We start from the raw sequence: 53,509 nt of genomic DNA on the forward strand, positions 1-53,509 counted from the left end.
CTCTCGGGCCCTGCACTGCCCTAGGGACCCCCAGCCAGGCCCTCCCCAGCTGAGGCAGTGCTCTCTCCTGACCTGCAACTGGCTTCTTCCTGATGCCCCACCTATTCCTCGCAAAGCAACCTTGGAGGCAGTAATGCCTGGCACCCAGCTCTTCACAGCCATGTCAGCATCAGGAGTGACCTCAAAGGCTCTAGAGACGGAATCTGGATGGGGGAAGAATGAACCAGGTGACCTTGGTGACCCCATGCCCACCCCACAGATTGGGCACGTGAGGGACTGTGGGGATCTAGGTCCCACCTGAGAAAAACACCCAGACCCTCAAGATGGCCCCATCCCACCAAACTCAGTGGGGAGAACAGGCCCTGAGCCAATCCCCAATCTCGGCAGGGGGATGGAGGATAAGGGGTCTGTTGGGTGAATGTGGGAGGAATGAGCCAGGGGATGTCAGTGACCCATGACCTCTGCCCCCCACAGACTGGGGATGTGAGGGGCTGTGTCCCATTAGACACTGGGGCAGGGACCAGAAAAAAACACTGGGACCCTCGAGATGACCCTGTCCCACCGAGCTCAAAGGGAACAGACCCTAAGGCAGGCCCCAACCCACTCTGCCCTCTGCAGGGATCTCCTGGTGGCCTCAGGGTGGTGACTTTGCCCCTCTGGGCCCTCCCTCCCACAAGCCATGGGGACCACACCCTCCACCCCCAGGCTGGCAGGAGGAGCCAGGGGGACACGAGGAGGCTCTCAGAGCAGGACTGGCTGGTGCGGGCCTCACAGTGAGAGCCAGGCATGCTCCAGAGGGGTCTCCAAGCTCTGGGGTCAGGGTCCCTCTGAGTCCCCAGGCACTGCCCCTACTAAACCTGAGAACCCAGCACGGGGATGGAGGCTGGGGGGCCTGTTGGGTGCCGTAACATCTCCAGGCCTGTAGCTGGGGACACAGCCTCCTCCATCCATCCTAGGCCCACCTGGTACTCTTCCATCCAACCCCACCCGTGTCCCACTCCCAGCCTAGGCCCTCCCCAGGAGTCTCCTGGTGACCGGAAGCCTCTTTCTGATCTTCTTCACTGGGATGCTGGCCCTTTGGCTGAGCAATATCCCTGGAACCAGAGCGATAGCAAAACACATTATTGACTCCGATGACATACAGATTAGACATTCTCATGGGACAGCCTGGATGGGGGAGGAACGAGCCAGGTGATATCAGTGACCCCATAAGCTCTGCCCCCCAACAGACTGGTGACATGAGAGTATGGAAATCAAGGTCCCACCACATGCTGAGGCAGAGACCAGAGAAAAACAGTGGGACCCTTGAGATGGCCCTGTCCCACTGAGCTCAGCAGGGAGAACAGGCCCTGAGCCAGGCCCCAACCCCCTCTGCCGGGACCTCCTGGTGACCTCAGGGCGGTGACTTTGCCCCTCTGAGCCCTACTTCCTACAGGCCATGGGGACCGCACCCTCCACCCCTAGGCTGGCCGGAGGAACCAGGGGGACACGTGGAGGCTCCCTGAGCAGGACCAGCTGGTGGGGGGCCTCACAGTGAGAGCCAGGCACAGAGGGAGCTCCAAGGTCTGGGGAACGGTGTTTCTCTGAGTTCCCTGAAATTGCTACCACCAGGCCTCTGTTCTCCCCAGTAGGGGAACAGAGGCTGAGGGGCCCTCCAGGTTCCCTGAGAGCTCTAAACATGTGGCCGGGGTCCCCCCATCTCAGGTGTCCTGGAATCTCAGCCCAGGGGGAAGCATTTTCATCCCCACGCCTTGTCACAGAGCATGTTATTCTTATGTGACCTGGAGCCCCCCGTCCACTGGGGAAATAACCACTGTCCTGCTCCTGTCCTGGGGGCCTGGTGGCTGGAAGTAGTCAGGGCCCGGCTGGTTGTAAGGTGAGATCTTCACCTTCACCCTGGGGCCCCTGAGGACAGGTCCTCTGAGTGTCTGCATGTCCTTACAGGCACAGCTCAGCCACACTGGGAAGAATGCCCAAGACACCTTCCTTTCCTCACATCTGCAATCTTTGCAGGTCCCAATCTTGCAAGGAACACAGCTGGAGGGGTCACCTGGGACCTGAGCCTCCAGGGAGGGTAGCCCAAAGCCTTCTGGCTGCCCCCAGCCCCTTCTCCTTGTGTCTGGGGAGCCTTCCCTTGGCCTCAGCTCCCCGAGTGTCAGAAGTTGCCTCTGCAGGCCTGGGGGAAGCTGCTCCAAGGCCCCTCAGGACCAAGTGCTGGGAGCCATCGTCTCCCAGCTCCCAGCCCTTCCCATCCCCAAGGCCCCTCACCCCAGGCTGCAGCACACCAGGGACCATCACAGAGGCTGTCCTTCACCTGCCCCTCCCACATCCTGCTCTCTGATGGCTCCGATGGGGGAGGCAGCCACAGAAGGCTGGGGCTGAGACCAGGGAAGGCAGCCGGTCCGACCTGGCCCCACCTGGCCAGTGGCTGCAGTCCTTGAGTGCCAGCCCCTCTTACTTCTTCCAGCTTCAGCCCTGCCTGGACTCCTCCCAGGGCCCCTCTGGACCTGGGGGATGGCAACTGCTCTCCCTGGAGTCAGGCCCTGAGCCTCCTCAGCCCCCCCCCCCCCCCACCCGGCTCCCTGTCACCTGACCTACCTTGCAAACAGTCTGTCCTCTGTGAGTGCCTGCTGCAGATACCAGACCCTAGGCCCTCTTCACTGCCCCCACTGTCCCCCTCACCCCCTGCAGCTGCCCCCATACTGAGCCCCAAGCCTTGGCCCCTTACCCCTCTCCTCCACTCCCCGGGCCTTCAGAAAACAGCTGTCAGTCCCCCAACCCCCGTCCTTGTCCCCCAGACCATTTCTTCTGTGGCCCAGGGTCCTGACCTCACCACTTGCTGCTTCTGCAGAGCCCAAGGCAGGACCTGTGGGTGCTGAGGACCTGCTGTAGGACAAGCTGGGACAAGCCTGAGGCACCTGTCCTGCAGGGGACAGCAGAGCAGGGCCAGGGCCACCCCAGGGAGAGCTGGGTGCAGGGAAAGGTGCGGCCTGGCCCTCACCCTGCTCTTGGCCACTACCTCCCCAGGATCCCTTCTTGGGTCCCCTCCAGCCTCACCTTCCTCACCTGCCCTTTCCAGGGGCTGTCCCTGCCCTCTCCCTTTGGTCCCTGTCACCCTTTCTAGAAGGAAAGCTTGATTTCCTCCCTCCAAACAATTATCTGCTGCACCTAGGCCTGCCCTTGCCTGAGAACCCCAAGCCTCAGCCTCCATCCCCAGAGACTCCTCATCCTTGCCGACTAACCCCGATGTCCAGCCCCGACCATGCACCACCTGTGCTGTCCCTGCTGGAGCGGCTCACCTGTCTGGGGCCCCTGTTGGTCTCCCCACGCTTGCCCTGGGCAGGAGGCTCCCTCTGTTCCATGGCTGGCCCCCGCACACTCTGACTTGAGTCAACCTGGAGGGGCTGGATAGCGGCTGTTTCCTGGCCCCACCCTTCCCTATGCCAGCAATGGCTTCATAGGGAAGCTGTGGATTCTCTGGAAACACGTGATACGGGCCTACTCTGAACTTTCTTCTCAGGTGATCATGATATTTCATTTTATTTTATGTGTTTTTTACCTACTGTGACATAGAAGCAGTGAGAATCCTCCTGGTTCTAAGGCTCAGGGAGAGAGTGCTGGCCCCTGGGCAGGCTCTCCTCATGGCTGGTGGAGAAGGAACTTGGTGGAGTCCCAGGTGGCAGGGGCAGTACGACGGACAGAGAGGAGGAGGCATCCAAGACCCCATAATGTCACCAATCAGGAGTGTTAAGAGGAGACCGAGCTTGTTGTGTGAACCCAGTTTCAGGTCCAGCCCCTGCACCAACCCCTGCCTCAGGGTCTGCAGCCCTCTCCAAACTCATCATTATCGCTGCAGCTGTGACTTTTAGTGGAAGAGCCTTCCCTTGGGAGTTCTGTGTCTGGGGCCAGCAGTCCTCGGAGGCCTTCTGGAGGAGGCGAGACTTGGACCTGGGAGGGTAGTGAACACAGGGCAGCCTACGAAGGGCCCCTCGAGGGAAGCTCTGGGAGGGTTGGGGTCAGGCTTCTCAGAGCTCAGGACGAGGTTCCTCTGCCCCCTTGCAGGCCAGGGGCAGCAGGAGGGGGAAACCTCAGGGACTCAGGTGAGTTTGTCCCAAGGACTGGGGACCACACCGTGACAGAAAAGCAAAGGAAGCTGCCAGCCAATGTCCTGGAGCTCAGATGAAGCCACCTCCTCCCTAACGTAACCCTGATGCTAGCCCCTAGCAGGCGGGTCCCAGGTGGAGTCTCTTGGTGCGGAGAAGCAAACAGTGACACCACAGCAATGGACCCAATGGCCACCCCTCACACCACAAGCCAAGCCACGTGCCTGGGGCTGTTCCATCAACAGAGAAGCTTCAGCTACCTAGGAATGCTGTGTGGCCCACAACCTCCACTGTCCTGGCCCTAGGCACAAAATGAAGCTGTAGAATTCTCAGACATGCCTGGCCAACATGGTGAAACCCCAACTCTAATAAAAACACAAAAATTAGGGCTGGGTGCAGTGGCTCACACCTGTAATCCCAGCACTTTGGGAGGCCGAGGTGGGCAGATCACGAGGTCAGGAGATCGAGACCATCCTGGCCAACATGGTGAAACCCCCATCTCCGCTAAAAATACAAAAATTAGCTGGGTGTGGTGGTATGTGCCTGTAGTCCCAGCTACTTGGGAGGCTGAGGGTGCAGTGAGCTGAGATTGCACCACTGCACTCCAGCCTGGCAACAGAGTGAGACTCCGTCTCAAAAAAAAAAAAAAAAAAGAAAAAGAAAAAGAAAAAGAAAAATTAGCTGGGTTGGTGGCGCACCTGTAGTTCCAGCTACTCAGGAGGCTGAGGCAGGAGAATTGCTTGAACCCGGGAGGTGGAGGTTGCAGTGAGCTGAGATCGCACCACTGCAGTCCTGCCTGGGCAACACAGTGAGACGCTGCCTCAAAAAAAAAAAAAAAAAAAAAGATTCCTCAGACCGAGGAGGCAGACACCGGCAGTGGGGAGTCCATCCCATGGGGCTGCTGGCCTGGGCCTAGCAGGTGCCATGTCCAAACCAGACTCTAAAGGGCTGGGTCATGGGCCTTGGTAGAGGGCTGGGACACCGGGGGTTGGGGGAGGGCACCATAATCTAATCCTCACAAAGATGCCACTGGAGTGGGGGCCAGGAGACCCAGGGCCTGGACAGACTGGAGCAGTGAGCAGAGGTCTCAGACAGGCTGACCTGGACCCTCACGATGGCCCCATCCCACTGAGTACAGGCTCCACACCAGATACTGCCCACTCTGCCCTTTGCAGGGACCTGCTGGTGGCCTCCGGGCAGGGACTCTGCCCCTCTGAGTTCTGTCTCCCAGAGGCCTTGGCATCCCACCCTCTACCCCTGGGCTGGTGGAAGGAGCCAGGGGGACACATGAAGGCTCTCAGAGCAGAAGCAGCCGGCGTAGTCCTCACAGTGAGGGCCAGGCACACCGCACGGGGGGTTCTAGGCTCTGGGGTACGAGGTCCCGTAGAGTCCCCCAGCACTGCTCCTGCTGGGCCTGGGATACCAGCCCGGGGATGGAGCCTGAGGGGTCCACAGAGGCCTTTCTCGTGGGAGTGGAAGGGAGGCTTTGCGTTGTCTGTGTTGGAGATCATCCCTTACTCTAGAGCTGTGCTGTAGCCAATACTAGGGTATGGGGGGGCTGTGTTAGGAGGGAGGAGATGATTTCACTGTAAGTGTGCAGCTTATTTAGGAAAAGTGTAAAGCGTCCTCGAAAACTTGCCAGCCAGCTGGACGCTGGGGGAGGCTCTGCTTCTCCAGGCAAGGATGTGGCAATGCCCGACAGGACGGCGGGCCTTCTCCTGAGGCGCGTGGTTCTGCCACCGGCACATCCCCAGGCCTTCGCAGAATGGAGGCCCAGGGTGCACAGAGCAGAGAAAGTGCTGCTGGCCACACCCCCTTGGCCAGGATACCCCCACCCCAGCCCTCTGTGGGTGTCTGGACCAGGATCGGCTCCTCAGAGGACCCCCACAGGGCTCCCACCCTGCTAGTCTGAAATCTGCTCCCTCCTGTACGACCCTGTGACCCTGTCATGGGACTTCATCCCAAGTCACCTCACCCTGGCTCCTCCACCATTAAGGTCCACGGTGTCCCCACGGGCAGCCAGAAGCCATCCAGGGGGTGGGGCATCTGGGGAGTGTTTGGAAAGCCGGGCCCCATTTCTCATACCTCACCAGGTGCCGGCAATGGATACAGATGGAAACATCCACAGAGCCGCCATCCAGACAGTGGAGGAAAATCTGGATGGATGCCTTTCTGGTTTGGGAGTGGGGAAGGCTTCCTGAGCACCATGCAAAGCCAAGATCATTGCTCTCACTACTTACAAACTGAAATCTTCTGCAACAAAAACAACAAACATCGTTGGTAAAGTGTAAACGGATGCTGTCAACTGGAAAGAAACATTTGGCAGGTCACATGAGAAACAGACCCAGTTTCCTGGATATTTGCAGGCGTCTTGGAAAAAGAGAAGAGGAAGGCCAAAGACCCCAAAGAAACAGAGTGAAGGGACCTGTGATTCCTTTGTGAACACCACTACCCCATGATGAAGGGGAATCGAGGTAGAAGGGAGGATGCCATTGCTGGTTTTCAGATGGGGAGAGTGTCCTGAGGATCTGGGGCCCAGTGTGATCACAAGGGTCTTGAAATGTGCAAGGTCAGGCAGGAGCCTCAGAACATGGAGAGGCAACGGGGGAAAGCCTTGTCCGCCACTACTGGCTTTGGGGATGGAGGCAGCTATGAGATAAGGGTCTCAGGCAGCATTTGAAGCTGAAGGCAAGGAGATGGATTTCTCATTGAGAGCCTCCAGGCAGCAACGCAGTCCTGGGGCACATGTGTTCCAGCCGGTGAGACCCCTGTTGGACTTCTAGCCCCAGAACTGTCAGGTCCGATACTGGAGTTTATAGCCACTTGGTTTGTGCAAATTGGCTGCGGCAACCACAGGAACCTCACGTGGGGTCTGCACACACAGTTCACAGGAAGGGAAATTAAAATGACCTCTCGTGTACAGAGGATCCTCAGTCTCACAACAGGGAAACGCAAACTTCTTGGGGAGAGGGGCAAAAAGCAACACACCCTGGGCCAGGCATGGTGGCTCATGTCTGTAATCCTAGCATTTTGGGAGGCCGAGGCAGGTGGATCACTTGAGGTCAGGAGTTTGAGACCAGCCTGGCCAGTATAGTGAAACCCCGTCTCTATTAAAAATACAAAAATTAGCCGGGTGTGGTAGCATGTGGCTGTAATCCCAGCTACTCAGGAGGCTGAGGCATGAGAATTGCTTGAACCCGGGAAGCAGAGGTTGCAGTGAGCCAAGATCACGCCACTGCACTCCAGCCTGGGCAACAGGGTGAGACTCAATCTCAAAAAAAAAAAAAAAAAAAAAAAAGCAACACGCTCTGGCGGCAAAGTTTTGTTGAACAGGCATCTGGGCACTACAGGCAGGGAACAATTAGTACCTGGCTGCGGAGGGCAGAGTGACCCCATTGACCAGGTCACAGATGCATTTATGCTGTGACAGAGATGTCCCTCCGGGCCAGGGCAGCGCAGCATGCTCCCGACACAGCTTGGCCTGTGCCATGAGGAAGGCAGACAGCCACAGGGGGGTTTGTTCAAAGATACACAAGGCATGGGAGAAACCAACCCCAGGCTGACCCACTGGGGTGGGACAGGTAAGGGGGGAAGGGCAGCAAGCCAGACTCCTCCCAACACGCTTTGTATTTTTGAACATTTGGAGTCGCTCTGTATTGGAACATTTTCTGCTCAAAACACAGGGACTGGTCTGTCATCAAGTAACGGTATTGGAGCCAACCTTCTCTGGGGGCAGATTGGGCCACTCAGGAGCTCACAAGCCCTCCTCAGCCCTGCAGGTACCTGCCTGGAGGGGCCTCTGCACAGGGCATTCCTGGGTGGGCAAAATCAGCCACACTGGCCTGGAGGGAAGCTGGGGAGGGGGGAATTGCGGCTGTGTATCACAGAGGAAGACAGCAGCACTGACCACTGGGGCTGACCTGGAAGGTGCGTGGGGCTCTGGGGTAGACCCAGCGCTGGCACACAGGGCTTCAGGCACTGGAGACCTCACCTAGCAAACCCCGCACAGCACAGATGGAGACGGAGTCTTTAGTGTACAGGGGTCGATGAGACCCCTACAGGAGAGGGACTGCATCTTGGCCACCCTTTGTGTCTCAGCCCCCTACTTCCTGCCCCTGCCTGGCTGTGCAAGCTCTCCTCTCCCTACATCTGCCTCCCACTGTTCCTACACCCCAGGTATGCAAAGGTCCCCTCTCCAGGGCCCCTGAGGACTGGAATCCACATTCGCACCTACGGCCTTGAGTGGTGCTGGGCATACAGCCCACTAGACGATCTTCCTCCCTGGTTTAGGCACCTCGGGCACCCAACCCTGCAGAGAGCAACACGCTCAGCTGGGGGACTGAGGACTCCCCTGAGGCTGTGAGTGCTTGTCACTTGCAGAAGGGCACCTGGAGGGATGGGCGTGGGCCCTGTGCCTCCTTGACAGGCCCATAGGTGGGGATTTGTGTGTTGGGACCATAAGCTCTGACTGCAAACAGAATTTTAAAAACCCCACTCACAGAGAGCTAAGCTGACAGCTTCCTAGCTCCCAGAAAGAAGAGCTGAGCTGTGTGAAGGCTGCAGGCACTGTGCCGAGCACTGTCGCTGCTGAGGGGAAGTGCATCGTGTCCTGGCCCATGAGCCGAACCTGGGTCACAAAGGTTTCCACAGGCTCCCGGTGCAGCATTGAGGGGTGGGCGCGTCTGGCTGCGGTCACCAAGCTGGAGCAGGGAAGCTGCTAGGGCTCCTGGGTGCTGCCTCGATTTGTCTGCCACCTACCTGCCCCTGGATCTCTGCACCCACCTACTAGCCTGATGACAATGTTGCCTGACATGGTTGGTGCCTTGAGCACCAGGAGAATGCAGAGCTCCATTTTTTTTTTTTTTTTGGAGACAGAGTCTCGCTCTGTCGCCCAGGCTGGAGGGCAGTGGCACGATCTCGGCTCATTGCAATCTCCACCTCCCGGGTTCAAGAGATTCTTCTGCCTCAGCCTTCAGAGTAGCTGGGATTACAGGCACCCACCATCACACCCAGATAATTTTTGTATTTTTAGTAGAGATGGGGTTTCACCATGTTGCTCAGGCTGGTCTCGAACTCCTGACCTCAGGTGATCCACCCGCCTTGGCCTCCCAAAGTGCTTGGATTACAGGCATGAGCCACCGTGCCCGGTCGCAGAGCTCCTCTTTATTCAGTGATTCATGAGTTAAATTAATCATGTCATCAACCAGGTGGGCCCAATTTCATAATTAATGAATTTCAAATGAATTTAACTCATTTCCTGTAGATGGGCATTTAGGCTTTTTTTTTTGGGGAGGGGACAGAGTCTCACTCTGTCACCCAGGCTGGAGTGCAGCAGCACGATCATGGCTCACTGTAGCCTCAACCCCCAAAGGCACAGGTGATCCTCCTGCCTCAGCCTCCCGAGTAGCTGGGACTACAGGTGCATACCACCATGCTCGAGTAACTTTTGTATTTTTAGCAGAGACAGGGTTTTGCCATGTTGGCCAGGCTGCATTTTTTTTTTTTTTAAGACAGAGTTTTGCTCTTGTTGCCCAGACTGGAGTGTAATGGCATGATTTCGACTCACTGCAACCTCCCGGGTTCAAGCGATTCTCCTGCCTCAGCCTCCTGAGTAGCTGGGATTATAGGCATGTGCCACCATGCCAAGCTAATTTTGTATTTTTAGTACAGATGGGGTTTCTCCATGTTGGTCAGGCTGGTATCGAACCCCCAACCTTAGGTGATCCGCCCGCCTTGGCCTCCCAAACTACTGGGATTACAGGCGTGAGCCACCGTGCCCAGCCTGCATTTTTAAAATCTGATGAAGTTGTGCCAATAGTGCCTGAACACGGACGTCTCTGAGTGGCTCCAGTCCTGCAGGGACACTCTGCGGAGGCTGCACTGGAGGGGCTCCTGTTACGGCTCCGGGCGCTCTGCAGATTGGGCTGAGACGTCAGGCAGTTGAGGAAGTGTGTCTTTATATATTCATTACTTTATAATTATTAAGTGATGCGTTTGTCTGATGCATCTTTTATGTGTTTTTTTTTAAAGAGTACTTTTAAATACAAAAGCGTCAAGCTTGGCAGTCATAATTCAATTGGATTTTCATAATTTACTTACTTTTTGTAGTGATGGGGTTTTGCTATGTTGCCTAGGCTGGTCTCGAACTCATGGGCTCAATCAAGTGATTCTCCAGCCTCAGCCTCCCAAGCAGCTGGGATCACGGGTGTGCCATTGTGCTAGGCTTTGAAATTCTGTAAATTTCACTTTGGGAGGCCAAGGCGGGTGGATCATGAGGTCAGGACATGGAGACCATCCTGGCTAACACAGTGAAACCCTGTCTCTACTAAAAAAACACAAAAAATTAGCAGGGCGTGGTGGCGGGTGCCTGTAGTCCCAGCTACTTGGGAGGCTGAGGCAGGAGAATGGCATGAACCTGGGAGGCGGAGCTTGCAGTGAGCCAAGATAGCACCACTGCACTCCAGCCTGGGTGACAGAGCGAGACTCCTTCCCAAAAAACAACAACAACAAAAAAGAAATTTTGTAAATTTATGACTGTAACCTCTTTCAAAGAGACTAGGAATCTTAAGAAAATAAAATGGTGCTTGGCCGGGCGCGATGGCTCACGCCTGTAATCCCAGCACTTTGGGCGGCTGAGGCGGGCGGATCACAACATCAGGAGATCGAGACCATCCTGGCTAACACGGCGAAACCCCCTCTCTACTAAAAATACAAAAAATTAGCCGGGCATGGTGGTGGGCGCCTGTAGTCCCAGCTACTCGGAAGGCTGAGGCAGGAGAATGGCATGAACCTGGGTGGCGGAGCTGGCAGTGAGCGCCGAGATCGCGCCACTGCACTCCAGCCTGGGCGAAGGAGCGAGACTCCGTCTCAAAAAAAAAAAAAAAAAAAAGAAAGAAAATAAAATGAGTGCTTTTCTCTGTTTGTTTTTCAGAAATGGGAGGTGGTGGGGGGAATCTCACTATGTTGCCCAGGGCTGGTCTTGAACTCCTGGGCCTCAAGCATCCCAAAGTGCTGGGATTACAGGCGTGAGCCACCACACCTGGCCCCAATTAGTGTTTTAAAAGCTCTCTAAACCCTTACATCACAAAGAATATCCCTCCTCCCCCTCCAGAAAAAAAGGGGTGGCTGGATGGTATCGACCTCACCAGGTGTGCTACACCAAGGCCAGAAAGAGCCGCTGAAGTGGCTTGGACATGGGCCATGCCAGCTGCACGTGGAAGGCCATTCCTCCCGGCACTCATTTCCAGTGTTTCATATCTGCTTGTCCTGGGTACAGGAACCAGGGCATGTTTCAGAGGTTCAGAGCCAAGTACTTTTGGGGTCTGGGTACTGCACAGAGAGGGCCCAGGCACTTGTTCTGCTTGCCGTGTGCCCCACCATGCCTGCGCTGAGGACCAGCCTCAGTCCATCCTGCCCAGAAGGCTGGGAGCACACATGGGGCCTGGAAGCCAGAAGGCCTCTCAAGAGACCCTGCTTGCAGCCCTGTGGGAGGGGTTGGATGGGGGCTGGGGTCTCCAGATAAAAAGGTAATTTGAGAAACCCTCTCAGGCAGCTGGGAGGTGGGAGGCTATGGCATTAACCCCAGGGATTGTCCTTCCTGAAGGTCTGGTCTCCCTCTGGAGGGCAGGATGCTTTTGCAGACATCGTCCTCACCCCCCTACCCTGTTCCCATCCTCCCTAGCACCTGTCCTGGCTGGTAATTGTCTAGTTATCTGTAATGTAAGCTCCAGGAAGCCAGTGTGCAAATGGGAGGGGCTCCACTCACCAAAGGCTTCCCAGTCTTGGGCCCCAGGCCAGGGGGGTCTGGAGGAATGCTTGCACCACAGGGTCCTCCACCAGGCCATGGAACTGGAAGCTGAAGGCCCACACAAGGCCACTGCCTGGGAGAACAAGCATAGGCAAGTGTGCCCGTCATGGATTGTCACAGAGCGGAGGGAAAAGAGGCCACGGGAAGGACCAGCCCTGGAAGGCCCAACAAAGGAGTTGTGATGTCAACCTGAGGGTGTCTGGAAGAGTTTTAAGCAGTTCAGAAGTTTGCATTTTACGAACATCACTCCGAGGTGACAGCCGCTAGGATGTCAGCGATGGCTGTCTCTGGGGGTGGTGCCCCTGTGTGCTTTTTTTCTTTTTGCTGATTTGTATATTTTCTGCAGTGAATGTGGTTTACCTGTGCATGTCACTTTCCTAGGGCTGCCATAAGTCACCACGAACTTGGTGGCTTCAAACCACAGAAGTGGGTTCCCCTACAGCTCTGGAGGCCAGAAGGTGGAGACCAAGGTGTGGATAGGGTTGTGCCTCCTCCAAAGGCTCTGGGAGAGGATCTGCAGGGCCTCTTCCAGCTTCTGGCTCCTCCTGGAGATCCCTGGCATGGGCACCGCTCCAAATCTCTGCCTGGGTCTCCTACGGCCTCTTCCCCCGGGTGCCTGTGTCCTCTTGTCTTCTTGTAAGTACGTCAGTCATTGGATTTACGGCCTACCCTAAATTCATGATGATTTCATCCTCAGATCTTTAACTCAATTATATCTGCAAAATCTCTTATTCCAAATAAGGTCACCTTCCGAATGTCTAGGTGGTTGTGAAGTTTTGGGGCACCACCGTCCACCACACTACAGTGAATAAAAAAATAAAGTTTAAAGGGAAACTAAAAAATCATTCTAGGGCTGGGTGCCATGGCTCACACCTGTAATCCCAGCACTTTGGGAGGTTAAGGCGGGAGGATAGTTTGAGCCCAGGAGTTCAAGACCAGCCTGAGCAACACAGGGAGACACAATCTCTACAAAAAACTCCACCTCTACTAAAAATACAAAAATGAGCTGGGTGGTGGCGTGCGCCTGTAATCCCAGCTACTTGGGAGGCTGAGGTACAAGAATTGTAGTGCGTGGAGATCGTGCCACTGCACTCCAGCCCGGGGTTAGGAGTGAGACTCTGTCCCAAAAAAATAAAATAGACAAAAGACACGAAGAGAAATTTCTCCAAAGAAGATGTACAAACGGCCAACAAGCACATGAAAAGATTCTCAGCATCATCAGTCATTAGGGTACTGCAAACCATGTTTTGTCACTATTCACGGGCATTAAATGTGCTGACTCATGCACAAAACATTCCACAAAGAATATCAGTGGGGGTACAGGAAAGGGTCTCACTGGAGGTGCTGGGGTCTTTAACCAGAAAGGCAAAGCCTTTGCCACTTTACTATGCCACTCCAGAGTTGCGGCCGGCTTACAGAAGCACCGTCCACAGATGCAGAGTTCAGACACTCAAATCTGCGATCAGAGCTCCTGCAGAAGATGGGGGTGGTGGGGGGGAGGGTCTCCCGGCTCTAGCATCTGAGCTAAGTACATCCTCCCACGGGCAAGTGAAAAACAAATCTTAAAGCCGGATTCGGGCCGGGCGTGGTGGCTCACGCCTGTAATATCAGCACTTTGGGAGGCTGAGGTGGGCAGATCACCTGAGGTCAGGAAATCGAGACCAGCCTGACCAATATAGTGAAGCCCCGTCTTTACTAAAAATACAAAAATTAGCCAGGCGTGGTGGCACACGCCTGTAATCCCAGCTACTCGGAAGACTGAGACACGAGAATCACTTCAACCTGAGAGACAGGTTGCAGCGAGCCGACAACACACCACTGCACTCCAGCCTGGGTGACAAGTGCGAAACCACGTGAAAAAAGAAAGAACAACAACAACAAAAAACAAGGGCCAGATAGGGTGTCATGCACGGGTAGTCCCAGCTACTTGGGAGGCTGAGGTCGGAGGATCGCTTGAGCCCCAAATTCGAGAACAGCCTGGGCAAAACCCTGCCTCTTAAAAACACCCCCAAATCGTAATAACAAATATAAATCCTTGCACTCAAATGGACAGTTCATTACGTGGTACCGCGTCCTGCTGCGGATCAAGGCCACCTGAGTTGGTTAGGACAGCTAAGCGGGACGTCCAGGGCTGCTCGCCAGCGGTGGGTCTAGATATGAACTTGTGCTTGAGCAGCCCAGCGTCTTACAACTCCGCTGTGAGGACGGCTGGCTGATTATCAGGCCCAGAATCACGGGCTTAGAAACATTAACAGGAAGTTCGGTACCGAAAAGTGGAAACTTTAAGGTGCTTATTATTTTCCTCCTGCCTTGTTCCTGTATGTGCCGCTTCACCGATATCACGTCCTGGGTCTGGTGGGACCCCGGCCTGGCTGCCCTACCGGAAGCTAAGAAAACTCCTCCCCCAGGGGCAGCCGTCGGGCCCCAGCCCGGTCTACAGCGGGAGAACGTGGCCCATGCCACGGGTAACTGGTTGGGCCCCTGGTGCAGGTCTAGGGCCTGCAGCCAGGCTCGGGGCCTCCGGCGGTGCCCGCTGGCTGGGGTCTGAGGCGTATTCTCTCGGGTACGGGAAGGCGGACTGCTGTGCAGCTGCGGGCTCGCTCGGGAAACCCAAAGTCACACGAAAGCGGCAGCACCACCGCGCCTGGGATATCGTCTCCCAACATGGGGAGACAAAATGGCCGCCACGCCCCGAGCCGAAATTACATCCGGGCTCCGCGACACGCCCGAACCACAACTCCCAGAACGCTCTGCATCGACAGCGGGAGACGAGACGCGCTCGGGCGTCGCTTTGCTGCCGCTAGGCCCTGTGCTCCTCCCCGCAGCGGAAGGCCTACGAATACGCGGTGTCTTACGTCGCTTCCTCCGTTCTTCGTTGCACTGGCCAACGGGACGCTTAGTCTTTCGGCAACGGGGTGAAACCTTCCTTGTGCCTGAAAAAACGGTACTTCGCGGTGTGGCTTCGGCGCCTGCGCAAAAGGCCGCGGGGCGCACTCCAGTTCCCGGCAGGCCCCGCGACGCGCGTTTGCGTGCTGACGCACGCAGTTAGTCGTGCTGACGTGCAGCGCGGCCCAGGCGGGGTGCGAGTGGCGCAGTCGGAGCCCGTTGCGGCCCCTGAGGAAGCGAGGAGGCGTCGGCGTCGGCTGAGGCGGGCGGACCGGCGAGGCGAGGCGGCGGCCCCAGGCCCGAGGGACTCGGGAGCTCGAGCAGCGGCGGCGGCAAGACCTCTCCCCCTCGGAGGCGGCGGGCGGAGGCGGCGGGTGAGAGGGTGAGGGAGCCAGCGAGCCGGGTGGGGGAGGGGCGGCGGCCCCGGCGCGAGGCCAAAGCGCGCGGAGAACGGCCCAGGCAGCCGAGCTCCTCCGCGCGCACGCGCGCTCGACGCCCTTCGCTGGCGCGGACGCCCTCGCCTCCCTTCCCCCTTCCCGCCGTTCCTGTCGCGCGCGGGCTTCACCCCCCCCGCCCCTCCCCCATGACAACGGCGTTCGCAGCCGCCTCTACTCGGGTTCGCGAGCGCCCTTGGTGAGGGGGGAGGGCGCGCGCCTCGGCTTCACTCCTCCCCCCAACATGTGCCGCCGAGGTGGCCTTCCTGCAGCTGCCGCTTTCGGCCCTTAAGTGGCGGGGAAGGGGCGGCGGCGGGGGGCTTGCTCCTGGACCCTTGCCCCTGGTTCCAGATCTCCTTTCCTCGGGCTTCTCTTCGGCGTTGGGCTGCCCGTGTCGGGGGCCTCCCAGACTGCGGGACGCCGCGCAGCCCCCTCCCCCATTCCGCAAGGCCGAAAATAGGCACCCGGCGCTGCGGGGAGGGCCTTGAACTTCGTGGGCCGGATTTAAATGGTTTAGGATTCCTGGCTGTCAGCCTTGAGTTGTTAGTGGCGGGGAGAAACCCCAAATCTTAAAAACTGTGACGAGTAAGTGAACGTGTTCAGTTTACATTTGTAAGGTACACCGTGCGTTCCCTTTTTACACTTTTTCAACGTTTCCCGAGAATTCGTGTTAAAACTAAGGAGGCTTTTGGAGACCTTCGTTGGGAAGAAAACGCCAGACTCATATATAAGTTTTCTGGTTGGTTTCAGGCGTTATTTGGCACACAGCTCTTCTGAAGCTTGGTTTCCACTCGGCTTCAGTTAGGACGAATCTGGATCAGAATTTCAGAGTGTTGTGTTGCCTTTCATCCTAAGTGCGTGGGCTTAGGGCTCTTCTAAAGCTACTATTTTAGCTTTCTGGGTTCTTTGTGTCCACTCAGCCGCTCTGGAGCGCCCCGGTGCTGAGCTGGCTGTGCTTGCTGATGTCCATTTTCTTGGACAACCCTTGTCTCCCCTTTTTCTCCCCTTTTGGTACCGTTTTCTTTTTTGCATATTTTACTGTTGAATTTAAATATATTTTTCTACTTCATTGTTAGCTTACCACTCAGATAATTTCCCAACAGAAAAGGGTCTTTTTGTCTTCCTTTGTACTTTTTACTTTCTGCTTTTAACTTGGGTAACTTTTGCATATCCACTGTCTATGGCCCCCACTTTAAGAGTTTTATAATATCGTTTGGTTTGGTGATTTGTGTGTGGTGTTGATCTTCCTCCTTTCTGTGTCTTAACACACCCCTTAGATGCCGTGGGGTCGTCGTCTTTTTTTGTGGGGTAGACTAGGTGGCTCATTCCCTAAAAGTTCTCCGAAACATTGTGACCTAATATCCTTTGCTTAGCACCTACTGGTTTTTCTTTTTTTTTTTTTTCTGCGAGACGGAGTCTAGCTCTGTTGGCAGGCCGGAGTGCAGTGGCGCGATCTCGGCTCACTGCAACCTTCCGCCTCCCGGGTTCAAGCGATTCTCCTGCTTCAGCCTCTGGAGTTGCTGAGATTACAGGCGATCGCCGCCGCCCAGCTAATTTTTGTATTTTTGGTAGAGATGGAGTTTCACCGTGTTGGCCAGGCTGGTGTCAATCTCCTGATTTGGTGATCCGCCCACCTCGGCCTCCCGAAGTGCTGGTGTTACAGGCGTGAGCCACCGTACCCGGCCTGGTTTTCCTTTCTTAAGGAGTGGGGGGATTTTTGTGTGAGGTGGTATGGAAGTGTGGGTGAATGGTTAAGCTGAAGAATTAAGTGCAGGTCAAAAACATGCTGCAGGGGAAGCAGAAATTAAGTGGGGTAGGGGAGAGGCGAAGAAGGACCTAGTTTTAAACCGTGAGGAGGATTGGTACTAGAAGATGAAAACGAGGATTGGGGTGTAGAGAAATTGATTTTTTGAGCCATAAAGTTTTTCATTTTTTCTTGGATTTCTGCTTGCCTTATCCAGGTTTAGCCTCTTCTGTCACCTTCTGCTTTCAATATTGGGTTTGCTACTGGGCTTGGGTAGGGACCCATCCTTAGGCGCATGCGCTAGTACATTTTTCCAAACATTTGTATGATGCTTCTTCATTCTGAAATTTTCTAAATGCATCCTTCCCTTCTACCCAGTTCTTTTACATCTTTGATTACTCTCTCCACTTTACCTATTCCTTAGGGTTTTTTCTTAGTAGTATTTTCTCATATATGCATGTTCCAGGAAACTATCTTGGAGAGGATGAGGGTGAGAAAGAGAGTATATGTAATAGGAGAAAGGAATAGAGTATGTGTAGCCAAGGAATCTAACCAGGAAAGCTGGGACTTGAGAATTTTTCAGAATCACGTTAGGGTTGGGACAAGTTGAGGGTTGGGACAAGTTGAAAGGCTAGAACCTGGGAGGAGGCATGGGGTTAACACAGGAGAGAAGGAAGAGGCAGGGCTGAGAGAGAAAAACTAGGAAGTGCTATCCAGGGGATTGGTGGGGAAAGCCAACGGTTGGACATTAATGAAAGTGGGGTATAGAGAGGGTTTCTAGATAGATTTAGGGCAAGGTATATAGAGAAGGTATGGAAACGGTTGGAACAGAGGAAACTGGTTTGATGTGTTTAAATAGAGCAGAGTTGAAAACAGGTAATATTTGACAGCTGGCAAGACAGGGAGGAACTGCAAATTGTGGTAAATCCTATTGAGAGGAAGGAAATTGGAGGAATAAAATATCAGGATAGTTGATAGGATCTTTAAATATTTGGAATCAAGGAAATGGCCCTTACCTGGGAGGTGAAGTATATGACGATTATCCAGGGTTCATGTGTGTTTCTGATGTGCATGCTGGCCTTTAGTTGGGGTGTGAGGCTGCACATTCTGAACCAACTAGTCTGCTGTTCAGATACCTAGGGGCTGTGTAGTTTATTTCATATTCGTATAGGGTGGTCTGAAATCCGTAGGTAAGTTTTTGGGAGAGTCTTTGGACATGGACTAGAGGCCGTTGGGTGCCACAGATCTATGTCTGGTGTTTGTTGTGACCAGGAGGCTTTGGTTGGTTACCAGAGGTTAGGAATTAGAGTAGTTGGTAAAGACGCCACTTGTGCATTTTGGGTCCAAAGGAGAACAAAAAGGGACAGTGTGGAGAGATTTTAGAGGAACAAGATCCTTGTTTGCCTAGGGTGGAAAAAGAAGAAAATTTAGGTGCAGGGAGGGATTATTTAGAATTCTGTGCAAGGGCATTGAGAGAAGGGTTGTAAGAACTGGGCTGTGATTTGGTAGAAAGGAAATTTGGAAGGGCAAAGAAGTGGTTTTCTTGGGAGACCAGGAGGATGGTGGAGCATTATACAGCGAAGACTTAGTGTGAAGATCAATGTTGAATTAGGGATGAAGGAGAGCAGGGACTTGGGTGTGGGGCGGTAAGTGGTTAGTTTGGGGCCAGGGGCCTGACCCGTGTCTCCCCGCTCCCCCTCAGGAGCGGTGGTGCCCCCCCCGGGCACGGGGCCATGTACAACGGGATCGGGCTGCCGACGCCCCGGGGCAGCGGCACCAACGGCTACGTCCAGCGCAACCTGTCCCTGGTGCGGGGCCGCCGGGGTGAGCGGCCTGACTACAAGGGAGAGGAGGAACTGCGGCGCCTGGAGGCTGCCCTGGTGAAGCGGCCTAATCCTGACATCCTGGACCACGAGCGCAAGCGGCGCGTCGAGCTGCGATGCCTCGAGCTGGAGGAGATGATGGAAGAGCAGGGGTGAGGGAGAGCTGGGGGAGAGTCAAGCACTGAATGAGTGCAGAGCTGGGGGTGTTAGGTGGGATGTATAGGGAGCTTAGGGTGGTTGAAAGAGGCCTGGCAAAGAGTTGTGGTAGGGGAGGAGGCAAATGAGCTCTAGAGAAGTGAAAACAGTTAAGGGACAGTGCAGAGTGGGAAATGAGAAGGCTGCGTGTCTGGGGGCATAGATGGGAGCCTGAGGTACTAAATGGAGGCACGTGGGAGAAGGGAGGGGCCATTGAGGAACAAAAATGTGTTTTAAGGAAGGAGATGGGAAAGCAGAGACCAGGTAGAGGAGCTAGGTAAGCTGATAGGTGTTGTCATTGGTAGAAAAGAAGAAGATAAATGGATGTAAGGATTGAGGCCTTGGAAAGTAGCATAGGCAGGAAAAGAGGAATTAGAAGAATACGTGAAGAAGTGGGAATCATGGGCTGGGAAGGGAAATTTTGGAAAAGGAGCACATTAAGGCAGAAAACTCTTTTAGAGCAGTGGTTTTAAACTTCAGCAATGGTGATCCTTTTATACAGTATCCCTTACTTTGGAATCCCAGGAAGTAAAAGGCACATTCTTGTTGAAGTTGGGGAGGAGCACTTGGAACCCTGCTTGCTTAACTTTTTTCTTTTGGTCCCTGAGGTGTAGCATATTTAAAATCCACTGTTCTAGAGGGAGTAGTAAGTAGAGGGAAGAAAGATGATGGGAAAAGATCAGACAGAAGGGACTTTTGGGTGAGCGAAAAGTTCTTTGTGTGCATGGAGAGGGAGGGGCCCCTTTTGGGAATGAGGGAAATGGAAACCTGGGACTGGGGAAAGTGTCCTGTCGAGCTTAACCCTGAAGGGATTTGTTCTTCAGGTACGAGGAACAGCAAATTCAGGAAAAAGTGGCGACCTTTCGACTCATGTTGCTGGAGAAGGATGTGAACCCTGGGGGCAAGGAGGAGACCCCAGGGCAGAGGCCAGCGTGAGTGTTGCGCTCTCCCTCGATGACTCTGGACTCTACTCTGGCTGCTGGCTGCTGCTGCTGTCCTTTTCCTTACATGGGACTTCCTCCCTGCTTTCGTCTGCCTTTCCCATGCCTTATTTGGCTCCTGCTTATACTTGTGTTCTGAATATGGCTCTGTCCTTTATATTTCCTTCAGACTTTTGCCCTTCTTTTCTCTAGGGTCACGGAGACTCACCAGTTGGCAGAATTAAATGAGAAGAAGAATGAAAGACTCCGTGCTGCCTTTGGCATCAGTGATTCTTACGTAGATGGCAGCTCTTTTGATCCTCAGCGTCGTGCCCGAGAAGCTAAACAACCAGCTCCTGAGCCTCCCAAACCTTACAGGTATACAAGGCCAAGAAACCACTGTCAGCTTCTTTTCTTGATTGTAAGCTCCTTGCTCTATTTTTGTCTTTTTGCGGGCTGGTTTCTTCCCAAACTTCAGATTTTGTTCTTCTGAAGTTGAGGTGTCCAAAAAAATTTGTCCAAGGGTTAGTCACAGTGGGTCACGCGTGTAATCCCAGCATTTTGGGAAGCTCAGGCAGGAGATCACTTGAGGCCAGGAGTTTGAGACCAGCCTGGGCGATGTAGTGAGACCCCATCTCTACAAAAAGAAAAAAAGCTGGGTGGTGGCACATGCCTGTACTCCAGGCTGCTTGGAGAGGTGGAGGCAGGAGGGTCTTTTGAGCCCACAAGTTGGAGGTTACGGTGTGAGCTGTGTTGCTGCCACTGCACCCCAGCTGAGGCAACAGAGCGAGACTCTTTTATTTTTTTATTTTTATTACTATTTTTTTAGATTTTGTCTTTTAAAGAAAAGAAAGGAATGTTTGTTCTACCACCCATCTCTGCTGCTTTTCATTTTTCCCCAGCCTTGTTCGGGAGTCTAGCAGTTCTCGCTCACCAACCCCAAAGCAGAAGAAGAAGAAAAAGAAGAAAGATAGAGGACGGTAAGTTAGTTGGAAAGTGACTCTGATAGCCAGAGGACCAATCCTGTGGTGTACCTTTCTCGCTGGAAGTGGACAGTTCTGGCTTCCACAAAGCAGGAGATAGTTGTCAGGGAGGAGGGAGTTACCATTGAGGCCTCAACTAGAAGAAATATCTGAGTTTCTCAGTGGAGAAGTGTTGAGTTTGCAGTTCTGCTAATTAAGATTGGCCAGCAGCATTTTGGATTCTGGAATTTTCTTTTTCATTTTGAGGTTTGTTGACTTAAGGAGTTACTTGTATTTGTTGGAGAAAGAAGAAATAAGTCCTGGGCTTAGGTCTGGGGCATTAGTGCTATTAGGACATTCAAGTGTTTTAGAAACCTTTTTAGGAGAGAGATTGTAAGTGGGAGGGCCAGGAAAGAAGCCAAGCAGAATGAGCTTGCTTTTGAATCCATCTTTAGCAGGTCAGAGAGCAGCTCTCCTCGACGGGAGAGAAAGAAAAGCTCAAAGAAGAAGCAGCACAGGTATGAGGTGGGAATACTTGAATGATTGGAGAAGGTTTGCTGAATTCAGGCAGAGGTGTTTCTTATGTTTTTTCTTCTCTTTTTTCCAACAGGTCAGAATCTGAGTCCAAGAAACGTAAGCATAGGTAAGAGCTCTTTAACTCATAGGGGGCGCAGTGGCATGTGGAGTGGTGATTTTTTTTTCTTGGAGTGAAGCTCAATTCCTTGATCTTTCTTGTGTCAACACTCCCTCTTTCCATTTCACTTTTGGTTTTATTTCCTTTTTTAAAGAAGTTACTTTTAACAACTTTTCCTTATTTCCCAGGTCTCCCACTCCAAAGAGCAAACGTAAATCTAAGGACAAAAAGCGAAAGCGGTGAGTGAATTTGTGGGGAATTTGCTTAGGAAGTAAGTGAACGCCACCTTAGTGGGAGGGAGTTGAATGAGTTATGTCCCTGACTGGTAAAGGGTTGAGGGATACGTGAGGAGAATCCAAGGCAGGTACAGCAGTACCCTGAGCTGTGGTGGTGGTCTTCCTTCAGGTCTCGAAGTACAACACCAGCCCCCAAGAGCCGCCGGGCCCACCGTTCAACTTCTGCTGACTCTGCTTCCTCCTCCGATACTTCCCGCAGTCGGTAAGGGGTAGTCCAGGAGGAAGGGAGGGAGAGGGAATGATGGGTTAATTAATTTAATATTTATTGAGCGCCCACGGTGTGCTAGGCGCTGCACAGACCATTCGGAAGACACGGTCCCTGCCCTCTAGGAGCTGACAGGCTAAAGCAACAGGATGGACAGACATATACATTTCCCCTTCTCTTTTTTTTTTGTTTTTGTTTATTTGTTATTTTTGTTTCGTTCTGATGTATATGGACTGCCAGAATAGGGGGGGTGGTGGTTTGTTCGTGGTGTCTGGGGGAGGAAGGAATCCTTACCCTGGCTTCCTTAATCGGGGAAGGCTTCCTGAAGGAGGTGGGCTCAGAGGTGAGTTGTGAATGAAGCGGGTAGGGAGTGGGCTGGGTGGATGGTTTGGGGATGTTTGGGGGAGGTGAGTAAAGGGGTAGAGGGAGAACGCTCTTTGGGATTGTGTTGGAAAGAGAAGAACCAAAGTGGACTGTACTTGCATTTCAGTGAATGATTTGAGTTGTGCGACTAAAGGCTTTTTGGAAGAGGGTTGTCCAGTTAGGAAAGGTGGATGGGAGTTGGGGAGGGGGTTTTCTGTTCTCCCTTTGAGCTGATTTCCTTCCTCTCCCACGTCCTCAATTAACTCCTGCAGGTCTCGAAGTGCTGCAGCTAAAACTCATACAACTGCCTTGACTGGGCGAAGTCCTTCCCCTGCTTCAGGGCGACGCGGGGAGGGAGATGCGCCTTTCAGTGAACCAGGTACTACCAGCACACAACGGCCTAGTAGCCCGGAGCCTGCTACGAAACAGCCTAGCAGCCCTTATGAAGACAAAGATAAAGACAAGAAGGAGGTATGTTCCTGAGTTGGTGATGTTCATTGGATTGCACATGTATAGATTTAGGATAGACATGTGATGTGAAAGGGAGAGGTAGTAACTTATTAAAATAAATAAATTCAGTTTTTTTTTTCTGCATTCCTCTCCTGGTTCTCTTAACTGCATCTGCAGAACTTTTAGTGTTGTTACTAGACTGAATTGTGAACCCTTTAGAATCAAATCTCACTGGATGTTAGGTTTTATATTGTGTCTTGTTTATACATAGATAGAACTGGAACAAACGTTGTATCTTATCTGTGTACTCCGTATGATGCCTCTAGTTTCTTCTCTTTTTTCATTAAATGTTGGTCATGTCTCACCAAAACTTTTTAATCCATTGGGTTGCCACCAATAGTTTGAATGAAACACTGAAATAGTCTTCAGTAGTCTTCTGTTCTAATTTTAAGCATTAATCATTTCCTCTTGCTTTAGTGATTACAGTCTGAATTCTTGGCCTGTATCATCAATTTTCCATGTCATCCAGGGTTACCTTTCCAAATTACGAGTTGATTGACCTCAGAAACTTAACTACTTCCTTATTGCTTTTGAATTATATTTAAGGCTTTTAATAATCTGGTCTTTTTCTCATTTCCTGTACTCTACCCATCCTGGGCTGCTTTTTTACTCTTCACACAAATCATGTTCTCACATCTTTATTCATGCTGTTTCTTTTCCTTTAATAGAGTTATTCTTCAAAGGTGAAGTTGCCATTCACTTTAGGAGAAACTGCTTATTTTTCCATTTAAAGATAGTTTTTTTCCGTTCTTATAACATTTTGTAGTGGTATTTGTTAAATGTAGTAGTGCATTAGTTATTTGCATTTTGTGTTTCTTTTAGTTTTAAGATTCTGGCTATCCATATATTCATATGTTTTCACCACTGTGCTTTATATGATTCCTTGTTATTGAATGAAAGTGATCGCTTGTGGTCAGAGGGTGTGTAAAAGAAAAGTTATCATTGGAAAGGGTGTTGGGATCTTAGGGGTGATGTGAAGTTTTGGCGTTTATGAATCCCTATCCCTACTCTCTCTTCCACTCTTAGAAATCTGCAACTCGACCTAGCCCCTCTCCGGAAAGGAGCAGCACAGGCCCAGAACCACCTGCTCCCACTCCGCTCCTTGCTGAGCGACATGGCGGCTCCCCACAACCCCTTGCAACCACCCCCTTAAGCCAGGAGCCAGTGAACCCCCCATCTGAGGCCTCTCCAACTCGGGACCGTTCACCACCTAAGTCTCCCGAGAAACTTCCCCAGTCTTCTTCCTCAGAGAGCAGCCCACCATCCCCTCAACCTACCAAAGTTTCTCGGCATGCCAGCTCTTCCCCAGAAAGTCCTAAACCTGCTCCAGCTCCAGGGTCCCACCGAGAGATTTCTTCTTCTCCCACATCTAAGAATCGCTCACATGGCCGAGCAAAACGGGATAAATCACATTCTCATACCCCCTCCCGTAGGATGGGGAGGTCCCGTAGCCCTGCCACCGCTAAGAGAGGGCGATCTCGGTCTCGAACCCCTACCAAGAGAGGTCATTCTCGATCCCGATCTCCCCAGTGGCGTAGGTCCAGGTCTGCACAGAGGTGGGGAAGATCTAGAAGCCCCCAGCGACGTGGCCGCTCTAGGTCTCCTCAGCGACCAGGCTGGTCTAGGAGCAGAAATACCCAGAGAAGAGGCAGGTCTAGGTCAGCAAGGCGAGGGAGGTCCCACTCTAGATCCCCAGCCACTAGGGGTAGATCTCGTTCTAGAACACCAGCCCGCCGGGGCAGGTCCCGCTCTAGAACACCTGCCAGGCGGAGATCACGATCCAGAACTCCCACCAGGCGTAGGTCTCGGTCTAGAACACCAGCCCGGAGGGGCAGGTCTCGGTCTAGAACACCTGCTAGGCGCAGATCTAGGACCCGATCACCAGTACGACGCAGGTCTCGTAGTAGATCACCAGCCAGGAGAAGTGGCAGGTCACGCTCTAGAACCCCAGCTAGACGTGGCCGCTCACGCTCCAGAACCCCAGCCAGACGTGGCCGCTCACGCTCTAGAACCCCAGCTAGACGCAGTGGTCGCTCACGCTCCAGAACACCAGCCAGGAGAGGGAGGTCTCGGTCTAGGACACCAAGACGAGGAAGATCCCGCAGTAGAAGCTTAGTTAGACGTGGAAGATCTCACTCTAGAACACCTCAAAGAAGAGGCAGATCTGGCTCATCTTCAGAGCGGAAAAACAAATCCAGAACATCTCAAAGAAGAAGCAGGTCCAATTCAAGCCCAGAAATGAAGAAATCTCGCATTTCTTCAAGGCGGAGCAGGTCTCTCTCTTCACCACGGTCCAAAGCAAAATCTCGCTTGTCTTTGAGGCGCAGCCTTTCAGGGTCTTCCCCATGCCCTAAACAAAAGTCACAGACACCAGCTAGGCGCAGTCGCTCTGGATCCTCCCAACCTAAAGCTAAATCTAGAACGCCACCCAGACGCAGTCGCTCCAGTTCTTCTCCGCCACCTAAACAGAAATCTAAGACACCATCAAGACAAAGTCATTCCAGTTCATCTCCTCATCCTAAAGTGAAATCTGGAACACCACCGAGGCAAGGGTCCATAACAAGTCCCCAGGCCAATGAGCAATCTGTAACGCCACAAAGACGGAGCTGTTTTGAATCATCACCTGACCCTGAGTTGAAATCTAGGACCCCTTCTAGACATAGCTGCTCAGGGTCCTCTCCTCCTAGAGTGAAATCTAGCACACCTCCCAGACAGAGCCCATCTAGGTCGTCATCTCCACAACCCAAAGTGAAGGCAATAATATCACCAAGACAAAGAAGCCATTCTGGCTCCTCTTCTCCAAGTCCTAGTAGGGTGACGTCGAGAACAACTCCACGGCAAAGCAGATCAGTATCTCCCTGCTCCAATGTGGAATCCAGATTGTTGCCAAGATATAGTCATTCTGGGTCCTCCTCACCAGATACCAAAGTGAAACCTGAAACACCGCCAAGACAAAGTCACTCAGGGTCTATTTCACCATACCCCAAAGTAAAGGCCCAAACTCCACCGGGGCCAAGTCTTTCTGGATCAAAGTCACCATGTCCCCAAGAGAAGTCTAAAGACTCACTAGTTCAAAGTTGCCCTGGATCCCTGTCTCTCTGTGCAGGAGTAAAATCTAGCACACCACCAGGCGAGAGCTATTTTGGTCTCTCATCTCTGCAACTGAAAGGACAATCTCAAACTTCACCAGACCACATATCTGATACTTCAAGTCCAGAAGTGAGACAGAGTCATTCAGAATCACCATCTCTGCAGAGCAAATCTCAAACATCACCTAAGGGAGGTCGGTCCAGGTCTTCATCTCCAATCACTGAGCTGGCATCCAGATCTCCAATAAGACAAGATAGAGGTGAGTTGTCAGCGAGTCCTATGTTGAAATCGGGAATGTCTCCTGAGCAGAGCAGGTTCCAGTCTGACTCTTCTTCATATCCTACAGTAGACTCGAATTCTCTCTTGGGGCAGAGTAGATTGGAGACTGCTGAATCAAAAGAGAAAATGGCCTTACCCCCTCAGGAGGATGCTACTGCATCACCTCCTAGACAGAAAGACAAATTTAGTCCCTTTCCAGTACAGGATAGGCCTGAGTCTTCACTGGTATTCAAAGACACACCTAGAACCCCGCCAAGGGAAAGAAGTGGTGCTGGGTCATCTCCAGAAACAAAAGAGCAAAATAGTGCATTGCCTACGTCAAGCCAAGATGAAGAGTTAATGGAGGTGGTAGAGAAGTCTGAAGAACCCGCAGGCCAAATCCTGTCTCATTTGTCTTCAGAACTTAAAGAAATGTCCACAAGTAACTTTGAATCATCTCCTGAAGTAGAAGAAAGGCCTGCTGTGTCTTTGACTCTTGATCAGAGCCAGTCACAGGCTTCTTTGGAAGCAGTAGAAGTCCCTTCAATGGCCTCATCTTGGGGTGGGCCACATTTTTCTCCAGAACATAAAGAACTGTCTAACTCCCCACTCAGGGAGAACAGCTTTGGATCACCTTTAGAATTTAGAAACTCAGGCCCACTTGGTACAGAAATGAATACTGGATTTTCTTCTGAGGTTAAAGAAGATTTGAATGGACCGTTTCTTAATCAGCTGGAAACAGATCCATCTCTAGACATGAAAGAACAATCGACAAGATCCTCTAGACACAGCAGTTCTGAGTTATCCCCAGATGCAGTGGAAAAGGCAGGGATGTCTTCAAATCAGAGCATCTCTTCACCTGTGCTTGATGCTGTACCCAGAACACCCTCGAGAGAAAGAAGTAGTTCTGCATCTTCTCCTGAAATGAAAGATGGTTTACCCAGAACTCCATCAAGGAGAAGCAGGTCTGGGTCTTCTCCAGGACTTAGAGATGGGTCTGGGACTCCCTCGAGGCACAGCCTGTCTGGGTCCTCTCCTGGAATGAAAGATATACCTAGAACGCCATCTAGAGGGAGAAGCGAATGTGATTCTTCCCCAGAACCGAAAGCTTTGCCTCAGACTCCTAGGCCGAGGAGTCGTTCTCCGTCATCCCCAGAGCTCAACAACAAGTGTCTTACCCCCCAGAGAGAAAGAAGCGGGTCAGAATCATCAGTTGATCAGAAAACTGTGGCTCGGACTCCCCTGGGGCAGAGAAGTCGTTCGGGATCCTCTCAAGAACTTGATGTGAAACCCAGTGCATCCCCTCAGGAAAGAAGTGAGTCAGACTCTTCTCCGGATTCTAAAGCCAAGACACGAACCCCACTTCGGCAGAGGAGTCGGTCTGGATCATCTCCAGAGGTTGACAGCAAATCTCGACTATCCCCTCGGCGCAGTAGGTCTGGTTCCTCCCCTGAAGTGAAAGATAAGCCAAGAGCAGCACCCAGGGCACAGAGTGGTTCTGATTCCTCTCCTGAACCTAAAGCTCCAGCCCCTCGGGCCCTTCCTAGACGAAGCAGATCAGGTTCATCAAGCAAAGGCAGAGGCCCTTCTCCTGAAGGAAGCAGCAGTACCGAGTCCTCTCCTGAACATCCGCCCAAATCCAGAACTGCTCGCAGAGGTTCCAGGTCATCACCAGAGCCCAAGACCAAGTCTCGTACACCACCTCGACGTCGCAGCTCTCGATCATCTCCTGAGCTAACAAGGAAGGCCAGACTGTCCCGTAGAAGCCGCTCTGCCTCATCCTCACCAGAAACTCGCTCTAGAACTCCCCCAAGGCACCGGAGAAGTCCCTCAGTGTCTTCCCCGGAGCCAGCCGAAAAGTCGAGGTCTTCACGCCGACGGCGCTCAGCTTCATCTCCACGTACTAAGACAACCTCAAGGAGAGGCCGCTCTCCTTCGCCAAAGCCTCGTGGACTCCAGAGGTCCCGTTCCCGCTCAAGGAGAGAGAAAACAAGAACAACCCGACGTCGAGATAGGTCTGGATCTTCTCAGTCAACCTCTCGGCGAAGACAGCGGAGCCGGTCAAGGTCGCGGGTTACTCGGCGGCGGAGGGGAGGCTCTGGTTATCACTCAAGGTCACCTGCCCGGCAGGAAAGTTCCCGGACCTCCTCTCGACGCCGAAGAGGCCGCTCTCGGACACCCCCAACCAGTCGGAAGCGTTCTCGCTCACGCACATCACCAGCCCCGTGGAAACGCTCTAGATCTCGAGCCTCTCCAGCCACTCACCGGCGATCCAGGTCCAGAACCCCCCTGATAAGCCGACGTAGGTCCAGGTCTCGAACTTCACCAGTCAGCCGGAGACGGTCAAGGTCCAGGACTTCAGTGACTCGACGAAGATCCCGGTCAAGAGCATCCCCAGTGAGCAGAAGGCGATCCAGATCCAGAACGCCACCAGTAACCCGCCGTCGTTCAAGGTCTAGAACACCAACAACACGCCGCCGCTCCCGTTCTAGAACTCCACCAGTGACTCGCAGAAGGTCCAGATCCAGGACTCCACCAGTAACCAGGAGGCGATCTCGAAGCAGAACTTCGCCTATCACTCGCAGAAGATCAAGATCCAGAACATCTCCGGTCACCCGAAGGAGATCTCGATCTCGCACATCTCCAGTAACTCGAAGAAGGTCCCGCTCTCGAACCTCACCAGTAACACGCCGCCGCTCTAGGTCCCGGACACCTCCAGCTATTCGGCGCCGCTCTAGATCTCGAACGCCACTGTTACCACGCAAACGTTCTCGAAGTCGCTCACCACTTGCTATCCGCCGCCGCTCCAGATCCCGTACTCCACGAACAGCTCGGGGTAAACGGTCCTTAACAAGATCTCCTCCAGCCATCCGCAGGCGTTCTGCATCTGGAAGTAGTTCTGATCGTTCACGATCTGCTACTCCTCCGGCAACAAGAAATCATTCTGGTTCACGGACACCTCCAGTAGCACTCAACAGTTCCAGAATGAGCTGCTTCAGTCGTCCTAGCATGTCCCCAACACCTCTTGATCGCTGCAGATCACCTGGAATGCTTGAACCCCTTGGCAGCTCTAGAACACCCATGTCTGTCCTGCAGCAAGCCGGTGGCTCCATGATGGATGGTCCAGGTCCCCGAATACCTGACCACCAGAGAACATCTGTGCCGGAAAATCATGCTCAGTCCAGGATTGCACTTGCCCTGACAGCTATCAGTCTTGGCACCGCTCGGCCTCCTCCGTCCATGTCTGCTGCTGGCCTTGCTGCAAGAATGTCCCAGGTTCCAGCTCCGGTGCCTCTCATGAGTCTCAGAACCGCCCCAGCAGCCAACCTTGCCAGCAGGATTCCTGCAGCCTCTGCGGCAGCCATGAACCTAGCCAGCGCCAGGACACCTGCCATTCCAACAGCAGTGAACCTGGCTGACTCTCGAACGCCAGCTGCAGCAGCGGCCATGAACTTGGCCAGCGCCAGAACAGCGGTGGCACCTTCGGCTGTGAACCTGGCTGACCCTCGCACTCCCACAGCCCCAGCTGTGAACCTAGCAGGGGCCAGAACCCCAGCTGCCTTGGCAGCTCTGAGTCTCACAGGCTCTGGCACACCACCAACTGCTGCAAACTATCCCTCCAGCTCCAGAACACCACAGGCTCCAGCCTCTGCAAACCTGGTGGGTCCTCGGTCTGCACATGCCACAGCTCCTGTGAATATTGCCGGCTCCAGAACCGCTGCAGCCTTGGCCCCCGCGAGCCTCACCAGTGCTAGGATGGCTCCAGCATTGTCTGGTGCAAACCTCACCAGCCCCAGGGTGCCCCTTTCTGCCTACGAGCGTGTCAGTGGCAGAACCTCACCGCCGCTCCTTGACCGAGCTAGGTCCAGAACACCACCGTCTGCCCCAAGCCAGTCTAGGATGACCTCTGAACGGGCTCCCTCCCCTTCCTCTAGAATGGGCCAGGCTCCTTCACAGTCTCTCCTCCCTCCAGCACAGGATCAGCCGAGGTCTCCTGTGCCTTCTGCTTTTTCAGACCAATCCCGTTGTTTGATTGCCCAGACCACCCCTGTAGCAGGGTCTCTGTCCCTTTCCTCTGGGGCAGTGGCAACGACCACGTCCTCTGCTGGTGATCACAATGGCATGCTCTCTGTCCCTGCCCCTGGGGTGCCCCACTCTGATGTGGGGGAGCCACCTGCCTCTACTGGGGCCCAGCAGCCTTCTGCATTAGCCGCCCTGCAGCCAGCAAAGGAGCGGCGGAGTTCCTCCTCCTCCTCGTCGTCCTCCAGCTCCTCCTCTTCGTCGTCGTCGTCGTCGTCGTCGTCCTCTTCCTCTGGCTCCAGTTCTAGTGACTCAGAGGGCTCTAGCCTTCCTGTGCAACCTGAGGTGGCACTGAAGAGGTGAGGGAGCTTGACTTTTAGAAATCTTCAGTGGGGGAGGTATTGGGGATGGGTTGGGGAGTGGGGAGGGAGCAACCATGTCACAGGTGCTTGGCTCTTGGAGGAGGTATGGGGACCTTGACCCTCAAGCTGGGGGTAGAAGAGAATGCTGGGGCAGGGGGCGGAGGGAGGAGGAATGGGACAGATAAAAGTCTCCGAAGGTTCATTCTCTAGAGGATAATGATAAGTTTTCCGTCTCTACAGAGGACAGAACTAGAGGAAATGGACTTAATTTTACAGCAGGAGGGATGGCAGTTAGACCTCAAGAGGAACTCCCTGGGCTGGAAGGATCTTCAGAGGTCATCCCATCCCTCTCCCTGCCTCCAGGCAGGACGGCCCCTTCCCCAGCCAACCTGCACTCACAGGGGCCTCCCCAAGCTGCGGCTCTCCGAGGAAGGAGACTACCCAGCTTCAGCTTCCACACCTGAGCCCAGAGGCCTTATTCCTCCATCAGGGACATTCTTGAGGTTTAACCTTGATCCCTTATGCTGCGGGCCCCAGCCTGTTGCTTCTGTTAGCAGAGGTTGGGTCAGCTCGCACCACTGCTCTCCAGAGAATTGCTGGCTCACGTGGCTCGGAGAGCTCCCAGCGCCTTTCTCAGGCACCCCTCCCCCTACTGCCGTTCCTCCAGGCCAAGGAAGGTAGGGTTGGGGCTGGGGCAGCTTGTCTCCTTGTGACACTCCTCTCCTCCCACAGGGTCCCCAGCCCCACCCCAGCCCCAAAGGAGGCTATTCGAGAGGGACGTCCTCCGGAGCCAACCCCAGCCAAACGGAAGAGGCGCTCTAGCAGTTCCAGTTCCAGCTCCTCCTCTTCATCTTCCTCCTCCTCCTCCTCCTCCTCTTCTTCCTCCTCCTCTTCCTCCTCTTCTTCTTCCTCCTCATCTTCCTCCTCCTCCTCGTCTTCCTCCCCTTCCCCTGCTAAGCCTGGCCCTCAGGCCTTGCCCAAACCTGCAAGCCCCAAGAAGCCACCCCCTGGTGAGCGGAGGTGAGTGCTGTCTTGCCTGAGTTGAAAGGTGGGTGGGGGAGTGACTTGTCCAGAGAAGGGGCCCTGGGGTGTGAGCTCCCCGTTGGGTGTCTCACGTGGCCTTGGGCATCTGGTTGTGGGGGAGGAGGCACTTGCTCTCCTCTCCCCATGCTCGTTGCACCCTGTTCTGGCGAAGGGCTGCGCCATCCACAGCGGCGCTCAGGCCAGGACCGGGGGGTCCTTGGTTTCTTCCTCTCCCTCCCTCAACACATAGCCTGTTCCCAGGGTTCTAGCTTTGTCTCCCTGTTGCTACTGCCAGGGCTCTGGTCTGGCCACCATCATCTTCTCCCGACTCTGTCCACAGCCTCCTCCCTGTCTCCCCGTCTCCACGCCATTCTCTTCCACATGTAGCCAGAGGGACCTTTCTAAAACGCACATCTGGCTACTTCCCTCCACTCCACAAATCCTTCGGGACGCCCTGTGGCCTGCAGGACAAAGCCCCACCTCTGCGGGAGTGGCGTGTGAGGCTCTTCACCAACGGGCCTTGCCCGCCCTGTGTTCTCCTCCTGCCCGCCCCCACACATGCCCTGTGCTCCAGCCACACCCAGCGCCTTGCAGTCTAAGGAGAGCCCATGCCTTTGGACATGCTGTTCCTTCTGCCTGGAATTTCCTTGTCCGCCTGGTGAACTCCTCGTTCTGCAAGACTCCGCTCAAAACAGCACCTTCGAGAAGACTGCCCTGCCCCTTCCCTGCCTTGCCCCCATGTCCCCCTCCCTTGGGTCCCCAGAGCCACGCACATCCAGCCCTGCTTCCCACACACGGGGCCGTGCGTGCCTTTCTTCACCACTGAGCTCCTTCAAGGGCAGGGACTGTCTTTATCTTTGCATCCCCCGCTGCACCCTGTGCCTTCCCACTGGGCACTCGGTGGATGGTGTGCGGGCGGATGGGTGAGTGAGCGGACAAAGGTGGGTCTGAGGCTGGCCCTGTGTGGTGTGAGGTTTGGTGGTCAGGACCTGGGCGGGTGGTCCTGAGTGCTGGCCCGTGTGCTTGAAAGAGTGTGGTGCTATTGGGTCCTACTGTGTTCCCCAGGTCCCGCAGCCCCCGGAAGCCGATAGACTCCCTCAGGGACTCTCGGTCCCTCAGCTACTCGCCTGTGGAGCGTCGCCGTCCCTCGCCCCAGCCCTCACCACGGGACCAGCAGAGGTAAGGCCAACTGCAGGTGTCAGCACCCAGCCCTGTCTGGCCGCCACTGCTTTCTACAAAGAAGAAAGCTTTGTGGTTGTGGCTATGTGGTGCCTGAGGTGGTGCCACCCTGTGGCCTGATGTCTGTCCTGTGTTGCAGCAGCAGCAGTGAGCGGGGTTCCCGGAGAGGCCAGCGTGGGGACAGCCGCTCCCCCAGCCACAAGCGCAGGAGGGAGACACCTAGCCCTCGGCCCATGAGACACCGCTCCTCCAGGTGCGTGTCCTGGAAGGCTGATGCCCCCTTCCGGGAGCCAGTTGTGGTGGTGGTGGGTGGCGGCCCCATTTTGGGAGTGGCCCAGAAACTGGCCTTGAGGGCTGGGGTGGGAACTCCCTGTTGACCCATATCTTCTGTTGCAGGTCTCCATAAATTGTCTTTGGGGGATTCCACCACACCCAATGCTCTGGAGCCACAAGGAGTGTCCCTTCTTCCCCAGCAGAGCCATGGGAGGGTCCTTGTCTGCTCTCCTTTGAACCTTGGCAGCCCTTGGATGGAGGGCTCCCTTTCCCTCCCCTTTTTTTTTTCTTTGTTCCTGTGAAATGTTAATCTCCGTGAGTTCTTCCTGGTTCATGTGTTCTGGGGGGTTTGGGGTGGGAGGGAATGCAGATGGGAGTTGGGGGAGGGGAGGATACAGTTCAGGATACCCCAGCCTGGAGTCAGGGCCAGGGAGGCATGGCCCCACTTGTATCCAGAAGTTCCTAGGGGGTGATTGTGATGGTGGTTGAGACTGGAGGTTGTGTAAGGTGTTCTTGGAAGGAAGGGGCAGGAGTTGGAATTAGTTGGTCCCTACTGTCCCCCATGAGGTTGTGAACCCCTCCCCCCAACTTTTCATGTTTCTTAAAGGCATTTTGGTTTTTTAAAATCTGTACAGCAAGAGCAACTTTTTCTGTCAAATAAAAATGAGAAATGCAGGAACTGGGTCTGTAGACTGTTTATTAAGGTGTGTTAAGGGGGCAGCCACTTCCCTCCGTGATTACAGCCCCCAGCGTGGGTGGACCTGTGTGGGTCCGTCTTGGGGTTCCCTCATTGAACATGCTGTCAAACCAGGACACTGGCTCCAGCTTTTGTTTCTGCTCTTGCCCATCGTCTGGGAGTGGACATGCAGGCTATGGGGGTGGGGGGCACTTAGAAGGAAAAAGGCCTAAAACTGGAATCTCTTGTCCCTGAGGCTGGCTCGGGTCTTTGTCTCTCTCCCAGTCCTTCCCTTTCCTCCCCCTGGCGTGGCTGGTGTGGCTGGCTAGCTGCTAACAATGGCTTGGGTCTCAGGGCAACCCAGGTCCCCATGGTGCCTTTAAGCAGCAGGCTGGGCCAAGTTCTCAGCCAGGGTCTCAGGATCTGGGAGACAGGACAGCACAGGAACTGCCAAGCACAAGCCCCAAAAGGAGCCCACAGGGAGTGGGACCCATCCCAGGGAGGGGCGGGAAAAAGAGGCAGCAACCAGGCAGACTCCCAAATCTCTTTTATTGGGGGAAATAGGCCTCTTGGGGGTCCTCACTGCACGGCTTGTTCATTGGCACTGCTTCCCGAGTCCTGGGGCTTCATCACATCGGGCAGCTCTGGCGGGCTGGAAAACGGCTCGATGCACAGGGCCTCAAAGGTGTCATCTGTGGAGGAAGGAGCAGAGCTGCAGGGGGGTATCCCAACTCTTGCCCCAGCTGGGGCCTTGGTGTTCACGTGTGATCATCTGCAGCTTTGGGGATCTCCACGCGAACGCTCGTCCACACGGCTGTAGTCTCCACAGCGCTGACCTCCCTGTTCCAGCTACCCCCGTGGCCCCACGGTAATGTCTCCTACCCCTGTGGGCCCAACCTGAAGGTCCCCAGCCCTTCCCACTGACCATGCTGGGGCCCCTTTCCTCATCTTCCATGTCCACTAGTGAGTCTGAGGGCTGACCATCTGCAGCCAGCATCACCCTTCACCCAGATATATCTCCTTGTTCCCTTCACACACTTTGGGAGGCCGAGACGGGCAGATCACGAGGTCAGGAGATCAAGACCATCCTGGCTGGCACGGTGAAACCCCATCTCTACTAAAAATACAAAAAAAAAAAAAAAAAAAGCCGGGCATGGTGGCGGGCACCTATAGTCCCAGCTTCTCGGGAGGCTGAGGCAGGAGAATGACGTGAACCCGGGAGGCGGAGCTTGCAGTAGCTGAGATCGCGCCACTGCACTCCAACCTGGGCGACACAGTGAGACTCCATCTCAAAAAAAAAAAAAAAAAAAAAATCAAACTAGACTTTCTAGACTATTCCTCCCCTGCTGAAAACCATCATGACCTGAATACCTGAATACCAGCAAGTCCTTGCCGTCTGTCTCTCCCTCTGCTTCCCACGCTCTCAGGCTCTGGCTCTCTATGTTCTGTAAGTTCTTTCCTAACTCAGACCTTCGCACTTGCTGGTCCCAGCACTCGGAATGGCTGGCTGCTTCTGGACTTTCAGGGTCCAACTCAGGTCACCTCCTCAGATGAACCTCCAGTCCACGCACCCCCAAAAGTCAAGACATCCTGACACTCTGGGCGTAGGGGCACTTACCACTGGACAAACTGCCCTTTTGACTGGCTCCAGGAAGGCAAAGGCCTTCCCTGTCTTGTCCCTACTGTCACCCCAACACACAGCAAACCCACAGCTTTTCTCCTGTGCTTTCTTCCAGCTAGGAGACCCATCTCTGCTTGGCTCAGGGTTCTCAACTGATCAGGCATCCCAGGGAAAGCTGGAATGCCTGATCACAGTTGTGGCGGTCACAACTGGGGAGGTGGGGTGCTCCAGCGCTATCTAGTGGGTAGAGGCCTGGGATACGGCTCCACGTGCTATGGTGCACAAGGCAACCCACACAGCAATCCAGCCCAATGTGCCCACTGTGCCGAGGTTCAGAAACTAATCCATCTTCCAAGCCACAAACCTGTGACAATTCGTGCCTTCACTACCTCCCTCATTCTTTTGTGATGAGCCGGGACAATGCCCTTTAACATTTGATTTGAAATACTCATCTCCTTGAGTGGTAAGCTTGGGGGAGGGGAGAGGCGGAGGGTGGGGCACCCATTCAAGGCCTGGGAACAACATGACGATGGGTTGAGCTGCACCCAGAAGTGTGTTTCTGCAAGCAGTCCATGGGGAAGCAAAGAGCTGACAGCCCATGCTGTGCCCCTTATCAAGACAGCCATCACCTGCAAGAGGGATGATGTGACCTGGGCTCCAGAGTCACCACCACATTCCATGCCGTATCAGGGGTTGTGGGAGGAAAACAAGTCACCTTCCTTAGCCTTGATTTTCTCATCTGCAAAATGGGTCTATCGGTATCTTCCAAGTCACAGCAAACCTCTAGGGGTACCACTGTTGAAATTAGAGAAAGGGACACTTCTGGGGGAACGCAGCCCAGCTTCGGTTCACGAAGCAGACCAGATATGCTCTTGGCACTCCCTTGCTCTCTTCAGACAGGCACCCCTGGGCCAGGCACCGAGGCTCAGGCCTGTAATCCCAGCACTTTGGGAGGCTGGGATGGATGGATCGCCTGAGGTCAGGAGTTTGAGACCAGCCTGACTGACATGGTGAAACCCCATCTCTACTAAAAACACAAAGATTAGCTGGGCGTGGTGGCACGTGCCTGTAATCCCAGCTCCTCAGGCCACTGAGGCAAGAGAATCGCTTGAACCCGGGAGGCGGCGGCTGCAGTGGGCTGAGATGGCGCCACTGCACTCCAGCCTAGACAACAGAGTGCGACTCTGTCTCAGAAACAACAACAACAAAAATGCACGCATGTACAAGGCACGACCTGTGTCTATGCCAGCCCTGCACCTGACTCTTAACATCACCATCTGGGCAGAAAGAGCCCACAGAAAGGCTCTGAAGCTTCCCATCTGTTGGGCACTGGCAGCAGGCCAGACCTGGGGTGCATGAGGACTCAACACCACCTTGCTGTGAAGCCAGTCTCATCACACCCCTTTAAGGAGAAGGGAACACTGGGGCCAGGAGGGGCAGGAGGGCAAGGTAGCTGGCCAGAGGATATAGCTGCTGAGACTGAGGCCTAGCCTGAACTTATGGAACGGAAAGGTGGAGCTAGGACTCTACTCTTCCTCTTCAGCCTTTGCTATGTTCCCTTACAGGCAGAAAAATAAGAATTCCTTACAACTTTATCCAAGTTTTCTCAGCCATCCACACAGCTGCTGGGTCCACAGCTGTGAAAACACAGCTCTATAACCTCTCTTCAAGTTCCTAGAGACAAAATATTTTAAATCTCCCCTCCCTTTCTCTTGGGTGGAAGAAGATATCTTGGCGAGTAGTAAACCACTCCCTAATCCCCAGGTTTCTAAAGCTTGGGCAGGGGTGGGGTATGGCTGATGGAAGCCCAGGCTCTGGATCTGAATCCTAGATGTGGCAGTCCCAGCAGATGACCTAACCTCCCCAGGCTCACTTTACTGAACCTGAAAACTGGCAAAATCCAAATCTCAGCCACACAGAGATGCAGAGGGATTTGGTGATACACAGCATAGAGCCTGGTATGATGTCTGACTCCAGCAAGGGCCCGGCAGTCAGCATCCTAACCGTGGCTCCCTACGTGACTGCTGGTAAGCCTGTGTCCTCATCTGCAGAACACGGATGATGGTATGTGGACCTCCCAGGGCTACTGAGAGGATGAGACAGGGCAGTGGAAGCCACACACAGAGTAACATGCAGAGCACGGAGCCAGGCACTCACTCAGCCTCCTGTAAATGTGAGCTGGCTTCGCGAAATAAGCTTTGGTTTCTGTAAGCATCTCATTTGGTTGCTTCTTTTTTAAAAAAAAAAAATGAGGAAACAAACACATTGTGAAAGGATATTGCCAGCCCTTTAGGCACGAGGAAGACACTGCCCTGAAGGCTTCAACTCCAGGCTCCCTGATGACCTTCTTTGGAACAGTGTTCCCAACCTGCTTGGCTACCACCCAGCCCAGTGGGTGGTGGGCCTCTCACCTGCCCGGAAGGCCAGCCCCACTGTGGCTGGGGCCTGTGGCCGTGCTGTTTGACTGGTGAAGCCACACTCGCCCAGTGTCTTGCCATCATCCAAGAGTTGGTCATCCTGAGGAGAGAAGCACGATCTTGGGAGAGGCCCTACGTGGGGCAAGTCCCAAAGACTTCTGACCAGCAACTACACGGGAAGTCAGAGGAGGGAAGAGAGAGTTCCCTCAGTGTGGCCCAGGACCACCACGCTGCTTGACAAATACACAGATTCCAGGGTTATATCCAAGAACTTCTAAATCAAAACCTCCCAGGGTGGGACTTTAGAATCCGGTTTTATCCAAATTCTCCAGGCAAATCTAATTTGAGGAGCCACTGAGCTATGTGGAGATAGGCAGACCTGGCTTTCAATCCCAGCTCTGTCACCCTGGACTAGGCATTTGAACATTTTTTTATTTTAAAGAAGGTCTCGCTATGTTGCCCAGGCATGCAGTGGCACAGACCCAACATAAGCGCTATCATAGCCCCCTCCAACTTGGAACTCCTGGGCTCAAGCAATTCTCCTGCCTCAGCCTTCAGAGTAGCTGGGACTACAGGACCATGCCACCACGGCTGGCTGGTAGTTGAGCCTTTTGATGCAAAGTTTCCTCATCTGTAAACTAGGAATTACCAGAATTCTCAATTCGTAGGGCCACCAGAGGGTTTCAATGAGCTAGGAAGAAACATAAAGCACTAAGTAGACATGTGGCACACGGGACATGCACAGGCACGGTCATTTAATATTTGCTAAGTCCCAGTAGTTATGAGTGAGGAAAGGCCTTTAGAGACCATGGGAGCTGAGGCTCTGAGCCTGGAGCTAAAAGTCAGTTTCCCAGTTTCCAGATCTAGAATCTAAACAATGCACTTGGGCGACAACCTCACAATGTTGGGAGACGTAAATCAGAGGCTGATGCATCTGATGCCCCAATGCAGACCCCAAACCCCAAGCCATTCTGACTGAATAATCTCAGTTCGTTTGCAAGGAGAAAGGAGGGCTTCTAGGACATCAGCAGGAGGTCGGGAGGTAATAACAAACGGTTGCTTGGTGAAGAACGAGTGGGACCTGACTTTCTTTGCATTAACTGAGTCCCCCACCCTCCACCCGAAAGAGTGTCCTGGGGGACAGCGTGATTCCGATGGGCCTGCGAAGAAGGGTGGGGATTAAGGGGTCGTGGTTCGAACCCTGGCGCTGCCAATGACCTTTGGCTGGTTAAGCGACCAAGCCGAACCTCAAGTTCGTCAACTGCACGGCGCGGGCGATACCGTTGCAGGGGTTGCATGCCACGGTGCCCTCGGCGCCCGGGGCCCGGCACGAGGTCTAAACATCGCCCCCGGACCGGAGATCCCCGCGGCGAGCGCAGCTCGCGCTTCACCCGCACAACGGATGTCCCAGTCCCGCGGCTCGGGCGCCCGCAGGCGTCGCCGGCCGCTACTGTTTACATCGCGGACAGCGTAGGCGTCAGCCCCGTGCCCGGCGCCGGGTACCCGCTCCCCTCGGCCCGCCCGCGGGACCCACCTTGTACAGCCGCTGCTCGTCAGGAGGCCGCTTGAGGATGCCCTCGACGATGCGCTTCAGTTCGAACACCGTGCTGGACTCCTTGGCGTCCGTGAAGATGGTGGTCTTGTGGCGCCGGATCATGAGGAACACGTCCTGGGGGCGGCGGGCCGGCGTGAGCACGAAGCCCGGGCCCCCCGCGCGGCCCAGCCGCCCCCCGCCGCCCCCGGCCCGGCCCGGCCGCCCCTCCCCCACGCCCGCTCACCATCGCGGCTGCTGCCTCTCCCCTCGACGCGCCGGCGCGGCCGCGCTCCGCCCCGTTCCCGGCAGCCCGCGCGTGGCCCAGCATGCCCCGCGCCGCCTCACTTCCCCCGGCGCAGCCCCGCCCCGTGCCGCCCCGCAGCCGCCGCCATTTTAAGTGATCTGGAAGCGGGCGGTATCGAGGGGCGTGCGGCCGCCATCTCGACGGCGGGGATGGCCGTTGGAGGCGGTGGCGCCGTCTCGGGACTGGCAGAGGGGAGGTCCCCGTGTTGGTGCGGTCCGGCGGGCTCCAAGCTCGGGCACACCGAGCTCGGGGCCGCCTTGTCGCGGGGTAGTCGTGGCCGCCATCTTGGGCAGGCTCCGCATTTGGGGTCTTCTGGCCGCCGTGCTGGGGACAGTCATCCCCGCTCCCTGACCCGGGCTAGATGCGAGGACTGTCGCCGCTCAGAGGGGCTTATGACCTGTGAGGAGCCCTGGGGGCTGCTGTTGGGCTTAGGGATGGCCCGGGCGAACTCCTTGGGCTAGAAGAGGAGGCACGGGAGCGGTTGGCGACCGCTCTCCGCAGGAGGAGGGAAGGGGCAGCTCCTTGCCCCAGGAGCCCTGGGCGCCTGTCCGCCTTCCTGCTTGGCTGCATTTCGGCTCTGAAAAGGCCTAGAGACTTGATTCTCCTGGCTGGCCGCTCTTTCCACCAAGGCCGTTTCCTGAATGCTGGACACTATCCTGCATCGCCCCAAGTTGCATTTACATGAGAGTGAGGGCCCCCCACTTGACCTCTCCCTTGCAGAGACACCCCAGGCTGGGTCGTGCTGGGCGGGTGTCGGAGGCGGCGTTGGAGAGATGAGCCAGAGGGTTGCCCTGGACGCCAAACCGCCCTGCAGTCCTCCGAGCTGCGCTTTGAGGGCTGTTGAGAGAGGGGTGGAACGTGGAGGTGCGATTGCTGCCTCGGCATCTAGAGTGGCGAAGGAGCAGCCCTGGGCTCCGCTGCTGACTGCGGCCATGGGCCGTTAACCTCATCAAAGCCCAGTTTCCTCCTGTTGTAGATGGGAGAGGAACAGTTTGAACTGCGTAGAACCTCGGCAAGTCTTAGCGCTGCATTTGTGTTTTCTAAGCTGTAATTCTAGTTATTGCTACTTTTGACTTGTGGAATGTGGCTCCTCCCTGGGGAGTCCTCCAAAGTCCCTTCCCTCGTGTGACTTCCTTCACTGCGGTTCACTGCAGCCCCTGCCCCCGCTCCCAGGGTCCTCAGCATCGCAGTCCCTGCAGAACCTGTCTCTTCTTCATGACGTGAGTCATGAGGCATTGGACAGGTAATTGCTGGGAAGAGCTCTTGGCCAGGCTAAAATTTCTTTCTCAGTCGCAGTGTCTGGCTGGGGGCGGTGGCTCACGCCTGTAATCCCAGCACTTTGGGAGGCTGAAGGGGGTGGATCACTTGAGCCCAGAAGTTCAAGACCAGCTTGGCCAACAAGGTGAAACCCTGTCTGTACTAAAAATACAAACAAAATTAGGTGGGCACGGTGGCGCACGCCTGTGGTCGCAGCTACTCGAGAGGCTGAGCCAGGAAGATTGCTTGAACCCGGAGGCGCAGGTTGCAGTGAGCCGAGATCGCGCCACTGCACATCGCCTGGCGACAGTGAGACTCTGTCTCCAATTAATTAATCCCAGTGTCTTTACGTACATAGAACTGGCAACTTTAAATCCTGTGCTTCTGTGGAGGGAGAGCGAAGGAAGAGTGTGGACAGTGGGGGCCAGGAAGTTCTCAGGTAGCGCAGCAGCCCACGCAGAAGTCAAGGGGTGTGTAGGTACAGGAGGGGCCGTCTCCACAGGGAGACGCCTGGATCCATACTCCGTCCAGGCTTCATCTGCAGAGACCAGGGGTGGACACCTCGTTTGTGGGGGCCGTCACAGCTGATGCCCCAGCTCAGGATGTCCACCAGAAACCCGGAGTCACCATCCTTTTAAGGGTGGTGCCTGTCCTCCAGAGAGCATATCACTGGGTTCAAACCCCAGCTCCTACCGGCAAAGCCCGGGGCCTCCACCTGGGTGTTCCCATCCATGAAGCGGGGATACACAGTGTGGAGCCCTTGGGAGGTTGGGGAGTGTGCCTGCCCTCACCGCGCATCAGCTCATAAATACAACAACAGTTGCCTTCACGTGCTGATGCTCAGTGAGCAGTGGCGCAGTTCCCCAGCTGGCGCAGTCAGTGGTGTCTGTCTGCTGTCAGAGGTCACCTGGACCCAGCACGAGTCCTTGCCCCTAGAGGGAGTCTCCACACACCCCACGACGCTGTCCTCCCTGTGGGATAACTACACGAGGAGATGGCAGGCCATCGTATCATTCAGTGCAGCGATACCTCCTGCGGTGGGAATGGGGTCAGGAGGGATTTTCCCGGAGCAGGGCCACTCGCTGGCCTAGCCTGGGGTCTCCACTTTTGGAAGTGTGGTCTTGTGGGGTCCAGGTTCTCCTTAAGGGCCTTTACAAGGAATGGGAGCGTCCAGTGGTGGAGAGGAGCTGGCTGGCTGCGCCTGCTACTCCACACGGGAATGTCCTCCTGGGCTCCTCTCTTCAACTGGCCTTCACCTCTCCGCCTCACAGATTTCACTCGGAGAATCCGCCTTGCAGCCTGTCTTCTGCTCCCTCCCATCTACCTTTTGTTTTTTTTTTAAGACGGAGTCTTACCCTGTCTCCCAGGCTGGAGTGCAATGGCGTGATCTTGGCTCACTGCAGCCTCTGCCTCCTGGATTCTCCTGCCTCAGCCTCCTGAGTATCTGGGATTACAGGCATGCATCACCATGCCCGGCTATTTTTTTGTATATTTAGTAGAGACGGGGTTTCACCACGTTGGCTAGGCTAGTCTCGAACCCCTGAGCTTGTGATCCACCTGCCTCAGCCTCCCAAAATGCTGAGATTACAGGCGTGAGCCACCACGCCCAGCGTCTGTCTACCTTTTATTCCCATCACTCCCCACCCCAGACAGGGTGTTGTGTTGTGATGGGGAAGGCCCTTGTGTCTTTTGGGTGTGTTAGACCTGGGAAACAATCTGTCTTCTCCTTTCACGTGCCCCAAAGCAGGACTCCAATCTTCCCCAGGCCTTTCTGATTGGGAGTCTTAAGACCCTCCCCAGAGAGGGCCCCACCTGTTCCCTGGGAAAGGAATGCTGACAAAACCCTACAGGACGGTTTGGAGACAGGGTTAGTTCAACTCGTGTGTGTCCCCAGAGGGTGACACCACAGGGATGAATGGGAGCTCCAGGCCCCTCCCCAGCACCTCAACCTGCACATTGCTTCATCTGGATCCTTTGTAACATCCTTTATAATAAACCAGTGAAGGTGTTTCTCTGAGTTCTGTGCGTCGCTCTAACAAATTAATTGACCCCAAAGAGGAGAGTCATGGGAATGCCAACCTGAAGCCAGTCAGTCAGACGTTCCGGAGCCCAAACTTGCGAATGGGGAATGGGGAGGCAGTCCTGTGAGCCCCCACCTGTGGGACCTGAGGTTGGCGCTGGGCAGATAGTGTTGGAATTGAGTTGAGGATACCCTGCTGGTGTCCAGTGCTTAGTGTGTGTGGGAAAAACCCCCACAACTGTTGGTCACAGGAGTCTTCTGTGTTCATGATTGTGGTTTTGGTGTGAGAGTGTTAGGGACCTCTGCTTACCAGGCCTCTGGTTTAATAAAACAACCAGAGTGACTCCATCTTAAAATGTGTAGCTAAGCACTCACAAGGCATCTGTAAGGTTCATGCTGTCTGAAAATAGCCACATTTTTTTCTTTTTGAGACAGGGTCTCCTTCTGTCACCCAGACCAGAGTGCAGTAGCGTGATACTGGCTCAAATAATCCTCCCACCTCAGCCCCTCGAGTAACTGGGACTACAGGCATGCACCACCACATCCGGCTAATTTTTGTAGTTTTTGTAGAGATGGGGTTTCACCATGTTGCCCAGGCTGGTCTCAAACAGCTCAAGCAATCTTCCTGCCTCAGCCTCCCAAAGTGCTGGGACTACAGGCATGAGCCCCCACACCCAGTCTAAAATAGCCACATCTTAAGCTGGCCACCAATTATGATTACAAAATGTTTATGGCCATACAGGACTTCTCCCAGAAGGCCCGTAGAATGTCCACACGTCCTGAGAATGCAGCCCACTTTACTAAGATAGTGTCAGTAAGCAGGCTAAGACAGAGGATGCACGGTCACCGATGGCACCAATAGCTCTGACCTTTAGTGAGCACATATCTGCACGTTCCAGGTTTATTTACTGCTCCTTGTAGTTTCTCTCGCTCTCATTTTTTTTTTTTTTTTTTTTTTTTGAGACAAAGTCTCACTCTGTTGCCCAGGCTGGAGTACAATGGTGTGATCTGGGCTCACTGCAACCTCCGCCTCCTGAGTTCAAGTGATTCTCCTGTCTCAGCCTCCTGAGTAGCTGGGATTACAGGTGCGTGCCACCACACCTGGCTAATTTTTGTATTTTTAGTAGAAACGGGATTTTACCATGTTGGCCAGGCTGGTCTCAAACTCCTGACCTCAGGTGATCCACCCTCCTCGGCTTCCCAGAGTGCTGGGATTACAGGCGTGAGCCACTGAGCCTGGCCTGTAGTTTCTTATAAGCAGAGACACTAACCAAAGACGGTGAGTTCTTCCTCCTGCTCTCTGAGCACGCCTGCTCTGTGATGGAGTCCTTTCTAATCAGCTTGCTTTTCTCACTGTGCTCTGTGGCTCACCTTGAATTCCTTCCTGCGTGAGATCCAAGAACCCTCTCTTGGAACCCTGTCTTGGGGTCTGGACTGGGACCCTCTTTTCTGGCAACAAGAGTAGAGGAAAAACACAATTTGAGAGAGATTTTCCCTACACACAGATCTTGCTCTGTAGCCCAGGCTGGAGTGCAGTGGCGTGATCTTTATGGCAGCCTTGAAATCCTGGGTTCAGGCGATCCCACCTCACCCTCCCGAGTAACTGAGACTGCAGGCACGGGCCACCATGCCTGGCTAATTTAATTTTTTTGGAGAGATGGGGGTTTCACTATGTTGCCCAGGCTGGTCTCGATTTTCTGGCTTCAAGCAATCATCCTGCCTTGGTCTACCAAAACACTGGGATTACAAGCATCAACCACTGTGCCTGGTCTACTTTTTTTGTTTTTGTGTTAATACGTAGTAGTTATTCACGACCATGCGTTAGTAATGTGCCTTATTTGTAGAGTGTTTTATAGCTACTTTTGTTCCCATAAGGGATGTGACATAACTGTTAGGAGTGTGGGATTTGAGTTCAAATCTGTCTCCACTACTTACCAGCTGTGGGCCTGTGGCCAAGTTACCTAACCTCTCTGGGCCTGTTTCCCCTTCTGTGAGATGAGAAGAGTATCTCCTTCGAGGGCTCTGAGGTCTGCTGAGAGCATGTACATGCCTGGCACAGTGCACATACTCAGCGGGCATAACGACCACCTTGGCTGATGGCAAAACCCTATCTCTACTAAAAAATGCAAAAATTAGCCAGGCATGGTGGCACGTGCCTGTAGTCCCAACTACTCAGGAGGCTGAGGAAGGAGAATCGCTTGAACCCTGGAGGCAGAGGTTGCAGTGAGCCGAGATTGTGCCACTGCACTTCAGCCTGGGTGACAGAGCAAGACTCTGTCTCAAAAAAAAAAAAAAAAAAGAAAAGAAAAAGAAAGAAAGATGGCCGTAGTACACTATTAAGTTTCGGGTGTAGGGGTTAGTCATCGAATATTGTTAAGGTGGGTCCTATTTCCATTTGAAATGTAAATATCATGTACATGACAACAGATTCTTTCATATAGATTCAAGATCAAAACGGCATACCTGCTAAGATAGACTGTTGACTCCAGGGGTTTCTTTTTTTATTTATTTTTATTTTTTATTTTTGAGATGGAGTCTTGCTCTGTCATCCAGGCTGGAGTGCAGTGGCGCGATCTCTGCTCACTTCAAGCTCCACCTCCCCAGTTCACACCATTCTCCTGCCTTAGCCTCCCGAGTAGCTGGGACTACAGACTCCCGCCACCACACCCAGCTAATTTTTTTCTTTGCTTTTTTTTTTTTTTTTGAGGCAGAGTCTCACTCTGTCGCCCAGGCTGGAGTGCAATGGCTTGGCTCACTGCAAGCTCCGCCTCCTGGGTTCACGCCATTCTCCTGCCTCAGCCTCCCAAGTAGCTGGGACTACAGGCGCCCGCCACTACGCCCGGCTAATTTTTCGTATTTTTAGTAGAGACGGGGTTTCGCCGTGTTAATCAGGATGGTCTCGATCTCCTGACCTTGTGTTCCGCCCACATCGGCCTCCCAAAGTGCTGGGATTACAGGCGTGAGCCACCACGCCCAGCCTCTTTGTATTTTTTAGTAGAGACGGGGTTTCACCCTGTTAGCCAGGATGGTCTTGATCTCCTGACCTCATCATCCGCCTGCCTCGGCCTCCCAAAGTGCTGGGATTACAGGCGTGAGCCACCGCACCTGGCCTACTCCAGGGGTTTCTATCAATACCATAAGAAACCTTTTCCCTTTGACATACTCTGAATTTTGTTGTTTGGGGGCTGGGTGTGTGTGTGTGTGTGTGTGTGTGTGTGTGTGTGTATGTGTATGTGCAGTGTCCATCTGTATCAGTGCCAGTGCCTGCTACATTCCTGGTTCTGTATTGAGGAGAAGGATGTATAAAGAACCATGAAATATTAGCCCTCACTTTGTTTTGAATTCTGAGTAATGTTAATTTTTCTTTTTTTCTTTTTTTTTTTTTGAGACAGTCTTGTCTGTCGCCCAGGCTGGAGTGCAGTGGCGTGATTTCGGCTCACTGCAAGCTCCGCTTCCCAGGTTCACACCATTCTCCTGCCTCAGCCTCCCGAGTAGCTGGGACTAAAGGTGCCCGCCACTATCCGTGGCTAATTTTTTTTTTTTTTTTTTTTTTAGTAGAGACGGGGTTTCACCGTATTAGCCAGGATGGTCTTGATCTCCTGAACTTGTGATCCACCCGCCTCGGCCTCTCAAAGTGCTGGGATTACAGGCATGAGCCACTGCGCCCGGCCGAGTAATGTTAATTTTTCTCAAAACTGAATTTTCTTAAAAGAATTTTTTTCTTTTAGATTTAATGAGGTATTGCTAACTGAAGCCAGTTTGACATAGTGAGAGAGATGTCAAATTGATTTGAAAGGTGTGCAGCCTGATTTAAAACTAAACCCTGAATCCTTTTAAAGAACAATAAAACATATTTTACATGCAAAAAAATCATGTATATATGTTAGTAAATGCATAGGAAAAACTAGAAAGAAGTGTTAGCCAAGCCATCCAATGTCTTATTTCTCTGTATGTTCTCAGCACCTTCTCAGTTAGATGCTGAGAACATACAGAGAAATAAGAAGTTTGAATGTAAATTCCACGAAGAAAGAGAACTTTTGTTTTGTTCTCTGTTATGTTCTCAGTGTCTGACACATGATATCTACTTGGTAAATATTTATGGGCTGGAAGGGAGAAGGAAGGAAGGATGAGAGGAGGGAGGGAGCGGTAGAAAAGAGTCCTGGCCCCCAAGTTGTTCACTGTTATTCACAGCCAGGCTTGGAAACAGATGTGTGGGCAGAGTGCAAAGAACACTGGGAGAAAAGGGCTCTGAGTTGGTAGGGACTTTGCATAAACTCTCTCTCGTCCTTATGTTAGCATCCTCCTTTCCTCAGAAGAGAAGTCATTTGCAAAGTCATCAGGCATGAAGCCCATCTTCAAATTCAAGGCTTAGCGGGCATGGTGGTTCAGGCCTATAACCTCAGCATTTTGGGGGGCTGCAGCAAGAGGATTGCTTGAGCCCATGAGTTCGAGACCAGTCTAAGAGACCCTATCTCTTAGAAAAAAATTAATTAGGCTGGGCACGGTGGCTCATGCCTGTAATCCCAGCACCTTGGGAGGCTGAGGTGGGCAGATCACCTGAGGTCAGGAGTTCAAGACAAGCCCAGCCAACAGGACGAAACCCTATCACTACTACTAAAAATATAAAAATTAGCCAGGGGTGGTGGCAGGTGTCTGTAATCCCACCTACTCAGTAGGCTGAGGCAGGAGAATCCCTTGAACCCGGGAGGTGGCTACAATGAGCCAAGATTGTGCCATTGCACTGCAGCCTGGGTGACAGAGCGAGACTCCATCTCGGGAAAAAATAAAAATAAAAAATAATAATTAAAAAACAAATTCAAGGCTTATGTGGTTGCAGAGAACACTCTTCTTTGAGGACAAATGAGAACCAGATATTCCTGTTAAGTCGGGGGCACAAGTGTTGGCAATGAATATACTGTATCTCCAAAGCAGATAGATCTTAGACAACCAGAATCTCTGGGGAAAGGCCACATTCATCAACCTCTGGGGGAAACTGGCTTCAAGTGACTCAGAGGTGACACCCAATGTCGCTCTGGGTAACTACACAGAAATCCTAAACAGTGTTAAAGAAGAGGGAGCAAGGCTGCCCTTTACTTCCAATGCTGTCCAGCCAGCTCCATAAGGCTCTGAGAGGCTGGCTCAGGTGAGCCAGGGCTCAAGTGAGGAGACTGGCCAGGGCTTGGCTAAAAGAGCCTCTCACTCAAAAGTAAGCCCAAAGCAAGATAAGCTGCATTCTTAGGGCTGCTGTATATTTTCTCCGCCTGAATAAGCTGCTGCTTATTTAGTTATCCGGGTTCTTCTCGGATTCCTGTGGCTGCATTTGAATAGCAGAAATCCTGGCAAGAGGAGATGAAGATCTGGGCTAAAAACTTCACTGAGGCTAACATCTCAGGAGGAACCTGGAGTCACATGAGCCTGGTGGGAATCTGCTTTGCCTCCTACCAGCTATGTAGCGCTGGTCACACAACTTCACCTTGCTAAGCCTCAGTTTCTTGCTTTTAAATGGAGATGATGATACCTATTTTGCAAGGTTCCTGAGTTGATTGCATGAGATCACCGACGTGCACAGTAATAAAATAGAAAAGGCTTAGCAAGTATTGCTGTCATTACTACTGTGGCTGACATTTACTAAGCCCTTACCAAAGCCTTTGACAGTCACTGTCTTTTTTCCTTCCTTGCTTCCTTTCTCTCTCTTTTTCTTTTTTTGAGACAGGGTCTAGCTCTGTTGCCCAGGCTGGAGTAGAGTGGCCCGATCACAGCATCATGGCTCACAGCAGCCTCGACCTCCTGGGCTCAAGCAATCCTCCCATCTCAGCCCCCTCCCCTACAAGAAGCTGGGATTACAGGCATGCGGCAGGCACCACACCCAGCTAATTTTCAATTTTTTTGTAGAGACAGTGTCTTGCTATGTTGCCCAGGCTGGTCTCCAAGTCCTGGCCTCAAGCAGTCCACCCACTTCAGCCTCCCGAAGTGCTAGGATTACCGACATGAGCCACCACACCCAACAAATCACTGCCTTTTTCAATGCTCACAACAAACCTCTGAAGTAGCTAATATTTCTTTTCTTTTCTTTTTTTTGAGACAGAGTTTCACTCTTGTCGCTCAGGCTGGAGTGCAGTGGCGCGATCTTGGCTCACTGCAATCTCCGCCTCCCGGGTTCAAGCGAGTCTCCTGCCTCAGCTTCCCAAGTAACTGAGAGTACAGGTGCCTGCCACCACGCCCGGCTAATTTTTATATTTTTAGTAGAGACGAGGTTTCCCATGTTGGCCAGGCTGGTCTCGAACTCCTGACCTCAGGTGATCCACCCACCTCGGGCTCCCAAAGTGCTGGGATTACAGGCGTGAGCCACTGCGCCCAGTAAGTTTCCATTTTAAACACTCCACAGTCAGTATTTCCTATGAATTGCTACTTGGATCTACAGACTTGTTTGTATTTATGTTCAATCTTTTTGCCAAAAAATATTTCAAAAATGGTGTTGAGCGTGCTTTCCTCACAGACGCACAATCACCAATTGTCTCTTTGTGGTATCAGCAGCCATTGGTGCTTGATGACAGGATCCACAGTTCATTAGGAGTGCTTCTTTATTTCTGTTTGGTGAGGTGACCAGGTCACCAACCCTTCCCAGTTCACCTGGAACTTCCCCCGTTTTGGCACCTTCAGTCCCATGTCCCAGGAAACCACTCAGTCCCAGGACAGCTGGTCACCCTGCAGGAAAGCCATGTTTTAGGCAGTGACTCTTCCCACCCCCACTCTGCCTCCCTTTGCCATAGTGGGCAGAGAAGTAGGAGACAGGATGTGGATAACGGGCTGGAGAATGCAGGGCGAGGGGTCTGTATCTAGTGGCCAGTCTTGGGTGTAATTGACACCTTAGTAGTTGTCCACCTAGTATCCGCTTTCACCTTCTTGCAATCCCCTGATTTTTGATTAGGTAATGGTCCCTACCCACAGCCCACATGCTTCACGGGCACTGATGCTAGCCCCAGCTTCCATGACCAGCTGCTCCCTTCCAGAACCCAGGATGAAGCCGGTCAGTGCAAGCCAGTCCCCATGCCACACCTTGGGCCAATAAATCACAAGGGGTAATTTGTCAGAGGCATTTGGGAAAACATTTCCTTATTCCTTTTTTAAAAAATTATATTTACTTTTATTTTTTTCATCTAGAATTTCTGATGAAGATCACTCTTTAAAATATGTATATGTGGCCGGGAGCGGTGGCTCACACCTGTAATCCCAGCATTTTGGGAGGACGAGGTGGGCAGATCACGAGGTCAGGAGATTGAGACCCTCCTGGCTAATATGGTGAAACCCCGTCTCTACTAAAAGTACAAAAAATTAGCTGGGCGTGGCATCGTGCACCTGTAGTCCTAGCTACTCGGGAGGCTGAGGCAGGAGAATGGCGTGAACCTGGGAGGTGGAGCTTGCAGTGAGCCAAGATCGCGCCACTGCACTCCAGCCTGGGCGACAGAGCAAGACTCCATCTCTCAAAAATAAATAAATAAATAAATAAATAAATAAATAAAATATGTGTATGTGTATGTACGTATGTACACACAAATACACCATTCAACCATTGGCTAGGCATGGTGGCTCACACCTTCCTGCACTTTGGGAAGCTGAGGCAGGAGGATATCCTGAGCCCAGGAGTTTGAGACCTGCCTGAGCATCATAGTGAGACCCCATCAGAACAAAAAAAATGGTTTAATTAAAATATATATAATTGAATTTTATTTTATATATTATATATATGTTTATATATATACCATATATATATATAATTCAAATAGTTGAATTTAGGCTGGTCAAGGTGGGTCACACCTGTAATCCCAGCACTTTCGGAGATTGAGGCAGGTGGATCACACCTCAGGTCAGGAGTTCGAGACCAGCCTGGCCAACACGATGAAACCCCATCTCTACTAAAAATACAAAAATTAGCCGGGTGTGGTGGCAAGCGCCAGTAATCCCAGCTACTCAGGAGGCGTGTTTATGTTACTTTGTGTAAACATATGCTTTCATTCCTCTCAGTCAGAGATACCTAGGAATAAGATTGCTGGATCAATTTATCTTTACATTTTTATTAAACTTTCCAACTGCTTTCCAAAGTGGCAGGCCCCATTTTACTTTCCTACCGGCAATGTGGGAGAGTTTCTGTTTCTCCATATCCTCACCACTTATTATTCTCTTTTTGAGTATTAGTCATCCTAGTGGATATGAAGTAGTATCTCATTATGCATTGCTTTTCTTAAAAATATGGTCTCATTCCGTTGCCCAGGCTGGAGTACAGTGGCACAATCATAGCTCACAGTAGCCTCAAACTTCTGGGCTAAAACTATCCCCCCACCTCAGCCTCAGCCTCCTTAGTGGCTAGGACTAAAGGCACACACCACTGCGCCTGGCTAATTTTTTACTTTTTTTTTTTTTTTGAGATAGAGTTTAGCTTTTATTGCCCAGGCTGGAGTGCAACGGTACGATCTCGGCTCACCGCAACCTCCACCTCCCGGGTTCAAGCAATTCTCCTGCCTCAGCCTCCCAAGTAGCTGGGATTACAGGCATGTGCCACCATGCCTGGCTAATTTTGCATTTTTAGTAGAGACAGGGTTTCTACATGTTGGTCAGGCTGGTCTTGAACTCCCGACCTCAGGCGATCTGCCCGCTCTGGCCTCCCAAAGTGCTGGGATTACGGGTATAAGCCACCATGCCCAGCTCTCTGGGTTCTTTCCTTCCTTCCTTCCTTTCTTTCTTTCTTCTTTCATTCTTTCTTTTTTTTTTTTTGTAGAAGCCACAGGAAGAAACAAATCATGAGGGGATGCTTTGACAAGCTACAAACACTAGAGTCATAATATACCTGTATTTAACTTGGTAAATCCAACCATGCATGTTTGAATGTGAGAGAGACAGAGAAAGAAAGAGACAGAAATGAGACAGACAGAAAGAATAATGCTTTAAATAATGCAGGGGTTTCTGCCCTCCACTCTCTAAGAACATAGAACCCATGGGCTGAATAGAAGGAGGAGAGGGCACAGTTGTCCTTCCCTCAGCCTGTCTCAATCCAGGGCCTTCACATTCCCTATGCTCAGCATGACTCCAGCATTTTGTTTTTGTTTTTGTTTGTTTTTAAGACAGAGTCTCACTCTGTCACCCAGGCTGGATTGCATTGGCACGATTTCAGCTCAGTGAAGCATCCACCTCCCGGGTTCAAGCATTTCTCCTGCTTCAGCCTCCTGAGTAGCTAGGACTACAGGGACGTACCACCACACCTGGCTAATTTTTTCTTGTATTTTTAGTAGAGATGGGGGTTTTACCTTCGTGGTCAGCCTGGTCTCAAATTCCTGGCCTCAAGTGATCCACCCACCCCAGCCTCCCAAAGTGCTGAGATTACAGGTGTGAGTTACTGCACCCTGCTTATTTATTTTTGAAACACGGTCTCACTATGTTGTCCAGGCTGGAGTGCAGTAGTGCCATCAGAGCTCACTGTAGCCTCGAACTCCTGGCCTCAAGGGATGTCCCTGCCTCAGCCTTCCAAGTAGCTGGGACTACAAGCACACACTACCTCATTGGCTATTATATCTTTTTATATATTTATTTATTTGTTTGTTTGTTTATTTTTTCAGACAGAGTTTTGCTTTTATTGCCCAGGCTGGAGTGCAATGGCGTGATCTCGGCCACCGCAACCTCTGCCTCCCGGGTTCAAGCGATTCTTCTGCCTCAGCCTCCCGAGTAGCTGGGATTACAGGCATGCGTCACCATGCCCGGCTAATTTTTTTTTTTTTTTTTTTTTTTTTTTTTTTGTATTTTTAGTAGAGATGGGGTTTCTCCATGTTGGTCAGGCTGGTCTTGAACTCCCGACCTCACGTGATCCACCCACCTCAACCTTCCAAAGTGCTGGGATTACAGGCATGAGCCACGGCGCCCAGCTGGCTATTATATCTTTAACACATCTCCAAGGTTTCCTCATCTCCATTTTGAACAGAGAGGGCTTCAGCAGGTAACAGCATCTGGCCTAAATGTATTTTATTTCTTTTGTATATGTTTTGTTTTGTTTTCTGTTCCTGTTTTTGTTTTTGTTTTTTTTTCTTTTGACACGGAGTCTGTGTCATCTCGGCTTACTGCAAACTCCATCTCCCAGGTTCAAGCGATTCTCCTGCCTCAGCCTTCCAAGTAGCTGGGATTACAGGTGCGCACCACCACGCCCAGCTAATTTTTGTATTTTTAGTAGAGACAGGGTTTTGCCATGTTGGTCAGGCTGGTCTTAAACTCCTGACCTCAGGTGATTCACCCGCCTCGGCCTCCCAAAGTGCTGGGATTACAGGCGTGAGCTACCGCACTCTGCCTATAAAAAATTTAAGGCCAGGTGTGGTGGCTCATGACTGTAATCCGGGGACTTTGGGAGGTTGAGGTGGGCAGATCACATGAGGTCAGGAGTTTGAGACCAGCCTGGCAACATCGTGAAACCCCCGTCTCTACTAAAACTACAAAAATTAGCTGGGTGTGGTGGCACGCGCCTATAGTCCCAGCTACTTGGAACTTAAAGCAGGAGAATCTCTTGAACCTGGGAGGTGGAGGTTTCAGTGAGCCGAGACCGCAATAGTGCATTCC

At 53.0% G+C, this 53,509-nt stretch overlaps 2 protein-coding genes across 23 annotated transcripts; one reads left to right on the top strand and one right to left on the bottom strand.

Moving 5' to 3' along the window:
* Positions 1-14,954: 14,954 nt before the first annotated feature.
* On the top strand, positions 14,955-33,766 carry SRRM2 (serine/arginine repetitive matrix 2). Of its 21 annotated transcripts, none has more exons than XM_063796460.1 (16): positions 14,955-15,170; positions 18,677-18,949; positions 19,817-19,924; positions 20,126-20,290; positions 20,815-20,892; positions 21,330-21,392; positions 21,485-21,517; positions 21,697-21,747; positions 21,914-22,006; positions 22,645-22,843; positions 23,909-30,609; positions 31,345-31,632; positions 31,976-32,576; positions 32,701-32,814; positions 32,954-33,067; positions 33,211-33,766. In XM_063796460.1, the coding sequence occupies exons 2-13, from the start codon at positions 18,708-18,710 to the stop codon at positions 32,232-32,234; spliced, it is 8,280 nt and encodes a 2,759-aa protein (XP_063652530.1). In that variant the 5' UTR covers positions 14,955-15,170; positions 18,677-18,707; the 3' UTR covers positions 32,235-32,576; positions 32,701-32,814; positions 32,954-33,067; positions 33,211-33,766. The 21 variants fall into 21 exon arrangements, with proteins under 21 accessions (XP_063652530.1, XP_063652532.1, XP_054524668.1 ...); XM_063796462.1 differs by having other exon boundaries at positions 32,210-32,576; XM_054668693.2 differs by having other exon boundaries at positions 31,976-32,814.
* A 1-nt stretch (position 33,767) lies between these two features.
* On the bottom strand, positions 33,768-39,687 carry ELOB (elongin B). Of its 2 annotated transcripts, XM_054668746.1 has the most exons (5): positions 39,580-39,687; positions 39,336-39,470; positions 37,796-37,901; positions 34,347-34,455; positions 33,768-33,957 (listed from the first exon to the last, which is right to left on the bottom strand). In XM_054668746.1, the coding sequence occupies exons 1-5, from the start codon at positions 39,661-39,663 to the stop codon at positions 33,825-33,827; spliced, it is 567 nt and encodes a 188-aa protein (XP_054524721.1). In that variant the 5' UTR covers positions 39,664-39,687; the 3' UTR covers positions 33,768-33,824. The 2 variants fall into 2 exon arrangements, with proteins under 2 accessions (XP_054524721.1, XP_009428403.2); XM_009430128.4 differs by lacking the exon at positions 33,768-33,957 and having other exon boundaries at positions 34,294-34,455; positions 39,580-39,686.
* Positions 39,688-53,509: the final 13,822 nt, after the last annotated feature.

This window comes from Pan troglodytes, chromosome 18, assembly GCF_028858775.2.
Source record: "Pan troglodytes isolate AG18354 chromosome 18, NHGRI_mPanTro3-v2.0_pri, whole genome shotgun sequence".
Taxonomy (NCBI): Eukaryota; Metazoa; Chordata; class Mammalia; order Primates; family Hominidae; genus Pan; species Pan troglodytes.

Coding starts and splice junctions, on each gene's coding strand:
- SRRM2 (XM_054668693.2), top strand. CDS start 18,708: ATGTACAACGGGATCGGGCTGCCGACGCCCCGGGGCAGCGGCACCAAC. Junction 19,925..20,125: donor ACCCCAGGGCAGAGGCCAGC/GTGAGTGTTGCG, acceptor TCTTTTCTCTAG/GGTCACGGAGACTCACCAGT. Junction 20,893..21,329: donor AAGAAGAAAGATAGAGGACG/GTAAGTTAGTTG, acceptor ATCCATCTTTAG/CAGGTCAGAGAGCAGCTCTC.
- ELOB (XM_054668746.1), bottom strand. CDS start 39,663: ATGCTGGGCCACGCGCGGGCTGCCGGGAACGGGGCGGAGCGCGGCCGC. Junction 37,902..39,335: donor ACGAGCAGCGGCTGTACAAG/GTGGGTCCCGCG, acceptor TTCTCTCCTCAG/GATGACCAACTCTTGGATGA. Junction 34,456..37,795: donor GGGGCTGGCCTTCCGGGCAG/GTGAGAGGCCCA, acceptor CTTCCTCCACAG/ATGACACCTTTGAGGCCCTG.